Below are 71,251 nucleotides of genomic sequence, written 5' to 3'. Positions count from 1 at the left end.
TATTAGACTGCAAGATAAACTAACTACAGCATCTTGTGATAATATTACGTACAACAACCACACTGTCGTAAGCCTGAGGATTTCTTTATCTCTAATATGATTTGTATATTTTGTCCTTGTCCTTGCAAGTGTAAATTACCTTCTCTGCAGCTCTTATCACTGGAAGGTCATCATACTATCAGCCACCATTCAGAGAACACCAGCTGGCCAATAAAGCACTCAGTGAAGCTTTCCATCCGTGCACCTAAGGACTGCAGAGGGGGGCTGGAAAAGGAATTGTGTCATTTGAAATCATTCAATGTCAAACTGGCTCATATACCACAGTATCTCAAACGTGTAGCTCAGATGTGTACGGTACGATGACTATAGCCTTAGATATAATCATAATTTTCATCAGGTAGCTGAGAACTCATTCACTCCATCATGCAAATTTTAATCAAGCATGTCACCAGAACATCAAATCTGGCTGAAGACAATTTGAAACAGATCCATCAGATGGGATTTTCAAAGGCTCTAAAGAGTCAGATGCACACCTCCAACAGGGCTCAGCTTTACCCGGGCAGCTCTGGCCTCCCTCCCTAGCTCCAAACGCCTCCCTGCACTCAGAGCCCCCAGCGATGGGCTCCGTGCCCCAGCCCATCACAGCAGCTCCTTCCAAATGAAGTGCTGGGAGCCTTTGCTGGAAAACTAGAGCTTGGGCTCCATTGCTTCCTTTACAGAGATAAGCTAAGCCTTAGGAATAAACCTGGAAGTGTTTCATGTGCTAGGAAAACATGTACCCAAGTAATTAGAATGTCATTACTAAGGATTAAACATATTAATAAAATTCCTTGCAGAGGGTTCAGTTGATTGCTGGTATCTTTCATATTAATTAATACTTGGCACTGTATAAATACTAACACTGTATTTTACTCTATTATATTTGTATAAGACAGCTTCCAGAACACTTTTAGGTAGCTGCTAACAAGAAATAATCGTTGTCTGAGCAAAGCATTGGACTAAATTGAAATACAAGGCTTGGTTCCAGAATTCAAAAGCTGCCCGTCATTCCCAAGAGGATGACTTTCACTCCAGCATTTTGATTCAGACCCATACCTAGGGCAGATGGGCAAGTTCCTCCAGACACAGGAGCTCTGCCATATGCATCCACCTTTATCTATTTGCAGGACAATATCCTGTACTTCGGATTAGCCCCAGAAACCGATCGGTTCTGCGTATGCGTACAGAAACGTCCTTGGTGCACCTCTTCCACTCAGCAGAAAGAGACAGGCTTAATTCATTCTTCAAGATCTAAATTCAAATTTGTGTCCTATCTGCAGGCCAAATGCTGAAATGAGCTTGTCTGGCATCTTCATCTCTCAATGACCACCGTAGTAGCAGTCATTTTGGCACACGTTCCTTCCAGAAGGGACAAACGGGGCCTATTTAGCTTCAGTCTGGCTGCGTGAAATAATTCATTTGGACCGTCGATAATACTACTCTCCAAAATGCCGGCCAAACACTATCAGAGACAGGCTAAAAGGCCTTCAACCCAGGCTAAAACACTGGCTTCTTCACATCTGTGAAGTGCAGATATTCATATAAATAGCAATTAGGGACCCTGCAGTAGCGCTTGGGGTGGCTGCAGAAAGACCTGACCTGTCAGACGGGAACAGTTGTCCCTGCTGCCCCTGTATCTTCACTGCTCCAGATCACTTGGGAATATTGCCTGCTTCTGTACCCAGGAATCACCCTGTTCCCATTTATGATTTCATCTGATCTTCTCCCAGTTACAATGCAGACCATCTACTCCCTTAACCAAACTGAAACGCACTGCCAGCACACTGCCAAATTCACATGTTAAACAAAAGAGGGGTAACTTCAACTCCTCCCCTTTAAAGGGATAGGTATTTGCTGTAGCAGTAAACTTTCTGAAAGAAACACGATGCTCAAGCTGATTATTTCATTTTTTCCACTGAAAATTAAACTGCAACATTTAGCTCGTCCTTAGCGGCCAGTCAAGATGCTCTGGCTTTATTTCTGCAAATGCTACAACAATCCTTCATGCTGCAAGAGAATAATCATTCCTTGGTAAAGTAGAGGAAAAAAAAAAAAGAATCCCACAGCCTTTCTATATCCTCCCTAGGTCATCAGGATTTTTTGTGGTCCTGCCGAGCTCAGAGGATGACAGCGCTAGGCAGGTTATCATCACGCTGTCAGAGACTCTTCAAGCTGCCAGCTGCTGCTACTTCAGCCTATTTTTCAACAAGCACGGCTCACGCTGCTGCCTGCCAAAGCCTTCCACTGCTGAACAGTCACTGCCGGCTGGCAGGGCTGCTGCAAGGAGAGCAGCTTCCCTACACGTCTGCTTTTTTTTCCCCACCTCCCTCAAAGAGAAAGTGCCATTTACTGACAGGTTCCTGCCAGCCAGGAATGACTGGCAGGCTGCTTGTGCTTCTCTTGAGAACAGATTTTGTAAATACATGCTTAAAACTTGTAAGAACCCACAAGTCAGAAAAAGCTTAACAGTAGCTTTTCAAGAACAAGGACAATTTAAGGTTAACTGCTTCCTTAATGTGCAATAGTAAAATAGATTTACATCAAGTACTTCGAGTTTAAGTAACACTCTTTCTCCTCAAATAGCTCTACAGCAGAGGAGACTCTACCTTTTTCGAGCACCCTTTGAACTAACAGGGTAAGAAATCTTTCAGACACAAGTTTCATAGATTCAGCTCAGTAAAGGAACTTTCCCCCTACAGCAGGGAGGATGATCAAATATTTGTTCCAGAGTTTTGCTCAGTAATGAATAGGTTTGGCGAGAAAGCACAGAAAGCTTGTCTGGGACCAGACTGCACTGGTACAGCCCACCTGCAGAAAGGCCAGAATAAACCACAGCCAGGCTTTAGATATAAGCCACACTCAGTTCTACACATAACCACATTTTAGGATATACCAGTTAAGATCTTCCTGTTCCACTGTGCTTTCCTACTGCCTTCTCAGACAACAAGAAGATGCCACAATACAAAATGCTATCTTTTCCAGCTCCCACCCTGGCTGGTTGCATCTGAGACCCAAGATAAGGGTACACAGAGCATGTTTGGTGTGGCACCCCTGCAAAGCCACTGCAGGGACTCTTTCCAAGTACAAGTGTTTTCCCCCCATCAACATTTTTAAAAGCAAAAGAAGGAAAAAAACACCACAGACCTGCAGCAAGCAGGACAGCCCATCTTAGACAAAGATCCATGAGATAAGGCCCTGATCGTGAATAAACACATCCTTGCAAGCATTTCTTACCTAAATAGCTCCAGTGAACTCAGTGAGAGCAAAGTGATATATGAGTTAAGAATCCACAGCCTGTCGGGTCACGCTGGATGCTACAGAATAAATGTCAGGGTACGCAAGCATCCCCAAACAACTTGAATATTCCCAGCATTAAAAGCACAAGTTTAGGAATGAGATAAGGAAAATATCACACAATAGCCCTAATTGCAAAGCTTGCGGGGGTCACCAAAAATGCTTTAACTGTTATGTACACTGTACGAAGGGTTGGAAGGCACATCTCAAGGACAGACACAGGCATCTCCTGCACGTTTTGTGGGGAGCAGCTGTCCCCACAACGGGGAGAAGGTAGAAACCTGAGGAAAAGATGCTTTCCTGAAGAAAAAACTCACATCCCCTAAAGCTTGCTGGTTCTTTCAGATGCACCTGTTGGTCTAATAAGAGATACAAAATCTGCCTACAAACCTTGCTTTACTATTATGCGGGCTGGATCTAGGGCAGAAAGAAAACAGATAAATAAATGGGGTTATCATCCTGATAGCGCGGTCTTCCTCACATGCCTCCCCCACTCTCAGAATGCTCATCTGCAGGAGACATAACTCCACTTGCTTTTAATCCCCCTGACTCCACTTCCGAGCTCTATATTTGTCTGGTTCCACTATTAAAAAGTATGCATTCCGGTAACTGTGCACTATTTTTGGTTACACTATTTGCCTCAATCTAAAAGCATATAAGTAGGAGAAATTTTGACAGTTTTCACAAGAATTAAAAACCACAGCCATCATCCTCTAAAGGCTCAGAGCTTTCAATCAACATTCTGAAAAGTGAAATCTTGCTGCCTCACTCCTGTAAAAGCTCTGCAGCAGGATTAGGGAAGGGAGAGTCAGTGGCATCCCGTGCCTGTCAGGTCAATGCTGCTCCTGAACTGATGCCATACCCAAGAGAGACGCACCACTCTTTAGTAGGAAATAAACTGCATTCTCTATTAGGGTGATTTTCTAGACTGAAGAATGTGTCTAATTTCAATTTGCGCACAGATAATTGACTTTATGCTGAAGTTGCTGTCATTTAATGTTTATCGTGTTCAGATCCAATGAGCGACCTAAGGAGCAGAAATCACTCTTCTCAGGTTTGATCTATGATATCTTTTCTGAAAAATCTTTGGCTCGTTATCCTGTGAAGACTATTTCACGTGTGACATACCAGGAAATCACATCTGTACAACACACTTTTTCAGTGTTATCTGCAGAGATATTACTTTACTGCTGCAGATGGTACTTTAAACAGGGATACCAAGATGCAGGTTTTTTGTTTTGCCCCCAATTCTTCCATTCTTTGGCTCTTCACTGCAGCTCACTACACTTACCTACAGCTCTTCAGCTTTCTGTTCCACACACATTAACACCTAATCACCTAAAGCCCGTACAGCAATCTGTGTTCCAGCACGGTCACACTCAAATATTGCACAGTCCTTCCTACCACCCCAAAAAAGATCAGATGTGTTTTGATACTTCAGTTCTCATTGTATCTGCAAGGCTTTGCTCTCCTTTCTTGAAAGCACTCAGCACCACAGATACTGCTTGGCTCGCAGCCTCGTCATCTCATATCACAGCCCTGAGAGCGAGCACACGCACACAAGGATTACGAACAGCAACAACAGAGACAACAGTCGCTCTGGATCACAGTGGCGCGCAGGAGATGATCCTTCTTTTACATCACAGTGGGTCAAGATGAAAAACCGACTTTCTTTTTCCCCCCTTTTAAAAAAGTTACATTTTAAGGCTTGCATGCTGCCGGGAATTCATCCATAATTATATCCTACTAGAATTCCACTGTACTATCAAGCAGCCCTAGTTTTCTGGTTTGAGGTGTGCATTATTGCTGTGCCTATTGAACAACCCTTCTGCTTTGATACCAAAACAACCGGCAGGAGGTAAAAGGCAGGGCTTCTGAGAGATGTCAGTATAAATCCTCAACTTACCGCATAGAAATTGCAAATATCAATTACTCACAAAGGTCTAGGGAGTACCAGGTTATACATACTGAAGAAAACATACAGAGTTTTGGGAGTAGCAATATGGCCAAGCACTAATTGAGACCCACTTGGTGGCACTTCGTGCTGGAGGGCGCATGTCATCCCCACATGGGGAGTCAGGAAGGTGTGAAATGGGATCGTTATGATCTCCTGCCCACCATTCTGCAATAATTATAATGAAAACAATCTATTCCTCACTGCTCTCAGGAACAGCAAGACTCAAAAAGGAACAAGAATATTAAAACAAAAAATATTGGGGAAGAAAAGTGATTTTTTTCAAAGTTAACTCCCAAACAGTCTGCAGGGTCAGGCACTTCGCTTGCAAGCGCATCTTCATTTCAGTAATAATTAGATCCCCAGTCAAAAGAAGCAGCATTCAGAGTATCGCTCATTTACAGCAACTGCAGCGCGGTGCAGAACAGCACCTGAGGAGCTCAGAGCCGAGCAGGGGAAGGCGCAGAACAGCACTCGCAAGGCGCGAGCTTCCCAGTCTCACAAAGCCAGGAGTTTGCTACAGACTCTTGTTTTCCAGCTCACCTCCGTACACACACAGCAGACTCCTGAACCAGGCCGCATCAGACACACACGACTGCTGCGCTAGCCCGTCTTTCGCACAAAGTGCTAAACCTTATTCTTTTAGGGAGAAAGTGATTCACTGTACATAGAGGAAAGCACCCGATACCAGTGAACACCACCACGGGAACTGAAAGCCAATTCCTCTGTTCTTACCACACTGATGGTGGTTACATCTGCTCCCGCACACAGACAGAAATACTGAGGCACTCCGCTGTCCCCAGAAGCTGGTGGGACAACTCACCTCACTGTGCAGACAGGCCCGTCTCCTCCTCTGCAAACTCTGCTTGCGCTGCGGCCTCCCAGGTAAAGCCTTTCTTCAGGACATCCAGATGGAAAACCCCTCACCTCATAAGATTTAAGTCCTTTGGCTGTAAGGTTTTTTTCATTTTACAGCCTTAGGTTTCTGGAGGTTTAAGTTATCGCCTTTTGCCACGGCAAGGGAAACTTCTCAGCTCCTGTTTCTGTGGAGATTTTTGGTCGTAACCAGGTCCCCACACAGCTGCAGGGCCCAGCCGTTTTGTAGCTCCCAAATTACATCAGCCCCTCCCTCACAGGCTTCCCGCCTCCCAAGCCAACCCTAAACCTGGGCTTTACCTCTGTGGGCTGGGCCTTTTATAGCAGCCCAGAGCCACAAGCGCCCTGGGTGAGGAGCAGCGCGTTCCCTGGGCCGTGCCCCGGCTGGGGCTGCAGGAGCGGGGCCAGCCCAGCACAAACCTGAGCGGTGCAGCTGTGTGAGCCGGGTCATTTACAAAGACAAGGGTACAGTGATGGTCCTCTGAGGTACTTATCAATAATCAGGGAAACCTTTCTGAGGCAGGGGAGTTATGTTGCTCCTCTTTGCATTTCTGCTGCTGCCCAGCCCAGGAGGCGTTCACTGGAGCATGTGAATTGGGGCTCATGTTTACTCTGCAGGGGGGAAAGAGCACAGGCTGTACAGGATCTTTCTGTTTTAAGGGGTTTACATGAGCCTAGTGATGCTGCAACAGAAGTCCCACAGAGCAGAGAGGACCTGTCCCGCTTTGCCAGGCTGACAGCAGCAGTGAGACAGTCCTGCTCGCACCGGTGTCACCGTTCCCAGGAGGCTGCGCGCACCCACGCTCTAATAGCCTCTCTGGTGCGATAAATCTATCTGCCTAGTTATCTCTTTCCCTGGTTAAAACATTCTCATGGCTCCAACAGGCTGGACTACTCAGAGGTTTGGGTTTTGCTAATCATACCCTAGCTCCAAATCCTGCGCAGGGTGGTCGTTGCTGTCTGCAGCTGCAGAACAAGTTATTGTTGGCAGCTGTGGGCAGCCCACAGCCACCTGGCTGCAGCCTGTGGTGGGCGCATCTGAGCTCCCCAAAACGAGTTCCCTTCAGCGCTAGTAGCTTTTTAACCAGGGTGCTCTGAAGTTGCCGTCCCCGCTTTATTTATTCAGATTTTCCTGTGCCGAGTTCAACGCTGCAGCAGCCAGTCCGCAGCCCAGACCGCCGCGTCTCCGAGCTTTATGTTTAAAACACCTTCTTGAGATGCTGAGGTCCCCTTCACCTAGTCTGGCAGGGAGGAGTGACCTGAATCTGAATTATTTCCTCCGCTCCAAATGAGTCTTCAGGTGTCAAAGGTGGGACTGGATGTAAAGGAGTGGAAAATATTTCAGGGAAAAACTGAGGAAAGCTGTGTTTATGTCCTAGCCTGGAAAAAGAAGGAAACTATTTCCAAGCTCCAAACCATTTTAGCGATCTGGAAGAATTCTTTCCTGCTCAGACCTAATTTATCTTACTGATAGATTCCCCCTGAGGAGGGTGAAGGATGAGGCAGCAAATTTCTGCTTGTTCGTCACGATGGCAAAGCCGCAGCTGAAGGAGCGCAGTGCGGGCCAGGTGTGTCACATCCCACCCGGTGTCACCCACCAGGCAGCTGCCCTGCGGGAACGCGAGCCTGGCGCCCCCCAGAACGCTCTGGGTGCTCTGCTTGCAGCCGTTTGAATACAGAGGTTTCCTTTCCAGCAGAAAGACCTGGCAATTTCAGATTTCTTTCTGCTACAACATGAAAAAAAAAAAATCCAGTAAAATTAAATTTTTAGGCAAATACAAACCTGTTTTTATTAAATTAAAACTTCTTGTTCATTTTTTTAGTTTTCATCATTATAGTAAGAAATTTACTATGCAAGATATAATAGAATGAAAAAATAATAATAGAAAAAAATGAGTCTATCGTTATGTTTCTTTATTTCCAGTCTTTTGAAATGTGTTTTTACTGAATACTTCCTGATAAATTTAATCCATCACAATTTTTTTAGATTCTTATTCCCAGTGTTAACCAGAGTACTTAACTTCTGCAGAAAAAATGTGATTACATGCCATAAAGTCACAAAGTATTTTCATCTCAAATATAAATGGCAGTAACCTTTCCAAACAGAATATATTAACATATGCTGGAGAATCCATTGGTTATTCTGAGACCTCTTTCTTTCAGTCTTTAATCACTAAAGCCATCATTTTAGACTCGGTTTTACAAATGGCAAAAGGACAAATAGCTCTCTTGAGAATGTGGTGGGTTTTTTTTTTCTCAATCCGGGCAAGGTCTCACAAATGTGCTATGTTCTCGTAATTATTTTTAAGCAGAAATATTGTCCTATTCCCTACGATGATAAACAAATCTGATTTTCAGAATTCCATTAAGCTCCTTGCAAATGAAATAATCCTCATCTGAGAAGTACAAATATGCAGATGGCTTCACACTGTTATATCTTATTCTTTCAAACAGAAGGAAATGAGAAGAAATCAGAAACTAATAAATATCCCCAGGCAAGGTTTGCAAGACCCTGAAGAAAATGGAGAAGCACATCTGTTGCTCTTCTTGCAATAAGGAGAACAAACCTGATATTATACAACACACCTAAAAAAGGGTCTGGTAAGGAGAAAGGAAAGGAAGGAAGTTGGCAAACGCTCTGGAGAGATGTATCATCACGTTTTTTTAAAAGACCAACTCTCTCTTAATCATCTTAATTTGATGAAGTTCAAGCCCCTGCCCTTAGGAGAAGGTACAAAATTAACGATTTCAGTGGCAATATGTGCTTTCTGTCTGTCCCTTTTGCCCAGGTCTCAGAAGCACCATGCCGTCTTCTCGAAGGTATATCCATAGACTTTGGCCACCAGGAGCCCAAGTGATGGGGGGATGTGGTTCCTTGAGCAGGGAGCAGCTCCCTGGGGACTGTTTTGTCCTCAGAGTTACCAATCACCCCATACATAATTAGTGCAACTTGCCTGCCCCAGTTTGTCTTGCATAATATAACAAGCACCAACTGCCATAGGTTATTTTTGGGAAATGGCAGTTTTTAATTTGATGTGCTCTCTGCTTCCCTCCCAGCAACGGCACACAGGACGGAGGAAGTTTGATTTGGAACAGAAATCTTTGTGTTTATATAGATCAAGGCAGAGGTATTATTTCATATATAAAAATTAATGAAAGCAATAATCACAGACAGCATTCACGACCAGAAAGAACGTAGGCTCATTGACCTGGCAATAAGCTCAGACAGGGCTTTATGGATAGAGTTTTTCGCTAATTAGTTTGATGGAGAAAAGAAACGTTGCACAGCACAATGAAAAATAAAAGCTAAATAACCAAATACGTTTGTGGCCTCATCTTTTACCTTCTCTGCCGCTTCCTCTCCATATTTATTCAGCTGATACTTAAATGACTGAAGACTCTAACAAAGAGGAAGCCTTCTAATCATGTAGCCCATCTTTTCTTTATTGAAAAGCTGAGCTTTTTCAATATTTTGCATTTTTTGCTGTAGAAGATATGTCTACATGCCTAAAATGCACCAGAAGCATACCTGAAGCTATATTGACACACAAGTCCACGTCTGAGCCTGGGCCTACCCAGCAAACATCTTGCTGGGGCACAGCCTCGGTCTGCTGGAGTCATCATGCTTGCGGCTTGCTAATATTAGGTTGGTGCAAAAGTATTAATATTATTAAAACTCTGCAAAATAAAGGCCTTGCTTTCCTAAATCCTTTTACTGAAATATCCCTAAATATTGGCCCTCAGTGCTCCAGGAAGCCTAGTTACAGAGAAAGGCAGCAGCCTGCTCGTCATTTAAGGAAGATTAGGAGAATGTCAGTGTGTGACAGCAGAGCATCCAGCTAAGGTGACGTTCACTACTGGGCTAACCGTGGCCTAGAAGCCCCTTGCTCTGAGAAGAAAAAAAGAGCAAGTGAGCAAATGAGGATAACTTAGGTGTCTAATTCAGCTGCCACTAAAGACAAATGCCTGCATTCACAATTAACCCATTAAGTTTATTGAATATTCATGTTTAGTGATAAATCTGTAGTGTTTTTATTTAGGGTTTTGTGATGTACATGCAAACCAGCTTTAGTACTGATGATACTAATGATCCTATCTTCCCCCAAGATCTATGGGTATCTGTTGTCGTTTCACATGGTTGCTAACAATATTGTTTCTGAGAAGATTTGTTTTGTCTTCTCTGCAAAACCTGAACTGCTCGTACAGGTGGGTCTCAGCCTGAGATCTCTATCTCCATGAACCAAAGTCCCAGCTCAGAGAGATGGAAGCTACACACAGACAAATGAAAGTTAGTTCCCAAAGCACCAAGGGCTCTTTTTGGTCACAGAATAGTTTGGGTTGGAAGGGACCATCTAGTCCAACAACCCCTGGCAAGAGCAGGGACATCTTCAACTAGATCAGGTCATCTTCTACCCTGGTGCTCACCAGAACAAACAAAAAGCATTGAAAGCAAAATTGTGACTTCACAAAGTGCATCCATACCATAAAAAGTGAAATTCATGGTCTTTTTCCTCATCCTTCAGTCGGTGCTCACTGTGCGGAACCACCACAACACCGGTTACTCCATTCTCACACCTGGGCCACAGAGAGACAAGCATTTACTGAGGAGAAATGTGAAAATATAAACCTAAGCTCTAGAGAATGCTGAAAGGATGGGTTGTGCTCCTGCTGCTGCTGCCTGGAGAAAACGTGATTTGCCAGAGGTGAGTCTGGATTTACAAAGTGTCCGTTCCCCACTCTCTCCTCTCTTATCTCTGCCCCTGCCGCAGCAGCACTGAGCAAAGTGGCCCTGATCCCCCCCAGATCTTGGCTGCCTCCATCTGCAGGAATTACAAGTTAATCTGGAAAGAGTCACCCTTGTAATGCAGAACCATGCCAAGAGTTGGTCGTACGGCAGTGAGAAATGCAAATGACATTACAATTTTTAGAGGTGAAGTTCAGGCGTCTCTCTACCCAGGAAACTCAGTGCTATGTTCTGGATCCCAGCAGGCACAGTAAGGAGTGTCACTGTGGTCAGGGGACCACAGCGCTGAGTGACAAGGGACAAGTCCCTGTGGATGTGGCAGGACCAAGGGCTTGCAAACCTGGCCACACTGAGAGCTGAGCAACAGAGGGAGTTTGGGCTGCAGCAGGGGAGAACAAAAAGAAATAATACCAGCTGCAAGACAATGCAAATCTGCAATATCTCAGCATGGGAAATTAGAATGACACATCGATGTCTGCAGGCATGCAAATTTTTTTGAAAGACAGCAGGAAGAATCAACAAGACAGCTGATGAGTGACATTACACAATCATGGATAAGATTTATATAGCTATAAACATGAAAAGCAACATGTGAATACATTTTTTAAAAACTTTTTTACTTTGTGGAGTCCTGACTTCATTGTACATGACCAATTCCACATCTGCTCACCATGGCTTGAGATATCACTGCTGGACTGGGCTTTGTATGAGCACATGAATCCTCACTAATACAGGCCTACAGCTCTTACAGAGCTTGTGTCAGAGCTGACACTTAGTGCTCACTGTTGGTCTTCCCTTCCCTTCCACCACAAAGAATGACAAGCCCCAGGGCAGGGATGGAGCACTCGGACCTGGAGACCACAATAGTTCCTTTTCATGAGTTTTACTTAAGCCCCTATTAGTTTCTTTTGTGCCCCAGAACAGGAAGCCTGGGAGTGGGAATTTGGTGGTGGTTTGCCACAACCCTACATTAAAAAAAAAAAAAAAAGTAGCTAGACTCAGTGTGATGAGAGGTCTGTGAAGGAACTAGGTTGTTCATGATGGGGATTTAATTATTTTAGTGTCAACAAAAATGAGAGTTAAAGGAGGAATCAACCTGCTGACTTCTAGAGGCAGTAAAACCCAGGTTTATCTTTCACTATTTATTGAGCTCTTAGATATGATAAATTATATAATGGCCTGGTGGGTGTTTAGCGCTTTATGATAAAGTAATCGTGGTCTTAGGCTACGAAGGGAACGAATAAGACTTCAGACAGCATCATGTCGCTAAGCTCCAATATTCCCAGAAAGATGGTGGGAAAGGAGGGGGCAGAACAAGATAAAAAGTGATATTTAAACCAAACAGAGTAAATAATGCAATCATGTTGATCCCAGTAATAGCAAACAGTTAAAATTGATAATGGAAGTTACTGGAGTAAAGCAACAACGTATCAAATATAGACAGAAAGCAATTACAAAAGGTATAATAGAGAATGGAAAGGACAAGCTAGCTGATGTAAAACGCTCACAAAAGCTCTGGAAAACATTCAAGGGGAAAAAGTTGCACTTGCTAATAATAATCCATGAAGGCTTAGAGAATGCTAATTAGCATAGAGCTGCTCTTCATTTGTACAAGGACATATGGGCCTGTTCCAGGTTTAAATAAATGACTGAATGACAGAGACTAAACCCACTGGCGTTCTTGTAAAAGTAAAAAAAATTGCAGAGTGCTGGCATCAGTTGATAATGCACCAGAAATAGATTTACTGGATTTTCAGAGGCTTTCAGAGATTTTCTAAAGCCACCAATCTCTCTGCAAGGAAAAGACGACTTACCACACGTACGGTGAAGCCACCGCCGGGTGTGATTTGAGCCAGTGCTGCTGGGCTGGGCTCAGACCTGCTGCCTGTCAGGCCTTGGCTGCACCACACGTTCCATTGCGTCTGCCTTTGCAAGAAGCCCGATTGAAATTACTTTCAGACTGGAAAAAATAGAAATACAGATGCTGCACAAAGTAAGGAATACTGAATAGGAGAAAAATTAGATATCAGTGATCTCAGTGTTCGATTCCACATTCAGCCTCAGCTTTTCTGGACAAGTGGGTTCCTTTGATGTCTGGTGGGATGTTCAAAGCCATCTCACCTTCCAAAGCCCCAGCGCTCCATCCGTGTTTCCTCAGCACAGGGCTGAGACGGGTGCACAGTGCTTGTTAACACAGCGTGTTCTGCAGTCCTGCCCTCAGTATCTCAAGAACAAAATTCACACACAGGACAGCAGGATCCAAGCTGCGGTCTCCGATGGGTGACGCTGAAGGCCCACAGCGCTGCCTTCTCATTTTCACAGTGCGGCCGTATTTGCTGATAGAAAGCAAAATATCTAAGGATAACAGCATGGAAATGAGCTGCCAGATCAGAGGGTGGCACGTTTGCTGTCAGCCTCGACTGAATTCATTTGCTTTTCTTTCTTTGGTGAGTCAGAGAAGTCGGCAAAGATCACGGCTGTTCTGGCAGGAGGTGGGGAGCCTCGCTCAGCGTATCAGCACAGAAAGCGGGAACATAATTTTAGATTTCCTCCCAAAATCACATCCTGCGTAGGAAGGGCAGCCCTGAGCTGGCCAGTGCGTTGGACACTTCACCCCATTCGGCCCCAAAGAGATTTACAGACCCAACCTCGCACTACTTACCATTGTTCCCCTACATGGTCGTACATTAAAAACATGTTCTTACGTGTTAATTAAAAACAAGTTAACACTTAGCCCCGAGAATTTGATTCATACAACTTGGTATCTTAAACAGTGCAACTCAGCAAATACTGAAATTTAGATTTTAAAACTAACTGCAACGAAGACTATTAACTATGAAGAAACTCGTGCTTCTCTACCCTTGCCGAGAATGCACATTTCTCCAAATATTTGTTTTCTTGCCTTTAAGCACATTTGTTTTTTTAAATTGCTGTATCTTTATTTAACAACATTGTTGCTTACACACCAAAACCACTTGTTCTTAGAATCTGATAGCCATCTAAATAAAGATGATGCTTTAGAAACTAAGCCGAACTGTCTATTAAGAAAATGTAAAATTCAATATTAATGATCCATTTCATCCTTAAACAATAGAATTCTGTGCATCGCTGATGAGCCAACCAGATATATGTAATATTCATCGTTGCTGTTGATAGAAAAATCAAGTGATATGCAATGCCATCTTTACCCGGAGGGCTGTACTCTCATTTCCAACTGACTTCAGCTGTTTGCCCATATTTAGCTCACCAAGCAAATGAATTAATCATTCTTTCACTATTGTGCCTGCAAAAAAAGAATAGTAAACACTGAGCCTGGAAAGTTTTCTAGTAGGAGTCAGCATCTAAACATTAGTTGTTCTCTGTATTAACATAAAGATGCAACAAGCAGCTTTAACTGACTTTTTCAATAGGAAAAGGCCAGTCGAGCTGGTACTGACGTCTGGCTTTTAAGAGGACAAAATAAATTGCAAACCTTAGAAGCAAGCATTAAATTAGCAAGCATTAACACTTTCTTTTTATTTTTCTTTTTATTAACAGCATTTCCAATGTTTAAGGTCAACCACCATCAAGTCCCACAGGTCAGAATACCTGGTACTCCCTCAAGGCACATGGACACGGGCATTTTTTCCTCATACATTCCCCCAAAGTGGCAATACCTTCCTTAACATTCACCACCTTTAAATAAAGACGTATTGAAAATGTACAGTATATTATAAGCCTTACAACACTTTGTTTTTCCCATATGTTTCATCACAGCAATATAAAATTCAAGGTCATTACATAGAGAGTGTGACAATTTATTGGAGCTTTATCTCTACATACAAGCTTTTTCAACATTCCTCATTTTTATTGTGATCTTGATAGATTTTTCCCTTGGAGAGATTAGAATGATCACCAAATGAAGTTGTAATTATTTAGGCCCGAACTAGTGCAAAATACCAATGAAAATTAGCATGAAACCTTTGGCATCCAAATTTCTAAGAACAGTAGGGTTTGAAGCTTAAACATTTAAATGTAAAGGGACTTTATTTCAAGTATTGTAAAAGAGAAATATTGCCACTTACTGGCAGTACCAATGTCTGCAATATTTGTAGGCATTTATGTGCATCTTTCAAAAGCTCTATTAACCTTTATACTATTTGTCAATAAAAAGCTCCATTAACATTTAAAGTGTGTATGTCCAACTGTCTACTTCAAATGAGAATCAAAAGACAGCCTGTAAGAAAGTTATTTATTACAGACTACATTATTGGACTGCACGTTGGAGATTTCAAATAGATCACATTTCTTAAGGTGAAAAAAAAGAAATAATAATAATTTAAAAAAATCAATCACCAATTGGCAAAAAGGCTGCACGTGGGCTGAACAGATGTGACAGCCACACGGGCGAATTGGGTGCCACCCACAACCCAGTAGCTTTGGGAAGAACAGTGCAACCGGCTGGAGGAATCCTGGAGGTCTGAAGAGATCACGCTGCATGTGAAACCGAAATTTAAACCCTGCTTCTGCAGCAGGATCATCAGAACTTACCTGACATTAACCATTTGTCTTCATTGGGCAAAAACTTGATTTTAATCAAAGACAAGGGAATCGCTGGCTAAGAACTGAGATCACTGTGGTGCAGATGACAGACTCTTCAATCAGCTGCTGAATGGGAAGTGCCCAAGATACAATTCACCAGGTCAGGTGTGACTCCCAAAACTTTGTTTCAAGCATCACGGATTTAGTAAAATCCCTATGTGCTGCTTCTGTAAAACAGGTATTTCAACAGGAAAAATTACCTCAAAATCTAGAGACAGAAGTGAAGCCAAGCAGTCTATTACCACTGCTTTTACAAGTCATTCATGAAGACAGCATGACCTGTTCCACTGAAAAGAAAAATAACCCATTAAGTGTCTTCAAGTATGGGAGATGCACTCACAGTGACAACAGAGGCATTCATTTCATTACTTTACAACAAGGAAATCTATAGGCTCCATAGAAAATTTACAACCAAAATGGAGCTGGTGTGATAAACGGTGCTCATGTAGCAACAAGGAAAATGTAAAGTCCCCAAATTCAACAAAAAATATATTTTAGTGGCTTTGCTTCCTCAGGCTCCAGCTTGACGGAGCACCACTTCGTGCCATTGCTCCTTTCACCTCACGTCCGTCTTGTCTTCTGTTTTTTCGTTTGTCTCTTTGCATCCTCTGAGCCGCCCGTGTCAGAATTTGTCTGTCCAAGAGCACGCACTCCTTGCAGACGTGCTGTCAGCTGGAGCAGTAAGGGAATAAGCTGGGGAAAAAAACCAAAAAGGAAGCAGCTTGTGGTTACAATGGCACGTAAGGTCTGGACGATAATGTTCTTCATACCAATGCACCCGCAAACAAACAGCATCTATTGCATCAATGGGACATCTTCAGAGGTATCAGAAAATGGCAACAAATCTAGGGAAGGAATCAACCCAAACTTCTGGGAATTTCTAATAATCAAAGCCTAAAATGATTGTCAGTAACGTTTTTCCTGCAGTGATCTAGCCAAGAAGAGCAGTTTGAGTCTTGAGTCTAGAAAATGACTATTTCAGTGGAGGCACGTCCAGCGACACTGTAGGAAATCCTGGAGAATCCCATGCTCTATGCTGTCCTACCCACGTTAGAAAGGAAATCAAACTGCACAGGCAAATTTCTCTTACCAGCAAAACAGAAATCCAGTCGTATCAAGAATAGAGGAGCATGGCTTGTTAAAAGAGGTGGTTATTTAGCAGGTAGTCATATCCCTCTTGAGAGCTTTTCACTAGGGAGAGTGTAAAGCTGAAGAGACTTGCAATGACTTGCAAGATTTTTTTCCTAATTGTTCCTGAGGCCAATAAAGCAATTATTTTCATTCCTATTATCACTGAGTCTGGTTATCTGAATTTGAATGATGCTGTGGTTTTTTTTCCCCAAAGCCATCCAATGAAAAGACAAAATTCAGAAGCGGCACAGGAATTCACCTTCACACTAAGTTTTTTTAAAGGAATGTAACAGTCCAAAAACTTGGCTATGTTGTGGCTTTTTCTTAAAATGTGTCACATAAGGTGATTGCTGACTGCATCTCTGTCAGAATAACCACCTCAACAAACCCTTACTCCACACAATACAAAGTATTCATTGGTAGGACAATAATATTTGGATAATAAAAAACCCCATGACCTACCTTATCATGGTTGTAACCAGCCAACAAGAGAAGCAGCGTCAGTGGTAACGCGATGTAAGATCCTTGGGCAATATCTTGTTCAGGCAGCTTTCTCTGAAAACAGTGGGGATCATGGATTTTGTCGGGTTTTTTCTTTCTGTACAGTCATTTTGCCTACGAAACCCCTCAGCTTTAAGCAACGTCAGCAGTAGTATCATGCGGCACGTCAGCCCTTTCCATCTGACTTCTCTGAGTGCTACTCTAGGCTTCACTTCCACCTTCAGCGCAGTCCCCTTCCCTTGATCAGATTCATTCACCTGTCACCCTTTTCCTGGGGTTTGCTGTTTTTTAAAGCGAATTCTCTGCTGGTCAGTCTCCGCTGTACAGTCAACCTGGTGTGCTTGGATTTACCTGTCGCATGCTGCCCAAACCTCTATGATAATGTTACAGAAACCACACAATAGCACAAAATCTTTCATGGCATCTGAATATGCAGTGATGTGTGGGAATGGCGGGATGTGCGGTTCCAGCTAAATAGCCTTGGACAGGTTATACAGAAGTATGTTTTTTATGAGTGTAAGGAGTGATTGCCCAGGCCAGTGAGAATGATATCTCAGGTCGGAAAACCGCCTCCATATTATGTAGGAATTCTGACAGCAATCCTGTCTTTCTCCTTCAGCCTCCAGTCACTGTGACCTCCCGGTTCACATCACAGCTGCGGCCCCTTCCTGAACTCCTCCCATAACCCACCAGGTTATTACAGCCCTGGGCGATGCCTGAAACGTGGCCACATCCAAATTCACTGTCGTTTTAACACCCCTCATCAACCTCTTCATATTTACTTCATAGAAAGTTTGGCCAAGACCACAAAATACACGAGTCTACACTACCAGACGTTGCTCTCAATGTGAACACTGGACTATTTCAATGTTTTGTACTTACCGTGGGACTGAAGACCAGTGTGACGTGTTTGTGATACCCGATGGCAGTGAACGAAACTTGAGGCAGGGTGTAGTCGTACTGTGATTTAGACAATGTAGAATCCAGGAGCACCACGTAATTCTGTGGGTAAAAAACACACTCAGCCTACAGCATCAGCAGCAGTCAGAGGCAAAAATCAGATTTAAAGGCAAAAGTCAGTTTAAGGCTTCAAATCTTCTGAGACGCTCGTCATTCCAGCATGAACACGGCACTGCAGGCACACCAGAAATAACACTTCAGTGTCCTCAGGGAAAAAAAATTAAAGCGACCTAAGCTAATTATTCAGCAATGTTCTTACCTCTCCATCTCGCAGCAGTGGTGGGAAATGGAAAAACAGGGATAGGCCTAAGTTGACTGTATGAATTGGGTTGTCAAGATTTTCACTTTTGTAGAGCTTCACCTGTGAGGGAAAGAGGAAAACACAAACCAGGAATTTCTGAGCCTGCAGCACAACAGATATTTCAGACATCCCACATCTTAAGGGATAAAAGCACTTCAAAATTCATCATGTGTTTTATAAACAGAAACTTGTCAAGTAAGAACACCTGGAGTTGTTCTGATCCAGGATGAGAAAAGTCACAGAAACAGAACTTGAAACAATTTAGGAACAACTGATGTCTGGTATTTTCACATGTCTAGCGTATTAAAGGTAGTCTGTGCTGTGCAGCAACTAGAACCGAGTAATTCTTTTAAATAATCCCTGCAGTTTCACAGGAATTTGCAGCTGGAGGTTGTTAATATTTCTCCGATAGCCTGACTTTGCTTGATTTCAGTTTCCCTACGCTTATTTAACAAGCCAGACAACCTCAAGCTACAGAACAGGCCTGAAGTCCTCAGCAAACAGCGTTTGCTCAGAAAGCAGCACAATTAAAAGAGGGTTATATCATGGGCAAATAAGGCTGGGAGGGGCAGCACCTCCTTACCTGTGGCTGCCTGTGTGTACAGACATTCATCAGCCACAGGACACCACAAGTCAAGTGATGGGGTTTGTGGAGCACTCCGGAACAGCCTTCGAACACCTGCACCATTCTTTGTAAAACCTCAGGATCAGACACTCACCAGGACCCGGCTCTCCTTGCAGACACAGCCCAACTAAATTCTGACCAGCTCTGCGCAGCGCTGCCGTGGCTGCAGCTCCAACCACAGCTCACCAGAGCATCTCCAGTGGTGTCATCGAGCCCACGCAAGCAGAGGAACCAGACTGAGGTCACAAAACCACTCACTTGTGTCTGTATCAAATCTGAGCACATCTTTCAAAGACAAAAACTTCTGCCTTGAAAGCAAGAGTGATGATGTGCACCCACCAACAGCACACGTGCGTTACATACAACACAAGACCCAACCTCCTATGAAATAGGTACCAGATAACTTTCAGATAATTAAATTTTGACATCAATTCCTACTTGCTTAGGCTGAACTGCAAGGGTCTAAATTTCCCCAGAAAGATGGGAAGCTTGCAGCGGGGCTCTTCAGGAAGGTGAGACATCTTCCCTTTACACCTGCTCTGGATGTCTCCCCAAAAAACCAACAGCTTAGAAATGAGATCTTGGCAGGTGAGATGCATAACAGACTAGTCGGAAAGAAATCCAGGCACTGTGTTTATATTTGCAGGTAACATTTCAAGAAACTTTTAACTGAGAAATGGTGCTGTAACTCCTACCGCACTAGCACCTCTTGCAGATACTTCCAGCATTTGCACTCTAAGCCAAAGGGATCACAGCTGTTTAGTAAGTTTTTTTCAGATGAAAGTGCAGTCTTTTGAATTTTGAAAATTTCACCTTTACTATTTGTCTCATACTCTCTCTTGTATCTCTACTTTTAAATTAATGGGTCCTGTGGTATCATTGCATTCACACGGTATCTTCTTGCTAGCAGACACACATGTCAAAAATTGCAGGTATTTCAGGAATTAATGCAGTTCTCTGACACAGAGGACTTGTGTCACTGCTGGTGTCTTGCTGTCCTTACAGACAGGGCACCCCTAATCAGGGAAGCAGAGCCAAAAATGTACAGGCCAACCTGAGAAAGCATTTCTTAAACATACTCCCATAAAAAATGGAAGCATTAAAGCAAAACAGCGAGGAACACTGGAATCTTAGTCCTGCCTGTAATTCAAATTCACCTTAATTAAATTATTAGTCATAATTTGAATTAAATGTGCGCTCTGGCTACTGAACAATTTCCAGTGACCCTGCAAAAAAAACATTGGGGAATCAACGGCAAATACACTTGGCAAAAATGAAAGGCTTGAACTTACACATAATGTGGAGAGATATTCAGAAGATGTAATTACATTTCCACTTAAATCAAATTGATTAATTTGCCGGAACGCTATAATATTAACATCATCAATGTCACTGTTCCCAACCTGCAACATAAAACAGAGTCATGTTTTTACCTACAGCGGAACAGTTAACAGAGGACAGTTAGCACAACAGGAATATTGCTCATAATTTTAAACAAGAAGTGAATTTTGTTCTATACTATCCACAGGGAAACTTGCAGGCTTTCCAATTGCAAATACTTTTTCTCAAGAGTGCACAGCTTGCAATTACAGACGTGCATTATCAGCACAAGGCTGATGGCATTAAGTTAAACCAAAAACGGAGGAAGCATCAAACACACACAGTATTTTGGAGGAGCCTGAGTTACGTACACAGGACTGCCTGATGTCTGAACACTGGTGTCAAGATTTTGCATCTGTGCTGAGAGATGCATGTTAGAATCATAGAATCATTTTGGCTGGAAGAGACCCTCAGGATCATTGAGTCCAACCGTAACCCACCCCTGGCACTGCCCCATGTCCCTGAGAACCTCATCTAAACGTCTGTCCAACCCCTCCAGGGATGGTGACTCCAGCACTGCCCTGGGCAGCCTGTTCCAATGCCCCACAGCCCTTTGGGGAAGAAATTGTTCCCCAGATCCAACCTCAACCTCCCCTGGCGCAACTTGAGGCCGTTTCCTCTGGTCCTGGCGCTTGTTCCTGGGGAGCAGAGCCCGACCCCCCCTGGCTCCAAGCTCCTTTCAGGCAGGTCAGAGATCAGAAGGTCTCCCCTCAGCTCCTGTTCTCCAGCTGAACCCCCAGCTTCCTCAGCCGCTCCCATCACACTTGTGTTCCGGCCCCTTCCCCAGCTCCGTTCCCTTCTCTCAACTCACTCCGGCACCTCAAGATGTTGTGAGGGGCCCAAAACTGACCCCAGGATTCGAGGTTTGGCCTCCCCAGTGCCCAGCACAGGGGACGGTCACTGCCGTATATTCCTACACTAGGATGTTTATACAGTTGATTAATGACGAATATGCCCCTGTCATAATATAGCCTACTTCAAAAGTATATAACTTTATATTCTTCAAAATTGTTTACAATAGAAAATATTTGTGTTCCTAAATCTGAACTCTGCTCAGAGTAGGGAAAGGCATTTCCTCAAACAATAACTGCACAGACAGGTGACAGTGGGGCCAGCGCTGGCACACTGAAGCTGTACATTTTCCTTGCAAGCGTCTTGCAAACGCTTCTCTCTCCTGGAGAAAAGGGCAGGCGAGCCAGGATACTATTAGTACGAGCTATGGCACACGACTATCACTTGTGTACATAACCTTCACATGATTTTCTGGAATTCGCGTTGCTGTCCTCTTCCCCTGCCCAACCAGCAAGTACTCTTAGCAAGAACAGACTACAGACTCGAATGATTTCTGCCCTTCTGTTTTGCTGCAAAGGACGGCACCCTGGTCAGGCGTGGGTCACATAATGACCATCTCCCACGGAAAAGTTCCAGACAGCTAACGAAGGCTAATTAACCTTTGCTGGATGTCAAGAGAGAAATGCAAGGCAACTAATCTGAATCTGTAAGGATGGAGGAATATTGAACAAGATTCCATCAGTTTTCAATTCAAAGTTATTATTATATTTTATAAAGATTTACTAGTCTGAAGGGCAATTTCATCTGCAACAAGACTGCAGTATTTGGACAGAATAAAGCATAACAAAAATCTATCAATCAATAATAAATATAATACGAAGACAGAACAACATGACAGTTTATGGCATCCTCAAGTCATTCGTGCTTTGTTCTACACCATAAAGAAATGCTGAAAGGTATTCTATACATGTATTCTATCCTTTCTTGAGGTACAGTTTTTGTGACTGTGAAAGAATCCTTTTCACTCGTTTAGTATTTGGGATTTCTCTCATTTCCATTTTAAGTTATGGTGCTGACACACAATACGGGGCCCATATTTAGGGAGCTAACTTGCTGAAAGCCACTTGTCTAAACAGAATGTATTCAGTTCCATTGCTGCTGATAGAGCAGACATAATGCCTAGAGAGATGCGTTTCATATTTAAGTGATTCTACAATAAAGAGAAAAAATTACCTCGATTGCCCGATGCTGTGGTAAAGCTCTTTCAATGTGATCATTGCCTTCTGCTTTGAGTTGGACGTGATACACACAACCAGGCTAATAGCAACATTCAGAGAAATCCCAACAATGAATAACACATACTTTAATTTCAGAAAACAGCAAGAGAATTTTCTAACATTCCATTTAAGATACACCACCCAAACAGATCTAACTCTACCCAGTTAAAGTTTTCCTTATCCCAAATACAAAATTTAACTCAGTAACACCATTAGCGATATTTACTGCCAGGAAATACAAAAGCGCTATCACAGAACTTTCACTACTTTACAGTATTAAAAGAAATCATCTGCTGTGAACTGTTTTAACTAGAAAGAAGATACATTAAACAGGATTAAAACCTGATTAAATACTGCTTTCAACCTCAGTAAATTGCTTACTCCATACATAGTGGTCCCATAAATTCAGCTTCCATGCTTCCCATGGAACAGCTTCCTTCACATACATGCTGTACAATCAACGTCATATACCCAATACCCTGCTAAAAATGCTGTCACAGTACTTTCACAAGAGAAATTGATGCTGTCCCAAATTCTTTTGCCAAAGAGGATTCCGGGCTGTAACACCTGAACCCTGCTGAGCGTCCGGCACATTGACGGGGCTCGAGTTCCGCACGGGACCTGCTCAGGGTTTGTGGCTGCGCTGCCAGGAAGTCCCACACACTTTACTTGAAGTTTTTTCCCTCTTTAGTGGAATTAATGTTCACTACATGGCAGTGTTTCCCAACACAGAGAAACTCAGGAGAATCTGAGCTGGCAAACGTGATGGGAAAACAGAAGTCAGTAGCTAATTAATAAAACATATTCCATTGCTCCATTCTCACACTAACATAAAAGTAAATGACATGGAGTGTTCTAATCCTTACCAGAAGGCCACGTAGCCTGAATTTGCCCTCTTCATCAGTTATGGTGTCTTCTCCATAGATGCTACAATCCTTCTGCCCCACAGCTTCCACCGAGACTCCCTGCTCAGGCTCTCCATTTAAAGAAGAAACTGTGCCGTAACAGCTAGAGGTAGAAAGAGAACCCATTGCTACAGATCTGCAGATGCTGTTTTAATGCACATTTGAAATACGTTTTATTGTCATAATTGACGGGAAGAGTACTTAATATATTTAGCATAGCCCGCGGAAGAATAGCGGAACTTAAAATGTATATGTAAAACCATTTAAAGCATTAGAATTATCTGCAGGAACAGCAGCGCTTGCCCCTGAGGGCAAGGAAAGGATGTTGAAGTCAGACACGTGAATTGTCTGCCATTCCTAGACCAGTGCTCTCCTGTCCCACTGGACAAGCCACCTCCAGTGCCAGTGACACAGAGCTCTCATAGCAACGTTGCTCCTCAGTCCTGCCATCTGGGCTCAGCTGTATCTCCAGGTGCATGCGAAACGGCTACAAGAAGTCCTTAATCACAGCATAATAAAGTTAAATGGTGCCTTCAAAGGTACCTTCCGAACCTTCAGAACAGAGATGTATCAGGAGAAAACACGTGTTTTGCATAATGCATCCTGATACAGTATGCGGCATTTTGCATGGCATTTCAGCTCTACTAACCTGTAAGCTGTTCTGTAACCCGTTATCCGAATTTTAAGATTCTGTCCTTCCTGCACTTCAATCATTTGTGATGATGGTTCAAAGCGAAACTCTTTCATCATGGGTTTAAAATAATACTGCCCCGGGCTCTGCAAAAAGGCATAAAACAAGCCGTTTACTGATAGTGACAGAAAAACGCACCAACCCAAACAATTATGTTTCTGCAAGAGCTCCCTAAAGAGCTAAAGTTCTCTGTCCCAACTGGTTAAACTGGTCGGAAAACGTGAGTACTGAAAAACAGGAGCACATTGGACAATAAAGCAATGGAACTCCACGAGATGATGAAGCCTGAAGAGGGAAAAGAAATTATGGCCCTAAAACCTCACCGCAAGACCTCAAGGACGGGACAGTGACCAGGAGGGAAAGATGTCTGCAAGGAAACTGTTCAGGCATGTCCACACGCATGTACAGATCAAGAATCTAATTAGATTTCTTTCCTCTAAAGTCTCTCAAATGATCATCAACTAATTGGCTTGCTTCATGTTTACAGACTGCAAATTAGTAACCGAGATCAATCAACATCATCCGCTACCTGTTGGGGAGGAATCTCTTGCCAGACCTTGGCAAGTGAAAGATGTGAAGTGCTGTCCACTCTGAGGGACAGACCTACATCTCTCGTTGTGGCTTACGATTTCAAAGGAGACCTGCCACATCAGAGAGTCAACAGCATTCATCTTCTGGAGGGCAAAGTAACACGGCATCGCACGTGCAGCCACGTTCAGAAGAAACCCTTCCAACGTACCAGATTGGAAAACGTCAGCATGCCGTTGTCCTGCGTCAGGAGGTTGGACCGAAACACTCCTCCGCTGAGAGACAGGAGAACTCCGGCAAGAGCCTGGTCATCCTCTGATCTGATCTGGTTTTGAAAAAGCAATAGTTTTAGGCATAAGCGGGGGTTGCTTTATGGAGAAGGGTTCAATTCCGAAGCCTCTTGGGGAGTGCCCAGATGTGCTGGCTCGGAGCACGCAACTTTACGCAGAGGAAAACCAGCCACCTCTGCAGCGTGTCCCCGAGCTCCTGCGAGACCACAGGGCTGCAGAAGGTTGTGTGTTCAACATCGGGGCTCACAGCCACGCACAGCATGTGCCACCACAACAGTCATGCTCTGTCACTCCACAAGACGTGCTGGGGGCCAGAACAAAGTACCCCAAAGATGAGAACCACCCACTACTTGGACAAGACTGTCCATGAAAAAAATCACTTTGAGGGATAAAACTCATTAAGAGAAGGTGGTCCAACTCTACAAACACAAATAAAAGCAGTTTTTTTGACTGCAGGCTCTAACTTTCACTCTACAAACATTGCAAAATATCTTCTGCATAGCAAGTCACGGTCTACAACTAAACTCATCCACTGAGATTTGTTTCCCCATGACAAAATTATCCCCAAATCCCACACCCATTTGTGTTCGGCTGGGACACATGGGTTAATTTTTTTGTCTGTCTAGCTCTAACTGCACACATTATTCCTTCAGAACCCGAACTGTTCAGAACATTACCTCAAACGTCACTCCAGCAAGAGCAAAAGCTTTGAAGTCCCCAACTGTTCCTTCTACTGCAGTCAAAACAAACCCTTCTTTCTGCGCAGTAACTGTGTATTCCAAGTCACTGTGGAGTGGGCCAACACTTCAAATAAAAGGAAAGAACTAATTTTTAAAAAAACACTTGGATATCACACACATGTTGTCAAGTCACTATTGCACTTTAACTACACAGTCCGAAAGATCAAAACAGATCCATTAATTACCTGTAAGCACCTTTGTCATCGGTGAAAACTGTGATCAGCGGGGAAGTTGCTCCCTTTTCACCAATGATGATCTCAACACCTTCCAGTTCAGGATGAATTCGCCCTTCCAGAAACAAGCCTGCTTTTCCATGAATCTCCTTCAGCTTCCCAGGACAACTCTCTTGGTCATTGCAAAGAGGATTTAAGACAAATGAGAAAGCCAAAAATACACTTGCCATTCTGTCTTACAGCAAGAGTGTAACTACTTCCAAAGTGATCAGCTGATGTTCTTTCACCTTAGAACAAGAGATCAACCCACCCAATTCCACGGCCTCTCAACACATTTCAAAATATCTGAACACGCATAAAATCTGTAACTAAGTTCCAAAGCTTTAAGCATATCTCCAAACCAAATATTCTGTATTTGCTAAGTGCTCTAAGGATTAAGTTACATACACTGCGGCCACATGGAGAAGATTCCAACGATATTCCCTTCTAGCTGATATTACACTGGGCTTTGACACGTCAGCATATATCGTGTTTAATGACATAAGTAAAACTGTATTCCCTCTCCCTTCCAGTGTATTTAGAATGCACATAAAAGGGGTACCTAACATTTTCTAGTGATTTCAGACAAAGTCTGTTCACTTAGGAACCTGAGGGCAAGACGGACACTGACATAACAAGTACCATCAACTGATTAATGATAATCCTCACAATTTTGAGGTTCACTTTTTTGTGAATATTTTTATTATTGTAATGTACTACAAACAAAATTTAACAGAAACTTGAATTTGGTAACAAACTTAGAATACAAACATCGCTTCTGCAGAACTATTTTTCTAAATGAGAGTAATAGGAACAATTCTGATAATCTGGTGTAATATCCAGAAATTTAGTCCTTCCTCTTGTGCCAGGTGCTCTTTCAGCACTTGAAGCACATTCTGCTGATAAAAACTGTACTTGCACCCTCTACCAAATACCTGAGCTTCCAGATTCCAGAGTGAAATTGGCCCAAAGAAACAGCTGCAACTGAAGCTTTCCTAACACTACCTTTGAAAAGTTATTCATCTATAACGATACATTTCTGCCTTAAATTTGTACTCCTTTCAAATTAGATTTTGTTCATATTTACCTCCACTAACAACAGTTTCCACATAAGGTGGGTAGAAAAGCAGCTCTTTTGATGATGGTGTCACAGTAATTTTCTCTCCAGACCTATAAAACACAAATAAGATATATTTAGAAGAAAACAAAATTAGCAGCTCTCATGTAGAACAGAGCACTGCAAATTGACCCAAGAATCCACCTAAATACCCCAAGGAAAAAAATATCAACAATAACCTAAGCAAAATTCATTTTATGTGGTACTATTAATAGTTTCCATTTAGCTGACAGTCATCAAAAACAGGCAAAAGTACCCATACAGCATGGAATATGTCATTAATCTGTTTGGTGGAGGCACCAGACAACCATACATGGAACAGACCTCACCCATTGGAGCTTGCTATTACCTTGCCCAGTAGGAAAATTCATACAAGAACGGTCCTTCGAGTTCCTCCACCATTTCTTGCACCGGTGGCTTGGTTCCTTCCTCCTCTTGGCCCTTCTTTTCTCTCTCCTGCCGGCGGGTCTCAATTTCTGCCAGCTGCTGCTCCCTGCGCAACTCCTGAACAGATTTCAGGGGCCCTAAAACTAACGCAGGTTCACTGTCAATGGATGACCTGAAAACATGGAGGAGAAAATAAAATCATCTCCTTGCACATTGAGGGATAAGAGCTCATTATATCTGTTAACTACTGCCTTTATACCACAGTAGACAAGTTCCAGGATTTTTTTTTTAATCCATTACGCACTGTGGGTAACCTACCTGGCCTAGCAGGATGGGACCTACTGGTAACTCCCGTAAGTTCTGCCCCATCGTGCTATAACAATTCAAGAAATTATGGCTCTGGTGCCTCCTCCTCCTCCCTGCCGTGCCTCAGCATCCCACTGCAGAGCCAGCGCAACACGCCGACATCTCGACCACCTTGCAGAGTCCAACAGCTTAGCTTAAGTTTTGGTGAGCAGAGTCTTGATTTTGCACCATGTACCAGCCACCGAAGCACAGAAGCACTGATACACCAGCAGGACTCAGAAATTCTTAAGCCAAAGACCAGTTTGCAAGAGTACCTTTAACAAAGCCCTGAACCAAAAAGAGAAAGACTGGAATTCCAAACCTGAGAACAAGCTTAATACAGGAAGGATGAGTTACACAAAATAAAAAGACTGGTAAGCTTACTTCTTTTTTTTTTTTTCAGTATTAGGAACTTTCCCTCAGAATCCACCTCTCAGGAGTATACAAGGAGAAAAAAAACCTCCTATCACAAACAAATACTTCCAACAGCTGGGAATTCCCAGGAAAAGCTCTGAGTTCTAACCTATCTGCCCTATAGATCTGAACTATCCAGCTGTCTTGTCACTGTCCCCTGAACAGATTGCTGGATAAACTAAACCAGGTTGTTTAACTGAGCTCAGAACAATGCATCTCATTTCACTTTCCCAGATATCACAGCCTCTCTTACCCAGCAATATCTTCTGTTTCCAGCCATTCTTTGTATCTTATCTCCTGTCTCTTCTACAATAGCCTGAAAAACTCTTGTAGAACATTGCAAAACTCTCTATGTGGATTGAACTGAAATGATCACATTACTTTTCCTACAACAGCTTTAGATTATCAGGATAGTTCTGTCTCCTGCTTCAGTCTTCACCTATATTCTGCCCTTTTTCAAGAGAAACAGATACCATCAGTCTATCACACTAAGTTTCATCAAGAGTTTAAATTCTTTCCTGCAGCCCACAGACAATACAAAATTATACCCAATTTTTTTGGTCTTAAAACCTATTAAAATATGTACAGATATGCACACAGTCTCATTATATTAATAATAAGTTACTACAGTCTCACTTTTCAGACATAAGAAGCCATCATGAAAAATTATTAAGAATTAGCTTTATTTTTTGTTCCTTTTTTTTCCATTATTAGCTGAAAGTTAACGGGTCACCACCACGGATCTGGTACGCAAGCAGGGACTTTTAAAAACAACTGTCTTGCTTTTAAATCCAGAGCTGTTCCTTTTATGTTGATGATATTTCACTAATTGGACTTTGGCTGCAAAGCCTCAGGCAGCCTTGAGCAGAGACGCTCTGTGGCGACTGAGGCACCTTCAAAGCACTTGCCAATAGTCTCAAAAAACCCAACCAGCCCAGAAGGTCAGTACAATAGTCAGCTCCTCACTCAACTGTTTTTTAAATCCTAATGGCTCTCTGCTATCTCAATGTTTCTTCTCCAGCTGCTGAGTTGGCCAGTAGTTGCAGTTCATCAAGCCCAGGGAGCTCGAGGCAATGCTCTGCAGGTGATTTGTTCTCTGAGATGTTTTCTACGTTCAAAAAGCTGGAGGACCCCTAGTCTAGAACAGAGCATTAACAAAGCACTCGTTATCAGACACTTCCAGGCAGAGCTGGCACCTCATACAATTAAACCTGTTCACAAACCCGTGCTACCTAGTGAGCTGTCTGCTCAGCGAAACATAAATTGGCACATTGGTGTGTAATAACTCTGCATAGTTTTCCTTTTATAACCCTCTTCACACCAGCAACAAAGCTCTAATGCATCACATTCTCATTCTGGGGAAACAAAAAATGAAAAAAATAGGTAACAGTGCTGAAGAGCTCAGACCCAAGTTAAACAACACTCTCTGAATCCTGAAATTTCAGTTCATTGAAGTGTATGAAAACTCAGAAAACCACTCCTTTTTACCATGACACACAAATAGAATGGGGCTATATCGAAATGAAGTGACAACATTCAAAATGAAGGCTGGGAATTATTTATCCATCTACAAAAAACTCAAAGCGCAGCTTAGCAAAATAACCTCTTGCAGTCTAGAGGTGGGTGCCATCCCCTTAGAAAACAGCCACTATGGTTTAAAACCAGAGTAAAATTTTATGAGACACATGTCTTTGTCTTTCTCTTTTTATAGCCCCAAGATTTCTTTGTTCTTACTTAATGGTAATGGTCACATCCATCAGTTTATCTGTTACAATCGTGCCAAGGACATGGTGTCGAACTGCAGTGAGCGTCAGGATACTAGGAGAGGACCTGTAAATTAAAGTTACAAATAGGTGAATTCAAGGTTCCCCTCCTAAAGAAAATAATGAAATCTTATTCGGCAGAGTTTGTGTTCCCATCCCTAAGTCTGAAGTGCTTTATAAAAGAGGATACACAAATTACACAGCAAAGCTGTGGTGTTGAGATGATAGCCCATGAGCAAGGGAACATTTTCCAGCTCAGAGCCCCAACCCACCGCATGACATCGGCCAAATCAATCCCTTCCTTTGTGCCTCCTGCTTCCTCTCAAGCTAAAGCTGACTGGATTGATTTCAAATGTACAATCCCTTTACACACAGCAGGACACCCCGGCATTTGTCGTATCAGACATAGTTCATCAAGATGCCTCAAGTGCGCTTTGCTACCAACAGAGGGTTTCTGCTTCTATCCAGGCACTCATCCAGGCACTCACTCTGCGCTGGCTCTCATGTTTAGCACCTCTCTCTTCAAAGTACTTGTAATTCACTAACACAGCAGAAAAGAATCGGATTTTAATGCTGAATTTGTTTTCTGCCATGCTAATGAATTAGAAGTAGTCTGGGAGCAGAAATCCTCTTTTTGGAAGGAAAGAGCCATTAAGTACATTGCCAGACCATAACCTATAAATAACTAATAAAACATGGCTGAGTTGTGAAGATCAGCACTGCTTACTTGTGATCAGGGCAAATATTTATTTAGCTTGCAAAAACTGGGGTGAGCAGAATCAAATCACCACAGAGTTACAGCACTACAACGGTGGTATATACCTCCCAGCAAACTTACTATCCTGTCCTTGGCATTTCAACTCTCACAAGTGATTAACGGTTTCCACTGAAATATCTCCGCTTTGTTACAAAGCAAAACCAACATTAAACAGACGGAGAGCTGATAAAAATACTCATTTAAAGTACTAACAGCATCTTTAAAGCCTATCATTACTTGATTATATTTTTTTTAGACTAGAAAGGACAAGAGAACACATCTGACACACTTTGCTAAAGCTTTGCTCTATTGGTTACAGCCAGCCATAGCAACACATCCCGAATGCCAAAAGAAAGCGGCTGCAGCAGAAGGAAGCTTTGAGAAAGCATACTGACAGGCCTAAGATCAAAAGCAGATTTTGCTCTTACGTGTCGTAAGTGTAATACTCATGTTCAAACTGGTGGCAGGAACGTGGGGTCACTTCATATACACCTGTAAACATTAAACAAAGGAATGATCTACTGAAATACAAAAATCATCAAGCTTACTGTGTTGGCTGAATTGTTGAGATCACATGAGACCTGAGGTACAGAAACAATTACAAAATGTGACTATATATGTACTACCTTTTACACAGACACTTGTAGATTAATTCACCTCTGTTCAGGCACAGATCACCACTAGAAACTGCACAGCATTTGTAATATATACTGATATAAAACACCATTAGGCATCACTACAGATGAAAATAATTACAAACACAACAAACCAAATAAGCTCAGACATAACCTATTATGGTCCCATAGCTGATACCCTTTGGCTGATTATAGAACCGTTGTACTATTGTCTTGTGAATGAGACTACTGGCTCTGAGGATGAAAAGCTCAAGGCTGAAGAATGAATCAAAACCAAACATATTTTTAATTGTTTTGCTAAAGGGCCGTAACAGAATTAGCTCTGAGACATTAAAAGGAGGAAAAAAAAAAAATCTAATTTTAAGTCATCCTTTTTTCCTGACGTAGAGAACCCTGTGGTACTTCTAACAGTTATCCCTCAGGAATCCTGTATTGAAATGAAACTTCTATTTGTAACTCACATTCTAATGTGAGTGATAAACAGAACCCATATGAACGAGATTATTTTAACATGCTCTTTCTTCAACCAATATCAAAGCCCTTCGCTGAGACAAAAAAAAAAAAAAATTTGCTTCTAGAATCTGTATTTAGGTGAAGGACTAAACAGCAGAAGAATTCTACAAACTTAGAACAATGCATTTATATAGAGATGTAAATAAAACAATGACTCTCAGAAACCTCAGAAACGATAACAGTTTGGTTTTGTCTGTTGTTTTTTATTGTTTTGATTTGAGGTTTTGTTTGGTTGGTTGGTTTTTGTTGTGTCTTGGTGGTGGTTTGTGTGTGGGGGGTGTTTGGTTTGGTTTAATTCCCAGTAATATTAGTTCACTGGTTCTTTTTCGTGTTTTAAACTAACATGTTAGAGCTGTTACCTGGCTTTGAAAGACAGAATCTATTTACTCCTTTGGAGAGGTTATAAACACCAACGTTCTCTGGTCCATTTCCATCCTGATAAAATTCCTGTGAAGCCACAAGTCACTATTAGTAACTACCAAACAACAAAATAAAACCAGGATTTGCCTGAAGATACATTAATACTTCTCTTTTATAGCAGCTAACAACATAAGGCCATTTTACCAAATCCCAAAGTGACAAATCCCAAAGCACTCTGCACATCAGTGTTGCTGTGCTACGTGACTCCCCGCAGCCATGAGAAAGCCTCGATTCCAAGCATAATCCAACCCGCCTACACAAGGTCATTAAAAAAAAAAAATACAAGGACATTTGTTACCTACGTACCAGTGTAATTGCATGAGAAAGAGAACACCTCAGCATATAGCCAGTCTGCCTGAATTCCACTCCCAAAACATCTTCCTCCAGGACTTCCAGCTCCAAAGACTTATTCTTCCAGCACCAGTCTTCATGGACAATGCTCACTACAATACACCACACAAAGCATTTTAGTAAGTAAAACTGTGTGAGTAAGGACAGGTTTTGAGGTATAAAAAGCTTCTATCACTCTAACTTCCCTGACAATAATCTTCAAAGCTAGATACACAACAATGGCTGTAGTACCAGAGCTGGCTTACAGCACTGCAGCATCACCAGGAATCAGCGCATCTCGGAACAGAAGAGCTGTTATAAAAAGGAATAATGAGGTCTGGTCACCCTGGCAAGTTCTGCGATGTGCACTACCATTGTGACAGGCGAAGAAGCCTAGAGGACACTAGAACCTAACTCCAACCTCACCTGACATCAAGATGGTCTGACTCATCTATAAGAAGAGCAATCTGTATATACTCCTTCTACACCTTCCCCTGGAAAACAGTTTATTTTCATAGTAGGCCAAGGCAGGCTCAGGAGAGGTTCTTCTGGAAGCAGAAGAACGAGGGTGTGCCCCTGTTTTTTGGCTTGGGACAAGTCAGGTTGTGATAAAGCCCTTTCTCCTCACAGCAGCCATGCAAAACTAAACCTCTAAAACTTACGAGAGCAGCTACCTGTAAGCTGACAAAAAGGTTAAACGCACAAGATTAAGAAAACTTGCTGCACTGTTATATATTATTTTTCCAGATTCTCTCAATTTTCAGAACTAGTTCCAAATTGGGCACACTGTAAACAGTATCCGTAAGAACAGAAGCATACAGATTAAGTCACAAATTTAGCTACTAAGGTAACACTTCAAGCAGTTCCCCGTTATCCCACCTTTATATTTGCCAGGCAGCACGTTTTCAAATGTGAAGGCCACTGAGTCTGTGTTTCCAGAGAGCTGCACGTTGCGTTTTTCACCCGGGCGGCTCACAGACTGTAGTGTCACCATCAGATCGCCACAAGCATCTGCACAGAAAAGACAGCAGAAAATGAGACTGCATTCTGGTTTGGCAGCTCTGCCTCCAAAACCTCCACCTCAAGCAAGCTTCATGTGCACCAAGATTAAAATGATTACTCTCTTCCAGTAGAGAACATTTCCAATTAAAACTCTAACTTGTATTTCTTAGGTACATGTTTACCAGTGTTTTTTGCATTCTTCAGGAAGTCCAAGACTGTTAATCAGACTGTTAATCGAATTCTTTTATGTAATGGTGAATAACAACCAGAGGCCAACATTAAATCCCTAGGTCCACCTTGCTCTGCAGAGACTACAGGACCCAGAAAACACTTGAGAGACCAAGCGCAGAGAGAATTCAGAGAGGAATCAGAGAATCATTTACTTGGAAGAGACCCTCAGGATCATCAAGTCCAACCATAACCTAACTCTAGCACTAACCCCTGTCCCTAAGAACCTCATCTAAACGTCTTTTAAACCCCTCCAGGGATGGTGACTCCAGCACTGCCCTGGGCAGCCTGTTCCAATGCCCAACGGCCCCTTCTGGGAAGAATTTTTTCCTAATATCCAATCTAAACCTCCTGGGCGCAACTTGAGGCCATTTCCTCTTGTCCTATCACTTGTTCCTCGGGAGCAGAGCCCGACCCCCCCTGGCTCCAAGCTCCTTTCAGGCAGTTCAGAGATCAGAAGGTCTTCTCTCAGCTCCTGGTCCCTCAACCCCCAGGTCCCTCAACCACTCATCAGACTTGTGCTCCAGGCCCAAGGAAAAAAGACTCCAGTAAAAAGCAAGGGCTAAAAATGACAAAAGTCAAGCTCCAGTCACCATCTGCTGAAATCGGTGGGTAAGCAAGGAAAATAGCAGGAGAGAGGATCTTAGACTAAAATAAAGACATAAAGCTTATGAAAGAGAACAGAGATTGCAAGCTTCTGTTAACAGCCTGAGCCTCTGTCCCACAGGTTTTTACATGTACTGCTGTTGGGGTTTTTTTAATGTCTTTTTTTGCCTCCAGTACCTCTCTGATTGACGTACAGTATCCCTAGTGTCAGCCAGGAGCATTTCCTTCCAGAACTTACCCATCTTCTGAGGAACGCAAACAGGTTAGAATTCCTTCCTGATGAAGGAATATTTGCTTATTCCTAGCACGTATTAAAAATAGGTACATAACTTTAACCCAAGCTTTCTAAAAGTACCTTATTAGGCTGTAAGGTGTCCCAAAAAAAGAGCTGCTCTATGTATATGCTGGAAGTTAATTTACTTATCTGCTGATGGGGCTACCCACAGCAAGTGGCTTGATCTAAACAGTACTCATGCACACACGCATCACTCAAGTTCTCTGTTCCCACTTCCACTTCACTTTCAAATCTGGCTTACCTAAACAAGAGATCTTCCCTGAGACAGATGCCAAAAACTGAGCGAAGGTCACGTCCATTACTGGTCTGTCTGTAACAGTAACAGGGAACATTTTGGGTTTCAAAGCCAGTCCTGCTCTGGTCTCAGCCTCTGGAATAATCACCTGTAGAGCACATGACATCAAGACATCATCGGCTTTTTAAAAACAGCCCAAACGCACCCACTCTGCTGAGTTCAATTCACTTATCAGAAATTAGAAAATGGAAATTTACAGTAAATCCCAGGCAAAGCAAAACCAGCCTCCCAAATATGCTTTCAAAATTCTATATTAAAAATCTTCCAAAGAACAGCAATGAAACTGAGCTGAAAGTCCTCCAAAAAGCTCAATTTCAAAAGTCAGAGTGAACTTCACTTCAGGATGTACTGCTGCTTCTACGTTAGGTTATTTCATTATCTATAAGGACAATTAAGGTCTTAATAACCATGCACTTCCTTATCTCCCACACTGAACTATCTCCCACAACACAGAATTCAGGGTGGCATGCTACGGGTTCTGCTGTGACCTATAATCTCGGGAACCATTTAGGCACCTGAGAATGGTACACGTTACATGTCTCACTCACAGGATAATATATTAAGATAAGTGATATAAGGGACATCACAACTCAATGGCCTGATCTCCTTTTAACAAGAGTGAAGGACAAGGAGCATGGGAATTTCAGCTTATTAAGAAAAAACAGCAACAAAAAAAGAAATAACTGTAATTGTTTAAATAGTGCCAACAGGAGAAAAGGGTCAGGAAAAACTAAATTCAGCTTCTCAGCTTTTAGAAATTGAATGTTTAAAATCGAAAACCTCATGACAGTCCTACAACGAAGAAATGGAAGCTCATTCTTACCTGAACATTGTATGTACCCGGTTTTGCCTTAAAACAAAATGCTCCCTGAGGGTCAGTTTCTGTTGTAACCAGTGACACTTTGTCCTTGTCCTGAGGCATCATGGTCACCTTGTATTTACTCATCTGTTTGACTGTGTCAGGGAAACGAGTTACTGAGATCTGGCCACACACACTGAATCTGAAATATAAGCCAGGCATCAGAAGAAATATTAATATCTTGATTTGACAAAGTTCATAAAAAGATACTTATTTTAAACCTTCCTTAAAAGTAAACCTCGCTGTTGAGGTACTAACACATGAATTCAAATGGATTTCTCCTGAAAAAAGCGTTCCTATCAAAGAGATACTATATGCAAACACGGCGGAGCAAGTGCAAACTCATGCACCGTTAAAGGGATCTTTTCTTTTATGATGAACTCACCATGATGTTACGTTTTTATTTGCAAGCACATCGCTTCACTATTTCGTCCCCCAATCCCTTCAAGCCTTTTTTCTTAATTTCTTTTTCTTCTTTTTTTTTTCAGCTAGGCAGGCAATTGATTTAGGATTGCCATCCCTCAGGTTTTAAATGGTTTGAAATGTTTTGTGTCAAAGACCTCAAACATGATAGGTAATTCACTTGAACACAATCCTAGTACATCTACTTTTGTGAAAACACAATACGACAAATTAGAAACTGTTAAGTTTTATTTTTCACCTTCAACAGTACAACATATTTAGTAACTGAAAAAACTGCAACTGATCATCACGCAGATCTTTTTTTTCAATTAGCTAGCTAAGTCCATATGAGCTAGTTGCCCTTTGCCTCAATAAATTCCTAGTTTTCACTTCTCCAGAAGGTTCCCACTATTTTCTCCTCCAGGAGAAGCTCCTGGACACAGAACCACTCCCTTTGTCTTCCTCAGCTCACACGTCTCTCCCACCGCTGCCTACACTCCCCAAATCATCCTGTTGCCATTATACAGGTTCATGCCCAGCAGTCAAAGAACCACAAAGAAGAAAGAGACAACATAAATAGAAGACGACTATGACCTTGAGAGTGCTGAGTAACAAAATGCAAAAGTTTGGTACAACACTGGACTAGACAGTTATGTATTAATACCTCCACTCTTGCACAAGAGGAGAGTACCTGAAGTGCAGCATCAGCAGCAGAAAGCCTCCCTGTTCCTGCCTTGGTTCACACACGGTTCTGTAATTGCTCAATATACCCGTGTTTTAGCATCTTTGTTTACAAGAGAGAGGTTATTAAGAGGGAGCTCTAAGCCTTAACTAGTACTGAGCAAAATACTGTGGACAAAACATCACCCTGCATTCATACTGTCCTATTTACCTTGAATTTCTCAAGCTCCTGACAACAGTACACAAGTCTGGGCATGATGTGGGAAAGGACCACGCATTTTCAAGATCTTGTCCACCTACCAAATGACATTGCCATCACACCACCAGTACTTACCCTGTTGCAATTATGTTTGCTAGCTGAGGTGTATTTGGTGCGATCTTCACTGTAATAGTATCAAAGAAGAGATGCTCTTTCCTGGCCTGAATGGTGTATGTACCTGTTGTTATGTTCTCAAGGCGGAAAGAGCCGTCAGCTTTTGTTTTTACTGTAACAAATAAAGAGACGAGTTAAAAACACAGCATGTCTTGACTGTCTATCCTTATGTGTCAAAGAGTTAGAGAACGTGCACTGCTTTAGGCTATTTTTAATTTACATTGCAAGACAAAGAAACAGTATTATGCTTTCTTACGAGACCCACCTTCATTCCTGTATTTCAAAACACAATTTGTCATATGGTTGAAAGAAAATGTAAGAAATTTTTTACAGCAAAACAAATGAACATCTAATACTCTCATCTAAGGCAGAAAACGCAAAACTAGTCAACTGCATGAAAACCAGTTTAGTATTTCAAATAAATCACAACAGAAGTAGTATATTATCCCAACGGCTTCACTTCATCTCACACATAAGGACCAAGACCACTGCTTACCTTTAATCTGATTGTTCAGAGTCACAGTGGCATCAGCAACTCCTTCTCCTTCAGGACCATTCAGCACCCTGCCTGTGACAGAGAAACCCATCACATGGAAAACAGGCTGAAAAATGAAAAAATCAGCATTAATCTTTACTCAGTAAAGGCAAACACACACCAACAGCAATCAATGACTGTTTTCCCTCCACGTATATATAAAGGCAATTTATTTCCAGCTTTAGGAAAAAAAGTTTACCAGGAAAATCACAATGTAAGTACACATCAATCTCCAGGCATACTGTCCCCCTAAGTACAGGAACAGATTCTCAGTTTCTCCGCATGAGTACAGTTCATAATGCCATTACACAAGGCACTCTGCAAACCGGACAAGCTCACAGGCTCTTCTCCAGACATCTGACAATTTGAACGAGTAAATGTAAGCAACCTGAAAAATTACTGCCTGTTTGCAACATCCACATTAAACTGAACATAGCACACAGCTTTTCCCTATTTAGTTTCTTCCTAGTAAAAGGGACTGAAGTGTAGAAATACAGCACGATGCCAGATACTGTCTTCTCCCTGCTGTGCAAGAGGGTGTGCATAATAAATGTGTTCAAACTTCTTACAAAGAAGTTTTTCCATAATACACCTGCTTTCTGCTAAAATCAGTTATACTTTTACGGGCAAGAATGACACAAAAAGATTATTTCCTCTGAACGCCTTACCTCAATTTGTAAACTGTCATGCTCTACAAGGAAGTCCAGTCTAGATGGAGCAACATCAAAGGTAATTCTCTCTCCCCTGTAGAATGGTATCTGAAAGAAGACACATCATTTTGACTCCTAAGAAGCTATGATGCCATGATTGTTTGCCTTTACCATCTTACATGTCCTTATCACTAACAGACACCTCTGTGAACAGTCAAATGGGCTGCAAACTTCTTGGAAAAAATAACTCAGAGGGATGGAGACAGGAATAAAGGCAGTATTTCGAGGCTGTTTGATGGAAACCATATCAGATTATCTGCAGAGACAGAAAAGTAACCCTCAGAATACAGCAAAGGTACTTGGCTGTGCAAGAGCTTATGTATAGGAGACTGTATGATCGCTGGAAGGGTTAAAGGAATGAAGTTTCAACCCCACTTTGAGATCACACGGAATGAGAATGCCAAACAATCACTCCAGGCAGTGCACTGACAGCCATGCTCCCGCACTGCTCGGACACAACAAAGAGAATGGGCAAAGAGAAAACAGGGAACTGGAAGGACAGGAGGTGGCTGTAGCCAACAACCTCTCAGTGGCCCAGCAGCCTCCAGGTGTGATTCTGTGACTGGCCAATGTATTCAGGTCACTCAGAGCCTGTTTGCAAATAAGTCCTCCCTCAGAAACCACACAGCCGAGCCCAATCACAGCAACCTACCTGACTGTCACATGCTTTAGGTTGGATGTTCCTATTCCAATTATTTCATCCAATTCAAAACATTTCAACTATTTCTGTTTTAACAGCTACAAAGTTACACATGACCTAGTTTAGAAAATGAAAGTTAACAACCCAATGGATAGACAAGCACTGAACTTTCTAGCTACTTACCACAGTGTATTTCCCACTTGGCAGAGAAAGAAAACTGAAAGATCCATCTTCTTTTGACACGACATTGCACAAATAGGAGAGCGACTCATCTCTTGACTGGAATCCATCCACAGGAGAAATATTGCAGCCCACAACATCCTGTGGCAATAAATGCAACTTTTTTTCCCATGGGAGAACAGAGGAAATAATCTCGGGGGGATGTAGGAGGGTTGGAAATACTACACTGTGAATGAAGGATGGGAAGTACAAAACTATTTCAGAGGCAAAGTTTGATAGCATGGCTTACAATTCATGTCCAGGTAGAAGAGGAAAAAACAACCAATAATCAATTTTATGGTAATGAGGACAGAAAAATGGAAAAGTCAACATCCCCCGGAACTGCCCTGCATGTCTTAACACTGACTTCAGTTCTGTGGACAAGTTTAACATTACAGAACAGAGCTCTCCGCTACATAACAAAACACAGGACAGGACCAAACATTTCACACTCATTTCATAAAACTTTAAGGGTGGCAATAGAAGCTATAGAACTTTATCTTCACATCAAAAGGGCAAAAAGCAATTGAGACCTCACGCTGAAGACAAATTACAGCTACTGTACAATGAATTTCAGGATCCGTCTGGCAACATCTTGTGCCTTGTGCCAGAAGCTGGTCTTTCACCATGGAGAAGTGTCATCCTCACGAGGAAACACATTTACTAACAAAAATCTAACATGCAAAAAGGTATAACTGGAAAAATATTGTCTTAACCCCTTAACCCTGCTGACCCACAGAAAATACACAGATCAATAATGCATTGTGGATCATATTACATTTTGCACTTGTTGCCTGCTTCAGTTCAGGTCTTAGTTTTCTATGTCCCTGAACAGTCTGATTGTTGAGGAGCCTGGTGGTTTGAAAACAATAACGAAGAGTTCAAAAGAGTTGAAATTAAAAGAATTTTCTAATTTCTCGTGTCCAAAAAAATATGTAGACCTTAAACCTCAATTTTGCCACCAATGAAACAGATGGCTATTGCGTTACACATCTGCGATCTTCCATGGAGGCCATGAAGAAACTCAGCATGGATGCAAATGTTGTATTACAAGGGTCTTGTTGAACAAAAAAGATACAGCTTGAGGGGCTGTACAGTTTATGTTTTTTATAAGCCAAGCTCAATGAAGGAGAGATGAGTATCAGGGCAATATGAATCTAGAAGCTATTTAGCTGCTTCTTATTTACATCCATACTCATATCAAAAAGGTACCGATGCACCATTACCTCTTTAGTGACCGAAGAAGAGAAAAGGAGAAACATGACGCCTTTCATGGGTTCTCCATCACTCCTTACTGACCCAGAGACATTGTAGCCTGCGACAATCAGAGGGCTCGCAGCATAAGCATTAGAACTCGTCACCCGTACCACTGTCTTTGACTGAAATGCAGAAACATATACACTTTCATTGAAAGTAGGCATTAGATCTCATTTACAGCACCTAAAGAACAATCAGAAGCTGTATATTCAACAACAAAAACAGGCTATTCAAAACACAAAGGCACTAAAACAAAGATACTTTGCAAAACAGTATTCTTCCTGTTTTACTGATTGAGGAATTGGTCAGGATCTCAGAGCTCCTCAGAAAGCAAGCAGTCTGAGAGTGAAGGATTAGAGCAGCTGCTGCAATGTGCAAGCTCCTCCAAAATGTATAGGATTAGAACATGGAAAGTAAGAGCTCCTTTGCCAGTCCTTCCTTGACTGGCTCCACTATTCCAAACTTGGCCTGCACGAGGCAGTTTCTTGACTACCTAAACTAAACTTACAAAAACTCCATTAACCTTGTCCACTCACAAAAACCCTTCCTGACGCCAGTTGATCAAGTCAAGGTCTAGTAGATCCACCCTCACTAAACAGGTAAACCAGAACTTTTGCAGGCTCTGACCTCTTTCAACATCCAGATAGGATGAGATGCAAAGATTTCATATTCGCCAGGAAGCACTTTAAAGAAAGCAAACCTGTAAGGCAAGAAAGGGGTTAAGTCTCTTCAGAAACAGTCACATACATTTTGTTTACTTTTGTAAATTCAGACTCTATACATATGTTAGAAAATGTATTTCAGAACTACTATAATGCCAGTTGATGTGGCAGAATTGAAAGAATCTCGTGTAAATGAAGAGATGAATTAAGTATGCACCACCAGCACTCACTTTCCTCCAGGTTGTGTAATAGTTGCTTGTATGTTGATGTCACTGCCAGCATTTCTCAGTACAACCTGGACTCCAGCAGGACCTAACGTCTGGCCTCTGCTGAGAACCTGTCAACATGAAAAAAAAACCCAGAGTATAAATCGATAAAAATAACTTGCAGAGCTGAAGCAGAATGTTTTTTATGAAGGTAGAATTAGCACGAGATGGAATAAAAAAAGATAAAGGAGTCTAACCTTTCCATTCACAGAAAACCCTGTGAACACAAAGTTAATGTCACCTCCTTTTGTGCAAATGTCATTAATGCCATCCACATGGATGTCTACACTGGTTGGTTCTGGAGGGGAAGAAGAACAATGACACAACGTGGTAGTCAGTGGCAGAGCAATCACAGAACAATTCTACTTTATCTTCCCAAAACTCCCACAGAAATGCATTAACTCAAGCACACAAGTGTTGCTCTGGAAGTCTTGCCTCAGCAAAGTTAAAGCATCCACAAATCCCCATGTTAAAAATCCTCTTTCCCACTTGCACTGCAATCATTTTTGTCAAAACCCCACACTTGTCAAATCAGTTCATGGGTTACTTTGTCAGCATCTATCTTACAGCTTTATTTTCCTCTGGTACAGTAAGTACACTTCAGTTATTAAAACCATACATTAGGCTTATCTCTTTTGAAAAGTGCTTGGTTTTCCCTGCCAACCACAAGTTAGAGGTAGTTATTAAGTCCCACATTGCAGATTCACTGTCCTATTGTAAGAAAACATATGAGCACTTACCGAAACTCCACCCTAGGGGAGGCTCAATCTTAAGAATGAAATCCCCCTAAAAATAAACAAAAACCAAACAATAACTGTCTTCACTGATCTAAATTCAATTTAGCTACAGAATTAAAAAAAGTCAGAACACAAGCACCATGCTACAGAGCGTAACACAAGACTCGAGTGTCCCATTCTCCCTTCCTCCTACCCAAGATACTCTGTTCAAAGCTGCAGCAACATCTACCCCGGCAGGCTGGGACGCTGGGCTCACATCCAGCCAGCTAAGACCAAAAATTAAGTATCATCACGTGTATACCGATTCCAGACCAAACCTGGCTCATGTTCAAGCAGCTCAGTGTTAGAAAGTGTTCAAATCTCTCTCTACCTGCCCCAACAGATGCGCTCTAAATCTCTTCAGTATCTCCACTAGGAGGTCCTACTCAATCATTCTGCCCAAACATGGCATAACAAAATTTCAATCCTATTAAAAGGGTATTAATCTACACAGGGATCCTCTTTAAATCAGTGGGCATCACATATGTTCTGCCACATATGCTCTTGAGTTCATCCACAGAAAGGCTCAAAGACCTAAGAATGAAATCGCTGAGATCAGAAAGCATCTGACATTCTTAGATTTGGAAGGACTTATTTCTGATCCCTAAGTTAACTTGCTCTTTAAAAGAGCAAAACACTTAGATCACTCGAGGGCAGCTTGTATTTAATTGGAATGGAAACATTTTTCCAGTCTAAACAGACATTAAACTTCTGATACATTCTGAGCTTCCTGTATGATTATCTTCCTAAGACATTTTTAATATCTGCAACTAGTCATTCAAGTTATTTTCAATTCAGTCATGTCAAAACACATTCCACAGGCAGATACCTGAAAGCTTCATCTGTACTTGTAGGAACCTGCACTTTTTGTGAGTGTTTGTAGAGCTGCAGACACATGGCTGCTGGCAGTAACTTGGTCTCCCAATGCTGCGGTCATACAGACAAACAGCACAAACACCACACTGTGGATAATGTTATCATGATAATACTTAGCAATGAGAAATAAAATAGTTGCACTACAAAAAGAAACGGTTGAAAGCTTGGTCCAAAACAAACTAAATGATGTCCTGATTCAAAGATTTCATGGGCGGGTGTTGTTCCAACATTTAATGTGCTGGCGCAGGAGCCAGCCCTGGGATCTCAGCTTCTTACCTTATCATACAGGGGAATCATGAAATAGCCATTGTTTGGAGCACAATCTGTCTGGTACTTCAGAGTACCATGTTTTGTATATAACTTAATCTAAAAGAAACAAAAAAGACAAGAAGACCCGTTAAAAGATGTGAGCAGAGCTGGCACCAGGCATCCTCTAACCAGGCGCTTGTACACTCCGGTGTCCCCAGGGTCACAGGGACCGGGTTTATCCCGAGAGGACTCGGAGCTGCCGGGCAGAGCCGGCAAAGGGCCCGGTCCCGCTCGGGACAGCCGCTGACAGCACAGCCCGGCTCCTCGGGCCCACAGCCGGCCCGGCCCGGGCGAGCGGGCCCAGGCCGCGCAGCCGGACACGGAGCGGGCACAGGGCCCCGGCGCCCGCCGGATGGGCGGGGAGAGGCGGCGGCGCCCACCTCGATCAGGGAGTAGTTGATCTCCACGTCGGACTTGACGAAGCCGCCGCAGCCCACGACGATGTCCTCGGAGCCCCGCGCCAGCCCGCAGCACAGCGCGCAGAGCAGCGCGGCCGCCCCGGCCCGCATCCCGCACAGCCCTGACTCAGCGCCGCCGGAACTGCCGGGCCGGGCCGGGCCGGCTCTGCTGCCCCCTGCGGGCCCGGCGGACTCGCTCCCGCCGCCAGCTCTGCCCGGGGCGCCGCGGAACCCCCCGCGGGACTGATGGAATCACAGAATCGTTTTGGTTGGAAGAGACCCTCAAGATCATCGAGTCCCAACCATAACCCACCCCGGCACTAATCCAGGTCCCTGAGAACCTCATGTCCGTCTGTCCAACCCCTCCAGGGATGGTGACTCCAGCACTGCCCTGGGCAGGCTGTTGCAATGCCCCACAGCCCTTTGGGGAAGAAATTGTTCCCCAGATCCAACCTCAACCTCCCCTGGCGCAACTTGAGGCCGTTTCCTCTGGTCCTGGCGCTTGTTCCTGGGGAGCAGAGCCCGACCCCCCCTGGCTCCAAGCTCCTTTCAGGCAGGTCAGAGATCAGAAGGTCTCCCCTCAGCTCCTGTTCTCCAGCTGAACCCCCAGCTCCCTCAGCCGCTCCCATCACACTTGTGCTCCAGCCCCTCACCAGCTCCGTTCCCTTCTCTCAACTCGCTCCAGCACCTCAAGGCCTTTCTTGGCGTGAGGGGCCCAAAACTGACCCCAGGATTCGCGGTTTGGCCTCCCCAGTGCCCAGCACAGGATGGTCACTGCCCTGGGCCTGCTGGCCACACCAGCGCTGGTACCAGCCAGGATGCTGGTGGCCTTTTTGGCCACCTGGGCACACGCTGGGCCACGTTCAGCCGCTGTCAATCAACACCCCCAGGGCCTTTTCCATCAGGCACTTTCCAGCCGCTCTTCCCGTGTATCGCTGCCTGGGGTTGTTGTGACCCCAGTGCAGGATCCGGCACTTGGCCTCGTTGAACCTCAGGCAATCGGCCTCAGCCCAGCACCCGCAGCCACGGCTCCCTCCCCGGGATCGCCCCCGCTCCCGTGTGCTGCAACGCGCCGCTGCCCCCCGGCGAGGCCACACGGCGCGGCGCCCGCTGGCTGCCCGCCCGCCGGGGCCGAGGCGAGGGAGGCGCGGGACCCCCGGCCCCGCCCGCCCGCTGCCGGGGTGTCCGGCTCGGCGCGCCGCTGCCGCCGGGCGGTGACCCCGCGCAGCTCCTGGCCGGACTTTGCCCGCTGCCCCCACGGCACCTCCCGCCGCCGCCAGCCGGGACGGGGCGCTCCGGGGCTCCCGCCAGCCGCTCCCACGCCCGGCGGGAACGGGGCTCTCGGCCGCTGCCCGCTGAGGAGACGCCTGGCCCGCCGGCGCTGAGCCCGGCCCGGGGCACCGAGCCGGCCCGGTCCGTGCGCCATGGCGGGCGCTGCGCTGTGCGGCCCCCGGGCCGGACCCGCCGGGCTGTGGGTGAGTGAGCGAGCGGGGCCGCAGCTCCGTCCCGCCGCCGGGAGCCCGCAGGGGCCCTGTCCGGGCCGCCCCCGGGCCAGCGGGGGAGCCGGGGCAGGCGGACCGAGCGGCGGAGGGTTCTGCCATCGCAGGCTGCTGCTGGCATGGACTTTGCCTCCCAGGGACAACCTTTCACGCGAATAGGGAACAGCTCAAGGCGTTATCCAGTTACAGTGGATTTGATGAGAGTTGTGCGGGAGCGGTTAGTCCAGCTGCAGTGCTGGAAGGAAGAGAAGACACTTCCCTGCCTGGAGAAGAGAAGCTTCAGGGAGACCTGATTGCACCTTTCTGTACTTAAAAAGGGCCGATAAGAAAGATGGGGACAGAGTTTTGAGCAGGGCCTGTTGCAACAGGACAAGGGGTGATGGTTTCAAACTAAAGGAGGGAGATTCAGGCCGGACATGAGGAAGGAATTGTTGGCCCTGAGGGTGGTGAGAGCCTGGCCCAGGTTGGCCAGAGAGGTGGTGGCTGAACCATCCCTGGAGACATCCCAGGCCAGGCTGGACGGGGCTCTGAGCAACCTGAGCTGGTGCAGATGTCCCTGCTCATGGCAGGGGGGGCACTGGGGGAGCTGGGGAGGGCCCTTCAGCCCAAACTATTCTGTGACATTGAAATTAGTCCCTTTATTGTCTGCTGAAAGTACCTGCTGAATGACCCACTACCGAAATACCTTTGAAAGTGCTCTAATGGCTTAATCAGTCTAGACTCACGTGGATTTCCATCCTAGAGGCTGATAAACTCCCATAATAATTTGTGATCCATTGTCTGCTCCCTCTTTTCATCTAATGATTTCTGTCCCGAAGCCTTGGGACTCAAACCACCTCCACAAGCTGCTGAAGAGAAAATAGCCTTGTCAGTTCATCTACAGTTGCTGTATTTTTAGTATTATTGTGTTAGCAGATGAGATCCAACTGTTTGTTCAGTCAAAAAATATATATAAATGGATTATAAATACAGCTGAGGAAATGCAGTTGTGATGCAGTTTATGTGCTAGAACACTTCTTTCCTGCTAATCTCCATTTCACCAGTCATTCGCTAATGACTATTCTGATGGTTCTCAAATACTGACGATATTTTTCATTCCCAAATTACTTTTTCTTATTCCACATTCAATAAGTTTCCTCTATTTTTTTCTCTGTAGTTGTGATACATGATGCCCCTTTTTTGGCATCTTTCACTTTTCCAACCTTTTTTTCTTCCTCTCCGCTTCCATTCCCTCCAAAATGCTGCTGAGTCCTCCCCCGCTCCCTGTGACACCTCACTCTGTTCTCCAGCAGCCCCTCTGCTGCCACGTTTTTTACATTGAAACCCTAAATCAACTTCCTCTAATGTCATCACAGATCTCAGCTGTCGCATTAGCAACTTGCATTAGTGGGTGGAATTCTGCATACGTTAGCTTTACTGTGTCATTTCTGTGTTGATTCTGTGGCAGGACTGGAATCAGACATGGTATACAAACACCCCAAGATTTACCTGGTGCTTTGAGAGAACAGTCATTGCTTGGATCCCGTGTGCCTACCTTTGGATCTGTTTTCCTTTCTACTACTTGTACCTTCGACACAAAAACAAAGGCTATATCAGGATGTCCCACATCTTCAAAGCCAAAATGGTAAGGGTGGAGGATGGGCTTTGATCCTGACGTTATCACAACTTTGACACAGAACTTATTTTTTCCAAATCATTAACTCTTTTCTGATGATCCATGTCTGTGTTTGCTTTGACATTTAATCACTCAGGTAAAGTGAGGTCAGTATAAACCAAGTAAAGCTTTAGGAAGAACTGTTGTAAGATCTTCCTTCCTCTATTTCCATTTGGTTCCCTGCTGCTTCCCGTAACGCTCTCCATCCCAAACCTGCTCTTCCACCTCTCCAGTCTCACCGCCCAGCCTGCTTGGAGCATTTGGTTCAGTAGATTGTCCCATCACCATTTCACTCCATTCCAACACGTGTTTGCTGTCTCTGCCCCAGGTCCTTGGATTCATCCTGGTAATACTGTGTTTTTCTAACATCTTCTTCGTACTGTGGGAAATAAGCCAAGGAATCCCACGGGCTCCAGCATTCTTCATTAGCCCTGCCGTGGTGGGAATCACAATGGTAATTCTTTGATTTTGTCTGCATGTGGCCCAGCTTAGCCCTCCTGGGTGGATATTGTATTTTCCATGTTTCTCTCATCTCTGAGCATCAAGATCGCTGATGGGGAGATGTGTTTTGTGAGGTTCTGCTGAGGTTTGGAGTTGGGGCAAGGCACTGGGTCTGCAGCTGCAGTGCAGAGCCTTGGGAGCGGTGTACAACTAGTTTCTCATAACCACGGTATGCGATGTAATGTGGTTTAGAATGAAATGGGGTTTCTGTTCAACGCAAGTGCCTGTCCTTCCCCGCTGTCATTGCGGCTTCACAGCCGAGATCCTCCCAGCCTGTCGGCCCACTTGTTGTTTTGTTACTTGCCTTGTAGTTTTGTTACTTGCCCTCTCTGGAGAAACATTCTTGAGTGCAAAATTGCACATAATGCTTTTCAATTTTAGCCTTTTATGAACAATACTGCAGCTCTGAACATCTTGAATTTTGGGGCAAGAAACTAACTGATTTTTCTCCATGTCATCCGTTAATTTGATAATAATGCTTCTCATTCCATTACCAGCTCTTTATTTGGACAAATTTGTACTTCCTCGCAGATCCTTGCCATGTTCCTTACCCAGGCAGAAAGAATGATGGGCATCCAGTCTTCAGGCATCCTGTGGATTTACTGGCTGCTCTCATTCATGGCCGCAGTTGTGATGTTTAGTTCCAAAGTCCAACATGCCCTGGAAAGAGTAAGTGAAACCACATACCTTTCATGTGCAAGGGTACGAAGTCTTTAAGCAGCAGGGCTCTTTTTGCCTCATTGTTTGTGAGGTGAGAACCAAATTCCTCCCTTAAGATATGTGCTGAGAAAAATGATTGGTGACACTTTGTGATCTCCATCCATGTTACCCTTTAATACAGACAGTGTGGTTTTCTGAGAGCTCAGCAGACTTCATGTATGAATAGAAGCAAAATGACCATAAATCCTGTCACAAAAAACTGATATATTCTACATTTTTATTATTTGGATATTTGTGGTGAATGTTTCTTTGTGGAGGATTGCTGGCTGGGTTCACACATCTGAGGCTTACTGTGAGTGGCCTTCTTCCTCAGGTGAACTGTTGTACCTTTCCATCACACAAGGAATAAACAAAAGTTAATGTTACCTGTGTGTTTAAATGATAGGGGAAAAATATGGGGCCACTAAACAAAACCCAACTGGGAGCTGCTTGTTCCTGCTGTATTGACTGATACTCAGGCACCAGGCCTCTTGGTAAATAACACTTTGCCACTTCTTGGTACCAAAGTACAGTTCCAAAAATATACTCAGACTTTTTCCTTGTTTTTTCTCTTTGTCATTCACAAAACTCCTTCTAAGGAGCCCCTTCGACACACCATTTATTATAAAACCTGGCAGCTGCTTTCTTACATCAACAACTCATCCCACTGGGTGGGCAAGGAGCTTGTATCCCTCAGAGCACCCGAAGTTCCCTGAATAACAATGCAATGCGGACATCCGACTTGGCTCGACTGCAATAAGCCTCCGATAAAACCATCACTATAAATAATAAATATGTCCATTATTTAGCATTTTCTGGTATTCCAGTTTCAGGAGTTATCTATTTAAGTGGCTCTACATAACTACAGTTTAAATAAACGCACCTCATGCTTCGAACTGAAACTCAGAGCTTATGGCTGATAGAACACAAGAAGCCAACGTTCTCTGCTGACTTCATGTGAAGGTTCTTACCTCATTCTTAGCAGTTTTCTGTTTCATAGGGCTTCCTGGAAGACCATTTCCACCATGTCACAACTTACCTTTATGCTAGCCTGGTGCTAGGAGAACTCGTGTTATTCTGCTTAGTTGATCACCCTCCCTTCTTCTCTAAAGCTGTCAACAACCCTGTAAGTATAACATAGCTGTTCGTTACTGTGCAGCAGTATTCTGTTTGAGGTGTGAGTATGGCAGAGCTCGGTGCTTCAGAAAATAAATGTCTTTGGGTATGAGGAATTATGTTATTTCTTCCTCCATCTAAGATGTTATTCAAAGTCTAATTCTCCGAAGTCTCCTGATCCCATTGATCCTCCACAATTTACACTGTCAGGGTGAATGAATGGGGTGTGTGTAACTTTTTGATTGTTTTTCCTGGGGAAGCATAACAGGGAATTATATTCATCTGGCACATGCCCTTTTCTATATATAAATATCACCCATGTTTTTTCTCCCATCAGAATCAGTGTCCAGAAGCCAGCACCTCTTTTCTTTCCAAAATCACATACTGGTGGTTCTCTGGGTAAGAAAACAAAGAAAAAGATGTGGTTTTGGGAGAATATCAGAAAAAAACCCCAGCGGCATAAGCGAAGGTGTAGATGACAGCCAATAGGAAATATCTCAGCCCGAGTTAGCTTATGCAGTGAGGATTTAAATTCTTTCTCTGGGAACCTGAAGTATTCTCACAAGACCAAATTACGGAAATTTAACTTATTTTTCTCACAGTAGTTCAGAACACAAATTAGTGATTCTCTTCCACCTTCCAACTACCCTTCCAGTCTTGAAATAGACCTCAGCAATCTCAGAAAATCACTGTACACCAACCACAGCCCTGTCTACCTGCCAGACCTTCCTGTAACGAATGCTGGATAAGGGAAGATAGCAAATGAGGACGTGGGCCCAGGCTCTGCTCAGCATTCAGAAGAAAAGCAATTATACAACTTGGCCTAATGGCCACGGTGATAAAGACTCATCTGGGTTTCACCGAGCCACAGAGTAACTTAAACTGAGCTTTGTCCCCCACTGCCCAAGACCCAGATCTCAGTAAGGACTAGAAATCGGGGTTTACTGGCAAATCTCATTAAGTTGACAGAAGAAAGCATAAGAATTTGAAGCAAAACTGCTGTTCCTGAACACTTATATTTATTCTGGGAAAGGATAGTCCTGAGTAGTGTTTTATATAAGTCCCTATGTGCTCGCTGTGGTGCACTAACTGAAAGCCCGTCTGTTTTGAAAACATTACATGCACAACAAGTTCTCTGTGGTCCCTCGCAGCAGTCTGTGTGTCCCCAGGCTCGTCTGGAGAGGCTGGCGGCAGCCCTTGCGGACAGATCACCTGTGGCCAGTGAGGAAGGAGGACTCCTCTGAAGAAATTGTTGCCTGGGCTGAAAGAGAGTGGCAGAAGTGTCGCAGCAGAACACAGCAGTGAGTACTCGATCTAGAGAGTGTGTCAGGGCCTCAGCCAGGCGGTTTCTCTCTTGCCTCTAAGATGATACCAGCAAGGATGCTCACAGGTGCTGTGTGCCATCTCAGAACAGGCTTTAATCCCCACTTTTCCCCACGGAGTGCTAGACAGGCTGCCTCAGCATACAGTCCAGCTCTGAACATAAACTCTGCTAGAAGCTTCCTGCCTGGACAACAGAATGGTTGAAAGGTTCAATCCCACTGAATTATTTGTGTGTTAAACAAGAAGAAGAAAAGGATAGTGTACATAAAATGGTCCAAGTAACACTCTGCTATGAAAACCTGGGGGTCTTTAACCCCCTCAGTGGGTGAGTTCCTCTGTACAAAATCTGATTTCAAGTGTTGGAATCTGCTGGAGAACATCTTTCCACCCCTGGAAGCATGGGAACTGTAAGGTTTTTGTGAGAGGGAATGTTGTATGATGAGCATTTATACTGGACATGGCATGAGACCCACTGTGAGATATTTAATGAGTTTTTGAAAGCACGAGATCACCAAGCTTTCTCCAATTGTGTCTGGCTTTCTCATTGTTTCTTTCTTTAGAAAAATGGAGTCTGCTACATTTAAAAAGGTCCAGAAGAGTGAAACTAGAACAGCAGAAGCTGAAGAGACAGAGGTTCTACTGCAATCGGAGCACAGTCAGAGTGGGCCCTTACTGAAAGTGTTTTGGAGCATGTTTGGAACCTATTTCCTTCTCGGCACTGTCTGCTTAGTTATCTGTGATGTCTTCTTGTTCTCCATCCCAAAGTTACTGAGGTACGTGTGGATTCATAATGTATTTCTATCACACGTATGAGGTTGCTGTGTGCCTGAGCTCACACAGAGGTGTGTATGCCAGCGCCCACGGAGATGCATACACAGACACTTAAATCTCTCGCTGATCAAAAGAGCTGGATTATCAGTTGTGCTAAGCCCACGGTCAGCTCAGTGGGAAAAAAAAACCCCAAACCACAGTGTAAAGCTTTGCACACTTTCTCCACTGCTGTATTCCACCAGTGGAAAGGACGGGCTGCACTGAGCCTTTCAACAGCTTTACTAGAACAGGAGTGAGGTATTTGATGGTTTTACAAATCACCTCGTTTGCACAGGTTGCGAGCTCCTTGCTGTACTCTTAAGGCTCCGCGTTCCCTGACTAATTATAAAGAGCACGTCTCTGCATCCTACACATCTTAAATAGCTTCTTTAGTCAGTTGACGTAATGCTTCGTAGATTGCGTTGGTACAACACACACCTGCTTTACAGAATATTTTCAAGGGCAAAATCACTTCTTAGTCATTAAGATGAGAAGTTCTAGAAATGTCAATGACTTCCTTAGATTATGGCTCCCAATTTGCATATTTCTGACGAATTCACAACATTCAGGAGCCGTCCTTAACACTGAAAATGAGGTCTCCCCGAGAAGATGTTCAGATCAGAGATTGCTTCAAAACCAAGAGTGACTAAACGTCAAAAATCAGGACATTATAATACATTGAACAGTAAACAGTTTTTCCAACACTTCTGCTACTTTACTGATAAACATAAGTCAGAGAAAATACGGTAAAATCTCTGGTATTTCTGCATTTTTGTGTGCCTGAAATTTCGTGACTTCTACATGGATTCATCAACATTTTGCTCCTGTCTCGCAGCCTTTTCCTGCAGTTCGTTGAAGATGAAGAGGCTCCCAGCTGGCACGGCTATTTCTATGCCTTCACTATGTTCCTTTTGGCTTGTCTCCAGACTCTGTTTGAACAACGCTATATGTACATGTGTCTTGTTCTGGGGTTGAGACTGAAAACCGCAGTCACGGGGCTTGTGTACAGGAAGGTGAGTCTGTAGCTTCCTTTTCAGCCTCATTTTTCTCTAGCCCTACATTAGGAATTATGACATTGTTGGTACATTGTTCTTAACAGTATCAGGGGAGATGCTATTAGAAACTACTTTTGATATAGCACAGAATTACATCCTAATCTCTCAACGGTATTTGGAAAGTATTTTACTATTTGTTTTTCAGAACTTACCTCTGAAAAAAAGCCATGTAAAGGACAGAGGAAAAAGCAACATAAGCTTTCTTATGCTGTAGATTATGGTTGGAGAAAGGAATAAATTCTTCATCCTAGAGTGAAGTCACATATCCCAGGCAACAGTGTGTTTTCAGTACCTAGGATCTGACATTTTTCTTCATCTCTTTTTTTTTCTTTCTTTCTTTCTAAGGAAAACAAACATGTTTGATTTTTGGACCAAAGCTGTAATTTGATGATGCCTTTCCTTTCTTCTCTACCCTGTCTAGATCCTAGTTATGTCAAATGCATCGAGGAAAGCTGCCACAGTAGGCGAAATTGTTAATCTTGTATCTGTTGATGTCCAAAAGCTAATGGATCTGGTTATCTATTTTAATGGGACCTGGCTTGCTCCTATTCGGATTATCATCTGCTTTGTCTTCTTGTGGCAGGTAAAAGATTATGGTAATACTTGTCAATCCCTTTCTATTCTAGGTATCAAAGGAAAAAGGAGCTTTCAAAATTCTGCTTAGAGCTTTGCCAGTCTGGATAAACTGAAATTGTCATATTTTTCTTAGCTCTATATCTTTTTAGAAGATATTTTCATTGGTGTAGAATCCCTACCTGATCCTTCACTTTATCTTCTCACTTCAGCATCAATTCAGTCTCCTTTAGGGAAAGAGTGTGTATATGGTTATTCCGAGCTGACTGATAAACTTCTGCCTCAGATTTTCCTGTCACTTCTCTTTTCAACCAAAATGTGGAAGCCTGGTGCAGTCTGAGAGTCTAGTTCCAGAATGGAACTGAAACAGCTACTTGAAATACCTCATCTTGATTACCACAGGATCAGTGAAACAATTTGAAGCAAAGTTCTATGATATTCAAAAAGACTATTGGAGACATCAAGTTTCATAGGTATCTAGCAGTTTAGCATGGAGAAAGGAAAACCTGCGTTAGAAATAAAGGATTATAATGTAAAAGATCCTTTTTCCTCTAATTCAATGTATGGCATTTTCTCAGCAGGAGAAACCCCTATTTTAGTCCCTGTTTTTGGCAGCACACCAAATGGCAGTCTGAGCCCTATAGAGAGAGCTGATTCCCAGGAGCTTCCCAGAGGCCTTGGAGATTTTCCTTTGCAAACTAGGACAGACCGTGCCTGTGCCGGGCAGGATACAGTGACCTTGGAAAATTAGTAGCCGTGCTATAGGCTGCCAAAAAATCGTCTTCCCTTTTCTAGCGATGCTGACAAGCTGGATGTGGTTGCATGTAGCTGGAGCATAATTAACAGTTTCTTTGCTAGCGCTCACAGACCATTTGTGTAGAGAATACTTTTATATCAGCACTCACCTCTCTAGCGAACATCTGTAGAAAGATGTAATTATACCACGAGAAACAAGCTGTTTTGATGTACAAGTCATGATGAACCCTGAGATCCAAGAGCTGTCCCAGGAGTCTGTGACACAGTATAATGCCACCATTTCATCTCACTGGTTGATGTAAATTCAGACAAGCTGGGTTATTTATGCTGCAGGAATAGTTTGTTGAGGGTTTGGGTTTGTTTTTTGAACAAAACCTGGTTTTGTTTGGGTCGCTTCCTGATGCCAGCCACAAGATGTCCTCCGTAACACAGCCAGGAACAGAAGGGAAGACAGAAATGACTTGAATTGCCAGCCTGCTCCTGGATCGCTTTCAGCACCAATCTAGTTCCTAAAAGGGAAGCAAATAAATTCAGCAGAGCACGATGACAGGAGTTACCCTGCCTGGCGAGTTAACGATCCACAGGGCTCAGGGAGCACAATTCCCAGGAAAGGCAAAGGCAAGATCAGAGTAAAACCTTTTCCATCAGGGATGTTAGGCCTAAGTTCAAGTAAGAGGAAAGATGAGCGAGGGGGGATGGAAAATAGTAATTTCTAGTGATCACCAGAAGTTCTCCCTTTTTCCTTTTCTCTCCTGGCAGCTTCTTGGGCCATCTGCCCTGACTTCGATTGCTGTATTCCTTTTTCTTTTGCCTCTGAATTTTGTGATCACCAAGAGGAGGAGTCAGTTTCAGGTACATTTTGCCTCATAAAAATTAAGTGCTTTACTGACTTGAATTAGTCAGGATACTACTTTTAAATCTAAATTAAAGGCTGCCGTGCTTTTCCAGGAAAGGATCACAGGGAACCCAAGGCTACTGATTATTACAGTAGACATGTTGCAAAAAAAAAAAAAAGTAGTATTTTACTGAAGCATATCAGTAACACTTGACATCAAGCAATAGCTTCATATTTATTATTCATGCTGACCATGACGGTCTGCAGGAACATAGAAGGATTCAAAGCCTGCAGAGTTTCTTGAAGTTCAGAGTAAGCTCTTGCATATTCAGTCTTTTACCTTGTTTGCCCACCTTTTCTCTGTTTTTTATGTATTGCCAGTAAAAATAAAGATCTGAAGATAAAAATCAAAATGTTTCCCAGCCTGGAAGATTCATAAGCAAAACAGTATATGCAGATCAAGTGCAAGGAAATTTATTCAGAATTCATAGGCAGGAATAAGGTGTTTTTAAACACCTTTTAAACTTTCAACCTATTAAATTATAAACTCCAACATTTGTTACAGGAGGCGCAGATGAAACATAAAGATGAGCGGGCCAAACTCACCAATGCCATTCTCAGCGACATTAAAGTAATCAAACTGTATGGCTGGGAGAAAACCTTCATGGAGAAAGTGCTTGGTATCAGGAAGGAAGAGCTTCAGGCCCTGAAAAGATCTCAGATTCTCTTCTCAGCATCTTTAGCTTCTTTCCATTCCTCAACTTTCCTGGTGAGTGGTTCACCTTCCTATATAAAACCTGTGCTATTACTTCAATTTCTCCTCCATTTCCAGAGTCTTGAGGAAGGGGCCTGTCACCCTTGGGCCATTCTCTTCGCCATCTGAAGCCAATGGTTTGCTTTTCCTCTGCTCCCTTTCAGATTGCGTTTGTCATGTTTGCTATCTACACGCTGGTGGATGACACGCACGTCCTGGATGCCCAGAAGGCCTTTGTGTCTTTAACACTGATCAACATTCTCAACACCGCGCACTCCTTCCTGCCGTTCTCCATTAACGCTGCTGTCCAGGTTAATTGCAGGCTCTGTTCCTTCTTCTCTGGCCATAACTGGTTTTTTACACATCACCACTAACAGGTAAAGGTAGGGATTTCTTAGGGCTTTGAACGTCAGGGCTATTTAATTGCTGTTGTGAAACAGTAAAGTGCAAGGACTTGCAGGTAAAAGCACTTTGTAGTATTGTTTTTCCAGGAAGGCTCCGTATATTGATGAAAGTCACCAAGAACAACTCTTAAGTCTTTTGAGGCCAATCACAAGCACCATTAGATCTCAGCGATGCTTCCAGTTCTGTTTTTAATCACATAAATCAGAATAGATAGATAAAAATGTCCATAGGAGATTGGTGGGAACCCGGCTAGCACAGAGGAAAGCAAGGCATTGTCCTGTAAGAAGCTGGGAAATTGCAGTTCCCTCTTGTACCCCAAGAAGACTCTCACAACTCTTCACGTACAGAAGCAACCCCGAAAAGATTGTAGGATGAGTTGGAGAAAAAAGTGCTAGTTTCACTGTGTGAGCAGAAGAGAAAACACAAGGAAGAATATGGTTTTTTGCTAAGCTATGTGGAAATAAAGGCAGTTAACGTAAGGAAGTGCTACATTTGTCCATCCAAGCCTACAGCATCTGCAACATAGCACCTAGTCAACAGTCTAAGTGAGTCTTCAAGTTGAGTCTTCACTTTGGGTATTAGCTCCCTTTCTATTCGAAATCTTACTCTTTCGTGTGCTTCTTCATTTCAGGCCAAAGTTTCTTTAAACCGCTTAGCGGCTTTTCTGAACCTGGAAGAACTGAATCCTGAGAGCTCTGGCAGAGACTCTTCTGGCTGTGGTGAGCTTTTGTGTCAGCACTGTCGTCTTTTAAGAAGAGCAGCTTCCATTGTTCAGCTCCCACTCTTAGGGTGCCTGTCACAGTCAAGAGAGAAAAATGTTCACCCCTTATTGTCACTTTGTCTCTCAGCCCTATTTATTTCTAGTGATGAAATCTAATCTGGTAATTAACCCCTTCTTTTCATACCTAGGGTTCATTTTATGTCATGTAAATACACACTGAAACATAAAGACACATAAATAGGGATGTTTCTGTACCTACCTTTGAATTTACAAGTGTTCTGTCTCTCGTCATATTTTAGTACAGGCAAGTATCACCGTAAGAAATGGGACTTTTTGCTGGAGCAAAGAAACTTCTCCTTGTCTTAGAAGGTACAGACTTACCTTTAGTCATTTCAGTTCTTTAGGTCAGGGTGGATGCGGAAGGAACTAATTCCTTGGGGCCTAAGTGACACCGGTTTGGAATATCTAGAGACTTCTGATTTTGCTTCATATTTAATGTTGAATTCTGAAAATTGTAAAGTCAGACAAAATGTAATCTTGCTTTCATGCCTGGGAGCACATAAATAGGAAGGTGCCTGTAGACGGATGTTGCCTTAATATATGGAGACCACTTTCTTTACACAATTTTCTTGTCCAAATATGAAATTACAGTAATTTAAGTCAAAAAGTAGAATTGATGGTATACAGACATTATATATGACATCACTACATGCTTATTTCAAAAAGCATTGCAGTTTTAGAGAAGAAACAGTGTTGAAAAGTTCTGATGTTCAGGAATGTTTTACATCCAGTGCTTTGGGCTAGTCTGTCTCCAGAGTGGGGACCTGGGGTTGAAACTCAGGTGAGACTGTGGATGAAGACTTTCTGGTTGAAAGTGTCTTTGAAGGGAAGACTCCTGCTGCAAAAACTCAGCATCACAGGAAGAGTAACTGTGCCATTGAGGCCTCAAGTATGAAATGAGGGGGTTTTGTTGATACATTTTTATGACTACAGGTCAACAGCAAGAATTTGAGTCATTTTCTTTTCATGAAGTGTATCTAAAAAGTGATAAGAAACTAATATGTTCTCTATAGGATAGATCTTACCGTGCCCAGAGGCTCCTTGCTTGCTATAGTTGGCCAGGTGGGTGCTGGAAAGTCCTCCTTGCTGTCAGCCTTACTGGGTGAGCTGGAGAAGATGGACGGCTGCATGACCATGAAGGTAAAGTTTCCCCTGCGCGTTTGCTTCTAATTAGGCTGTCTTTAGGAACAGTGCGGTCTTAACCAAGGCATCAGGTACTTCATGAAAACCCATTTACTGCTGAATTTTAACGAAGGGTGTATGTAGCAGCCCACATTTAATTATCCAAAGGTGCCTAAGACCTCCTGGATGAGCCTGGCGCTTGGGAATGGGAACTGGAATGGGACTTCAATGATCCAGTTCCATTTCCCACTCTGACAGTGACCTGAAGTGGCATCCTGGTAAACCACATCAGGTACTTGTACTGCTGTTGCCTCCTCTGTAAGGTAACGAGAGTGCAGACTCATGTTTTGCAAAGCTCTCTGAGGCCTGTCAGTAGTGATGATCGCTCCAGATTTCTAGAGATCTTACTGAGAGAGTTTTTCTTCAAAGACAGGTTCCCACAGTGTCAAGCTGAGCTTATGAAAAGAAGATTGGTGACATTCTTCCACTTCCATTTTTATAGGACACCACAGCTTATGTCCCCCAGCAAGCTTGGATACAAAATGCTTCAGTGGAAGATAATATTCTCTTTGGGAAAGAGATGGATGAGACATGGTTCAACAGAGTGATAGATGCTTGTGCACTGCAGCCTGATTTGGAGAGCTTCCCTGCGGGACGGAAGAGTGAAATAGGAGAGAAGGTATTGGCTCAGGTTCATATTTTGGCCAGCTTTTCCATGAGTAGTTTTGGGTGCCTTGCTTAAAACACCTACAAAACTACTAAACTTGCAGAAGGCAGGTGCTCAGTAATTCCCAAAAAGTCAGGCCGTGATTTAATGGAGTCTGAAGCCCTGGCAGTTAACCTAACCGGAGATATGAGAGATGCTGAAGACAAAAAAGAAAAAAAAAATCCACATCATTCTTGGGTCCTCTTTTGCAGGAGAGTGTTACTGCTCAAGAGAGTTTGCCTCTGCATCTCAAGAGCCCTATTTTTGCGGGGGGTAGAGGGGAGATGAGAGAAAAGCACTGATTTAAAAATAAGGAAGTCGTAAAACCTCAGTGTAAAATTGAACTAACAGTTGGCAAATGTGCTATAGCTTTGGAATAAACACTATCAATACATTTTTTTACAGGGAATAAATATATCGGGAGGGCAGAAGCAAAGAGTGAATCTTGCTCGTGCCGTGTACCAGAAGGCTTCGATTTACCTGCTAGACGACCCGCTCTCGGCTGTTGATGCGCATGTTGGACAGCACATTTTTGAACATGTTCTTGGACCCAACGGCTTACTGAAGAACAAGGTGTGTTATAAATCCTGAACTGTAAAAGATTGCAAAATGAGTGGGTTACTCACTTCAGCAAAGGCTCCCAAATTCTTCTTTGCTAGTGGCAGCAGGTGCTACTGGTAACAATGGTGGAAGCGGAATGGGTGAGTTCTGCAGCCCAGAAGCACATGGCAGCCCTGCTGGGAATTACCTGGGAGGAGGACAACTGAAAAGTTAGGAGCTCCTGCAAGATTGCCTTTATCCTCATGCAGTCCACATGCCCAGTTCCAGCCTTACTTCACAGCAAGTTTATAGTTCTTTGGCTTTCCGTCCGCATTATCCTTCTCCCTTTTTGAGATTTACTTCTAGGATAGTTAGGAAGAGCTGTCTGATCTCTTCCAGCTCACTGTGTCTTATCATAACATCTAATCCCATCCCTTTTGAATAGCTCAGTGACACCTTTATAGTTCTCATCACCCAAACGGTCATCACTTAAAATTCAGCCTTGAAATCCATCTTAAACACTTCTCTGCCTTTCTTTTTTGCATTGGTTGTGTTTTGTTATTCCTTGGTATTTCTCTGCTGTCAAGCAATCTGGATAATAAATGTGCTTACACGAGAAGGGATGTTAGGGCAGCTCTGTTTGTTTCATGACATAAATTATCTACAAATACTTCATTCAATTTCACATTGTAGAAAGAAAACAGGTAATTTCTTTCATTAGAATATCCAATTAAAATGGACATGTCTGTTTACAAATACCTCTCTCTTTATGTGTAGATTGGTTGCAAGTATCAGAACGTAATTATCATATTGAAACAAAAATACTGACAAAGAAAGAGGGTATCAGACTCGAGCAGCACTCGAAGGGCTTGGTTATATACTAGAGATATACAACATGCCAATTTGTTATCTAGGATAAAATGACATCCTTTTCCACATGTAATTATCTGTGCAAACATGCTCAGAAATATAAAAGAAAAGGAGCTGCACTCTGATTCCATTCAGGGTGATAACATTTTCAAGCATTTCACTCTGAAATACTGGTATCAGTGATGATAAACGTGACCTGTTCTTCAATTAACATAATTCTACTTAAGAGCTTCAGCCTGAGGGGAATCAACAGCATGGAACTAGTCAGTGAGCCAAGCAGAAAATCCTCCTGCACACTGAGTGTTCACCTGGGACCTCAAGCTTCTATTCTCATTCTCTTTTATGCCACGTGTGACACAAAGCAGTTGCTTCAGCCCTCTGCTCCCATATTCTGCACTTTCAAAAGGGGCACAAAGCTGTGCCATGGAGATAAACCTCATCAGAGACAGAAGTGGTAGGAATAAATGACCAAAATACCTCCACATTAGTAAAAATCACAGCACGCACTGAGTATACGTCTGTCTTTAGAGGACAGCTCGAGTGAGCAGGGAAACACCAGCACAACTGTAACTGTCCCCTCTTTATTCGAGCAGACTCGTGTGCTGGTGACTCACACAATCAACATTTTGCCTCACGTGGACACCATTGCTTTGCTCGTGGATGGAACAATCTCAGAAATTGGTTCCTACCAAGAACTTTTACAGAGAAATGGTGGCTTTGCAGAATTTCTTCAATCACACATCGCTGCAGAAGAGAAGGCAGACACTAGTTTTCCAGGTAACCCAAATGAGTTGGAATCATTCTTACTGGGTCTCTCAGTCAATTGTTTCCTTCATATTATACTTAACATTAAAGAACTGGGGTGAGGGGATCTGCTGCTGTTCACACTTGGGAAGAGGGAAAAGAGAACAAAACTGGGAAAGCCAGTCTTACATTTGTTCTATTATGGACATTTAAAGCAGAGATCCAGTCACAGTAAGCTGGCGCTTTATGTGTGGGGAAAAATATGCCTGCCAAATTAGCTGACTCATCACCTCAAAACTGGTTCTTGAATAGACAGTTTCATCTTCGAAGCCAACAATCATGCAGTAAACAGAATTATCCACTATATGTGCTATTCTTCAAGCTTCACCTTAATATTTCTACCCTTAGAAACAATTCTTCATAATGAATTTTTCCTCCATATTTCCAGTCTCTCAAAGGCTGTACAGGACAAAATGAGATTCTAAAGCATTTAGAAAAAAAATGCATTTATTTCACAGCTATGGGAGATGCCCAAGGCACCATCACCTCTAGAAATGCTCTGTCACAGGAGAAACTCTTCAGGTAAGTTTAAAGCTGCTTCCGACACTGAAGAACTTGATCCAAAAGCCCATACGAGCCTACGTGGAGGCTCCCAGTGTGATACAGGTTTGGGATTGATCTGTAAAATAATAATAAGAGCAAACAACCCCACTCAAGAATAGGTAAGAAACTGCTCTTGGGTGGGGCTGTTGACCAACATTTTCTCAGTTTCGCAAGGAGCCGGGATTTGTTCCAGAGCTCCCATCCAAGACATGCCGATGCATTTGCTTGCTGTTCACCTCCCAGCAGGGCCGGAAGGTCTGACTCACGTCAAACCAGCCACAGCTGGCGGAGGCTTAAAGCCTCTGTCAACAGCCCTGGAATAAATACGGACGACAGTTGGGGTCGTTCTGGAGGATCCCAAAAACTGCAGCCCTCAAAACAGATGTGAATATAAGGGAGGGTGGGTAAAGATATCAAGCTTTAAAAGCCTTGGCTAAAAATTGAAAGGTTTCATTTGTTGGTTTTGTTTTGTTTACAAAGTGACAATTCAGTCAAATCTGCTGCTACGGGAAGGGAGCCCGTTCCTGTCAGTCAGCACCGCACCACTGCTGCAACACCTGAAGGAACATTAACCAAGGGAGAGAAAACTCAGCCTGGCAGGGTAAGCACAGCACATTCGCGTACCAGCAAAGACACGTACCGGGGGGCAGCTCCTGCCCAAGTTAAACCAGTGCAACTCCAGGAAAGTCAGCTGAGCTGTATGAGTTTGCCCTATAATTGAGAAAAAGCCATTTCAGTGTTATTTTATGTGGTGCCTTCTCCGCAAACTGTATCTCCCTGGATGCCCCGATCTAAGCACTGGTTCCAAAATAGGAATAATGCACATACATTGCAGAGAGTATATTATGGAAATGAGAGAGGAAAATAAATAATTCATGACCACTCAAGGAGAGACTCTGATTCAAGAGCTGACCTGAGGGGGAAGTGCACTGAGGCAATCAGTGCAAGGTGGTGGTAAGGGACAGAACAGGACAGATGACAAAGGACTTGTAGTTTTGAGTCTGTCCACAAACTCTTGAGGCTGGTGGGAAGGAGTAAAGAGGCAGCAGACATGGGATTCCAGCTCGTAGGAGTCAGGCGGGGATGAGTTGTGGTTCAGGGCACATTGCAGCAGCAGTAACACGTGGCGGGGAGAAGAATTGAAGCTATACACTGGGTGGTGAGAGGAGATGAGAGTGAGAAGTGGGACACGCCAAAGGAGGCAGCTCCAGGCGGGGATCTCCTCACCTCTGCCACCAGCAGTTACTCACAAAGTCAGGGGCATACGTGACAGTTGTCACTCACACCCACAACAAATGACAACCACTGCCTGGTGTAAGCCAAGCCTTACCTGCCTTCCAGCAGTGACACGAACCTATTGCCATAACATTCATCAGCTGATAATAATCACTCATTAACACCATTGATTTACTTAAGTACGACTTCATTATTCATCCATGAGGAAAACAGAAAAGGAATTAGCATGGTTGCTATGGCTTGTGGCATATAACCAAGTAATAAATCATTCCTTGTTTCCGAGCTGCTTTTCCTTGCTAACAAGCTTGATCCTGCCAACCTCTCCTCCTGTTTTTTCCCAATTGTTTCACTCCAGGTTAATACTTTGATTTATGCAGCCTACCTGAAGGCGACAGGCTTTCTGCTGTGCGTGTACATCGTCCTGCTGTTCACGTGCCAGCAAGCCGTGTCATTTTCTCGTGGCTACTGGCTCAGCATGTGGACGGACGACCCTGTTCACAATGGGACACAGCAGCACACAGAGCTGAGAGTCGGAGTCTTTGGTGCACTAGGAGTCGTTCAAGGTTCGTGTAACTTGCACACCTAATTGTTCTCTCTATTTCCATCTCCCTTTCCCATATCCAGGATGTTTTCTCAGAATATAAACAAGTGCATACCCTTGGGCTCTGAGCCTCCAGGGCCTTTGGCACCAGCCCTGGAAGTTTGGCATGGGACCTAGATCTACAGGCTCTGACGCACAGAGAGGATTTCTAAGGGATCTCAACAATATTTCCAGTGTTACTGCCTGAAATTCTACTTCGTGGTATGCTAGAAGTATTCTCCTGTGCCTTTCAGCAGACCATGATGAGTAGTGTCTTCCTCTGTATTTCCTGCTGGAATTAAATTACCTGAGCCCCTATAAAACATTCAGCAGTGGAAGAACTACGACATCCTTATTTTTCTATACTGCCCCCTTGTATCCAGCACCTTTTGCATGTCTATTTTCCTCTTATTCCTTTCCACTCCTCCAATATAAATGAACCATATCCAAGGGCAAGCGGCAGCTCTTCTCCATGCTGAACGAAATCTTGGTTTAGGCCTTTTGAGTGTAAAGAGAGAGGAAAAGAGGAAGTTGTGGAATTCTACATTTCTTTAAACCTTTCTTTGTAAAAATACCCACAATTCTTTGGGTCAATCTAATTATAAGAAAAAAGTTTTAAGACAAATCAAATCTGGAAACTGCCCAAGCAAAAAAGATTGAGAAAGCTTTGAGTGAGCTGAAAAGAGTGGGAAGGGCTGGGTACTGAAATGAGAGGCAGGAAACCTGAAACTTCGAGTAACTCCAGGTAATTCCAGCCAAGCTCATTTTGTGAAGAATAAAGAATTTGTCCAGTGTGTTTAAGTTGCTGAATCCATGGCCCACATCATGCTTGCCTGGAAGGGCTTCTGCCCCTCTGTGACTGCCCTACAGGGTGGTTTACCCTGCAGCTCTGAGCCTGGGCTTAACAGCTACCAAAGAGAAAGTCAGTGCCTTTCACTGGTAAAGCATTCACAGCACAGAGTGAAAATCATGATCTCGCAAAGGGGAACTCCAAGGCGAGTTTGTTCAGACCCAGTGACAATGACTGTTCTTTATCTTACAGCCCTTGGCAGATTTCTTTCAACAGCAGCAGTCCTTCTGGGTGGCGTGTTAGCGTCGCACAAGCTGTTTCTGCAGTTGCTGAGGAATGTTATGAGATCCCCCATGGTCTTCTTCGAGCAGACACCCATCGGAAACCTGCTGAACCGCTTCTCCAGAGAAGTGGATGCCATTGACTCCGTCATCCCTGACAAGCTGAAGTCCTTGCTGGGATTCTTGTTCCACTTGCTGGAGATCTACCTTGTGATTTTAGTGGCTACACCCAGGGCAGCAGTGGCCATAGTGCCCTTGACCGTGCTTTATGCTGCGTTCCAGGTAGGAGCTCACGGATACGCAGGCAGCAGAGGCTGAAGCAGCATGGCTGTGTCCCTGCAGAAAGCCTCCTTCCTTTTCTTAGGACACTTGCAGAAACTAGTTTCATCATCAGGAATTGTATCTGAACAAGGAAGTCTCAGTGGCACTTCCCACATCACCTCAGCCTTCCAGAGCACCCCAGAGACCTCGCAAAGAGGCTTCTGCTTTCCTGATGTCAGATGCTACCTAGAGCTACATTCCTTGTCTCCACTAGTGTACATGCAATCATATTAACACCAAAAGCACTTATCCTTTTCTCCAGAATTCCTACACTGCTTTTTAATATATCCATGGCATGCTGCGCAGCTCTGCCATTGCGCTCGGAAACCTCAAATGCTTTGTCAGCTAAGCAGAACGTGAGGGAAGGGCAAGGAAAGGTGCAAGTACGTCTCTGTTCTCAAGCAAGCAAAGGGCTGGTCTATGGGAAAAAGAAGTGTGAATTTAGAAGCTTTGCAAGTTCCAAGCACCCTGGCTTCTTTGCGTGAACTAACTGTGGAGTTTTTCTTAATGAAGATAGGACATAACACAAGCAGAAATGCTACCTCACCTTTAAAGGATGTCTCCTCTACCTGTGCATTAGGTTTTATAACACCAAGATAGTACGTACTCTTGCAGTTGTTGAGACCTTCCCAGATTTTCTGTGGAGCACCTCCATGGAGGCATAAACCTTATCACTTCTTCCCTTTCCCTTTGCACCAGCACTTCTATGTCAGCACCTCCTGCCAGCTGAGGCGTGCAGAGGCTGCCAGCAGGTCACCCATCTACTCCCACATTTCAGAAACGTTCCAAGGCAGCAGCGTGATCCGCGCTTACAAGGACCAGGAGCGGTTTATTTTGAAGAGCAATTTTCTAGTGGATGAGAATCAGCGAGTGTGCTTCCCCGGAGCAGTTGCTGACAGGTACAAATCTGCAGCGTGAAAAAAAATTATCGTTTACTCTTCATGGCCTCAGTGTTGCTTGACAACAGCTGAACATGACCCAGCGTGTGCTCAGGTGGCCAAAAAGGCCGCCAGCATCCTGGCTGGTACCAGCACTGGTGTGGCCAGCAGGCCCAGGGCAGTGACCGTCCTGTGCTGGGCACTGGGGAGGCCAAACCGCGAATCCTGGGGGCAGTTCTGGGCCCCTCACGCCAAGAAAGGCCTTGAGGTGCTGGAGCGAGTTGAGAGAAGGGAACGGAGCTGGTGAGGGGCTGGAGCACAAGGGTGATGGGAGCGGCTGAGGGAGCTGGGGGTTCAGCTGGAGAACAGGAGCTGAACAGGACCTTCTGATCTCTGAACTGCCTGAAAGGCGCTTGGAGCCAGGGGGGGTCGGGCTCTGCTCCCCAGGAACGAGTGGCTGGATAAGAGCAACCAGGGCATGACAAGGCCTTTGTAGTTGTTCCACAAATGTTTTGCAAAGTAATCACAGATTCTCTTGGGAGAAAGGAAGAGGGGACCCAGCAACAGCCCTGTGCTCCCCTCCTCTTGCAGGTGGCTTGCTACAAACCTGGAGCTTCTGGGGAATGGTATCGTGTTGTTTGCAGCACTGTTTGCAGCAATGGGCAGAACACGTCTCAGTCCGGGAACCGCTGGCTTCTCCATTTCATATGCTCTTCAGGTAACTCAGTACTGAAGTAACACCATGCTTGCATTCTAATTTCTGCTACCATTTTCATTTCTAAGAAATCATGAACTATTTCTGTGGCTTTCTAGATGCCTTCTCCTACCAAACCCTGCTGTCATTGCTGAAACCCAGAGCATCTAGAGCACGTGGGCCCTTAGAGAATGAACCTCAAACACATGCAGCAGCCACTTTTTCCTCCTGTATCTGAACTCAGACTTCAGTCACAGCATGCTCTGAGCAACTGAAGCGAGGTCTTCAGCGTGTCTTACCTGCTTCTAGACTAGTTACACAACAGCCTGAGAACCAGCTACATCATCTTTTAACATCCAAGCCAGTAGCACCTCATTCTCTGTAAACCTGCTGAGAGGGAGAGCTGGCTAGGCTCTTTAAACACAGCTGTACAAACTTTCACTAGGATCCATGGTTAATTTTTAGCCTTTTAAGAGATGATTTCTCAAGTAATTAGCTGATGAGGAAGTCTTTATAAATAAACACTAGGACAAAGTACCGGGTACCTCGCAAGCACAGGTCAAGACTTATTTTATCTGCCCTAACGCTTCTGTGTCCTTCTGGTAGATAACTGGTGTTCTGAACTGGATGGTGCGCGCCTGGACGGACATAGAGAACAGCATCGTTTCTGTGGAGAGAGTGAGAGAATACGCGAGGACTCCTAAGGAGGTAGATAACCATCTATTGACTCTACTAGCAGAGGGGAACATCTCTGAAAACTAAAATAATAACTTGTCTGTTCCACCTGGAGAAAACCCCTAGTTTTCCCCTTCTAAAAGGTCACTTATGTTTCCTTTAAAGAACTGCAGCATTTGGTTTTTATCCAGCTGCCCAGACTTGTTTTGTAACCTCTGATCATCGTTATTTCCTTCAGACAGTTAAGCATTAGATTGCCATTAAAATAGCTTCACTTGGTAACACTCATGGAACGAGCCGTATTTTCTGCCCATATTTGGAGCAAGTATTGTGCGAGCTCAGATGCGACTCTGATAACTGATGGCTGCCAGATAGCCTTTAGCCACGAGAAGTCTCCAGTGCAATCATTTCTGTTCTGTAATCATTAAAATTATTTCTCCATATGCTGCCCCAAGATTCTACTAAAGGAGCCTTTCACAGTCCTGTTTACAGGAGCGTATAAATATTTTTTATTGAACCACTCAATGTCAGAACTCTGACATGCAAACAAATGTTCACTCCCATTTTCAGTTAAGACAATTGGTCTCTTTGCATGGAATAAAAAGTCAACATTTGCAATGTGAACGTTGGAGGCCTTTTTCTCTTTTAGAAACAGTAAATAGATCAGAGGAATTTGGCACAGATGTCTTCATTTCGGTATGGCCACTTGGTTTGGTAATTTAAATCAGCTGTTTACAGTGCTGTTTGTTTTCATCCATTTAGGCACCTTGGACTTTGAACGGCCAACTTCAAGATCAAGTTTGGCTCACTGAAGGGAGAATTGAATTTAGAAACTATAGTTTGCGATACCGGCCAGATTTGGAGCTGGCACTGAAGCACGTCAGTCTCACCATCCACGGGCAGGAGAAGGTGAGCAAAGCCACAAAGCCCCTGGTTTCAGAAGAGCTGCAGAGCATGACCGGTGCTTTGCAGCCATCAGACCTGGGCACAGCCCCTGCCCTACACCCAGCTGCGGTAACTCATAAGCGTGAAGGTGCAGACGAGCCCATCTGTCAAACCACTCACCTCTTCCAGTACGTGGCAGCACTTCCAGGGTTGCTGCGCACACCAGACATCCTTCTGAGTGATATTTCATTTCACAGAAGGTGAGCAGAGTTACAGCAAAGGAATTTCACTTTTTAAATCTCGTGCCACATCAAGACCCTGTTCTAGCTGTTAACTCTTGTAGTTATTCTTGCCAAGGGCTTTCAAGATTCATTTTCATACAAAACAATTACAAATAATAAATTTTCCCTTTAAGAATGTATCGCTACACTATGTGAATCTTGAACAGCGCTGAAGATTTGATCCACGCAAAGCTGTCTCTCTTCAAAAGCCCAAGAGGAATTATACGATGGGTCTGGCCAACTGTGGGAAACGATCAACACCAAAACCAAAAGCTTTCCATTGTGCTTTACAGATTGGCATAACTGGAAGAACAGGAGCTGGGAAATCCACTCTTGCTGTGGGATTGCTGCGATTAGTGGAAGCTGCAGAAGGAGCGATCGTAATCGATGGACTCGATATTGCTCAACTAGGTCTCCATGACCTTAGAACCAAGATAACTGTCGTTCCTCAGGTATGAAATTAGTTTCCAAAATGTTTCAGTACCTGTCCTAAGTCCTAACACTTCGGAAGGGGTTAGAAAGATTCTGTGAGAGGAGGGACATTCCGAAATTTCCCAGTTGGAAATGACCCCTATGCCATGGTTGTCTCCCAGTTCAATGTAACATCAGCCACGGGTTTGCACCCAGGAGGGAAAACCCAAGAGCTCATTTTTGTAACCCATTTCAGGACTTGTTTGTACTATCTCTGTGCTCAGGATCCAGTTTTGTTTTCTGGCTCCCTAAGAATGAATCTCGACCCATTAAACCGACACACTGACGCAGACATCTGGACAGCGTTGGAACTGACTCAGCTCAAGAACTTTGTTGCAGCTCTGCCGGATCAGTTGGAATATAAATGCACTGAGCAAGGCGAAAACCTAAGGTACCGCATCTGCAGAAACAGCGGTGGGGCAAGGGAACAGGCAGCCAGTGGCAGTCTGACTCATTAATGAAAAGAAAAAGGTGCCCAGACAGCAAATTGATGCATTATTGTTCTGTTTGGCAGCATGAAATCAAATCATAAGACGCCAAGTGGAAGAGCTAGAGACTCAGTTGCTGTGGTGTTTGTGTTTGTGCAGTACCCAAAACACCGGAATCGCGTTCCCAGTGCAGATCTCTGGGGTGCTAGAGCAATGCACTGCATTTCTGCGGGCTGTTCGTACAGTGCCATCAGCCTCAATCACCCTTGCAGGGAAAGGGAACCATCACCTTTTCATTAGTTTTCAAATTAATCACTTATCCTGACCCCAGTAACTACTGCTGTCCATTTACCATCCCTCTTCTCACCTGCAGCGCTGGTCAGAAGCAGCTGGTTTGTCTGGCCAGAGCACTTCTGCGGAAAGCCAAAATCCTCATTCTGGATGAGGCCACAGCAGCAGTAGATTTAGAAACCGACCTTCAGATTCAGGCCACGCTGAGGACTCAGTTCAAGGACAGCACCATGTTAACAATAGCTCACCGGATTAACACCGTCATGGACTGCGACAGGTAACACCCTCAGCCAGGCAACCTGTGTGAGCACGACAAACCACACAGTGGCAGTGAACAGCTGTTTCATTTCTGTCCTTTCCGTGTTCAACCCTAAAGCTTTAGAGACTGCAGGAGCTGCCTTACACCAGCTGGGCACCAATACGTTAATTGAAGATCATTTATTCGCACATGATGCATCTCATGCTGTGTCATACTCCTTTATCCCCCACTGACAGCAAAACCGCGGCTACAACTCTTTGCTTCATCTTCAAGTCGTGAAGCTAAAACACAATCACAAATCTTACTCCAGTCTCAGGTGCCAAAAATCTCTCCTCCCACAAACTCAATATTCAAATAGTCGCTCATCCAAAACCTGTATCTGTCCCACAGCTGTTTCCCAGCTGAAAAGCTGCTGGAAAGCTTGGGTGAATAACAAGCAGGTACCAAAATTTATTTTAGAAATAATTAGAAATAACTAAGTTTGTTACAGTTGCTGGTATAGCCCCAAGCTTACACTTCTGTTTTCATATTCACAGGATTTTAGTCTTGGAAAATGGTCGGGTAGCTGAATTTGATACTCCGGAACGCTTAATAGCTCAGAAGGGACTGTTCTGCAGACTGATGGAAGAATCAGGCCTTGCATGACTCACTCATGGCAGAGACCATAATGCCACCACCACCAGGAATAATTGATCTCGTAATTGAGCTGTTACCTTGGTTTCACTCTGAAATGCCTGACGCTCAACCAAATCTCGTTTGAGCTGTACCCGCAGTGAGTAGATGAAAAGGGATGATTTGGGATACACGTTATTTCTGTAGGAAACATAGCAATTCCATTTTCGTTATGTTTCCAGGTACCAAAACCTCACTATTCTGTTGAAAATGAGCCAGTCAGAACTTAAGCACCTTGTTCCTCTTATGCTATAAAAGCAAACAAGCTAAAAGACCACATCATTTTTGATCTATGCTATAAATGGAGCCCAAATACACTGCCGTGCTTAAACATTACACAAGTTACTTTTAAAAGCCAACAAGGTTTTATGGAGAGCAAACAAGAATTTACCCGGTAGCGAGCAAGCTTGCCCTGAGTTCCAGGCAGAACCAATTCAGTCCTTTGCCGAGACCCGCTCACCTGGGCACTGCTCTTGCACGATGTGGTGAACCCCGGGGCAGCAGGAACCCCTGAGCCACCCAGAGCAGCACTGGGAGGGCAGCGGGTGGCACTGGGACACCCGACTCCCCTCCCGACCCAGTGGCTCAGTCCTAGTTCTCTCCTCGAGTGCAAGTTCATCCCCGGCACCGCAGAGCCTCTGGCACGGTCGCCTTCAGATGGTGCTTCAGCAAAGCAGAACAGCCCCCGATGGCAAAGCCGAGAGCTGCGTCAGAGCTGTCCCCACGTCCCTCCTCAGGAATCGCAACAAGACAAGGCGACAAACAAACCACACTGTGAGATGCTGCTGTTTACCGTGACTTTCATTAAGAGCACTTTGTTTTCTAGAAAGCTGAAATAAAAATAGAATCAAGTATTGAAACGGCTCCCGTCAGTAAGCCAAAGTAAATATGGTATAAAAGGAGCAGTGGGGAGGGGATGGGAAAGGTCAAACTGGCTGGAATCAGCGCGGAGCAGCAAAACCCAGCGGTTCTTTTGCGCACAGCTGTTCCATCGCCTCTTCACCCATGTTAGGAGCAGTTGACAGTTTCTGCTGGACATGTGCCCAAGGTACCAAAGTCCAACACCTGCTGCCATACTGCTGCTCAAACACCAGGGAAGAGGCAAGTTTTTCCCTCTACTTTTCTTCAAACCTTACTCAAGGGCACAGGAAAAAAAAAAATAAATCTAGCAACAGATACAAGTTATGAACACTCAGGTTTATCAATGGATCTCAAAACCAGGAGGATTTTGAACTAGTGAGATATAAGTTCGGTATTTTTTCTTTTTAACTG

At 43.7% G+C, this 71,251-nt stretch overlaps 2 protein-coding genes across 3 annotated transcripts; one reads left to right on the top strand and one right to left on the bottom strand.

Moving 5' to 3' along the window:
* Positions 1-14,393: 14,393 nt before the first annotated feature.
* On the bottom strand, positions 14,394-44,042 carry NOMO2 (NODAL modulator 2). Its single transcript, XM_065644663.1, has 31 exons — positions 43,874-44,042; positions 43,461-43,550; positions 42,273-42,318; positions 41,730-41,830; positions 41,497-41,603; positions 41,232-41,304; positions 40,574-40,726; positions 39,312-39,449; positions 38,447-38,536; positions 37,740-37,845; positions 37,205-37,355; positions 35,752-35,929; positions 34,875-35,016; positions 33,382-33,513; positions 32,479-32,615; positions 32,112-32,199; positions 31,033-31,096; positions 29,819-29,914; positions 27,288-27,497; positions 26,909-26,991; positions 25,795-25,954; positions 25,547-25,673; positions 24,791-24,904; positions 24,010-24,137; positions 23,322-23,463; positions 22,412-22,495; positions 20,299-20,409; positions 18,340-18,441; positions 18,003-18,122; positions 17,082-17,174; positions 14,394-16,181 (listed from the first exon to the last, which is right to left on the bottom strand). The coding sequence occupies exons 1-31, from the start codon at positions 44,000-44,002 to the stop codon at positions 16,050-16,052; spliced, it is 3,627 nt and encodes a 1,208-aa protein (XP_065500735.1). The 5' UTR covers positions 44,003-44,042; the 3' UTR covers positions 14,394-16,049.
* A 1,240-nt stretch (positions 44,043-45,282) lies between these two features.
* ABCC6 (ATP binding cassette subfamily C member 6) lies at positions 45,283-70,799 on the top strand. 2 transcript variants are annotated; one of them, XR_010607017.1, is made up of 32 exons: positions 45,283-45,366; positions 46,838-47,014; positions 47,373-47,498; positions 48,077-48,214; positions 49,245-49,370; positions 49,698-49,759; positions 50,530-50,661; positions 51,244-51,456; positions 52,329-52,506; positions 52,970-53,131; positions 54,637-54,729; positions 55,278-55,481; positions 55,631-55,777; positions 56,503-56,590; positions 56,892-56,961; positions 57,666-57,792; positions 58,277-58,453; positions 58,886-59,053; positions 60,484-60,667; positions 61,153-61,216; positions 61,718-61,838; positions 62,829-63,036; positions 64,096-64,406; positions 65,145-65,344; positions 65,915-66,041; positions 66,624-66,725; positions 67,455-67,601; positions 68,152-68,310; positions 68,554-68,720; positions 69,131-69,325; positions 69,844-70,079; positions 70,162-70,799. XR_010607017.1 is itself a non-coding variant. In XM_065645286.1 (31 exons), the coding sequence occupies exons 1-31, from the start codon at positions 45,316-45,318 to the stop codon at positions 69,950-69,952; spliced, it is 4,533 nt and encodes a 1,510-aa protein (XP_065501358.1). In that variant the 5' UTR covers positions 45,283-45,315; the 3' UTR covers positions 69,953-70,799. The 2 variants fall into 2 exon arrangements, 1 of the variants encoding a protein (XP_065501358.1); XM_065645286.1 differs by having other exon boundaries at positions 69,844-70,799.
* The last annotated feature ends 452 nt before the right edge of the window (positions 70,800-71,251 follow it).

The sequence above is a fragment of the Caloenas nicobarica genome, chromosome 14 (genome assembly GCF_036013445.1).
Source record: "Caloenas nicobarica isolate bCalNic1 chromosome 14, bCalNic1.hap1, whole genome shotgun sequence".
Lineage (NCBI taxonomy): Eukaryota > Metazoa > Chordata > Aves > Columbiformes > Columbidae > Caloenas > Caloenas nicobarica.
The sequence above is the reverse complement of the archived record's forward strand: the minus strand, read 5'-3'. Positions and strand labels throughout refer to the sequence as shown.

Coding starts and splice junctions, on each gene's coding strand:
- NOMO2 (XM_065644663.1), bottom strand. CDS start 44,002: ATGCGGGCCGGGGCGGCCGCGCTGCTCTGCGCGCTGTGCTGCGGGCTG. Junction 37,846..38,446: donor ATGACAGTTTACAAATTGAG/GTAAGGCGTTCA, acceptor TTCATTTTTCAG/CCTGTTTTCCATGTGATGGG. Junction 18,123..18,339: donor CACTGCTGCGAGATGGAGAG/GTAAGAACATTG, acceptor TTTTACCCACAG/AATTACGTGGTGCTCCTGGA.
- ABCC6 (XM_065645286.1), top strand. CDS start 45,316: ATGGCGGGCGCTGCGCTGTGCGGCCCCCGGGCCGGACCCGCCGGGCTG. Junction 50,662..51,243: donor TGTCGCAGCAGAACACAGCA/GTGAGTACTCGA, acceptor TTCTTTCTTTAG/AAAAATGGAGTCTGCTACAT. Junction 68,311..68,553: donor AGATAACTGTCGTTCCTCAG/GTATGAAATTAG, acceptor CTCTGTGCTCAG/GATCCAGTTTTGTTTTCTGG.